At 39.5% G+C, this 72,089-nt stretch overlaps 3 protein-coding genes across 4 annotated transcripts in view; 1 reads left to right on the top strand and 2 right to left on the bottom strand.

The window, feature by feature from the left end:
• LOC101739441 (protein charybde) overlaps positions 1–7,123 on the bottom strand; it is a 10,609-nt gene extending 3,486 nt beyond the window's left edge. The window contains exon 1 of the mRNA XM_004923883.5: positions 1–7,123. This exon is cut by the window's left edge and continues 1,140 nt beyond it. The gene's annotated coding sequence lies outside the window, so the exon portion shown is untranslated.
• Positions 7,124–33,465: 26,342 nt separating this feature from the next.
• LOC101746935 (uncharacterized) lies at positions 33,466–36,983 on the top strand. Of its 2 annotated transcripts, none has more exons than XM_012688478.4 (2): positions 33,466–33,892; positions 35,761–36,983. In XM_012688478.4, exons 1-2 carry the CDS (start codon positions 33,542–33,544, stop codon positions 36,046–36,048), a joined length of 639 nt encoding a protein of 212 aa, XP_012543932.2. In that variant the 5' UTR covers positions 33,466–33,541; the 3' UTR covers positions 36,049–36,983. The 2 variants fall into 2 exon arrangements, with proteins under 2 accessions (XP_012543932.2, XP_004923991.2); XM_004923934.5 differs by having other exon boundaries at positions 33,467–33,886.
• Positions 36,984–48,768: 11,785 nt separating this feature from the next.
• LOC101739296 (uncharacterized) lies at positions 48,769–51,500 on the bottom strand. Its single transcript, XM_004923882.5, has 2 exons — positions 51,008–51,500; positions 48,769–50,102 (listed from the first exon to the last, which is right to left on the bottom strand). The coding sequence occupies exons 1-2, from the start codon at positions 51,314–51,316 to the stop codon at positions 49,623–49,625; spliced, it is 789 nt and encodes a 262-aa protein (XP_004923939.1). The 5' UTR covers positions 51,317–51,500; the 3' UTR covers positions 48,769–49,622.
• Between the last annotated feature and the right edge of the window lie 20,589 nt (positions 51,501–72,089).

Here is a 72,089-nt window from a genome sequence, read left to right as displayed (position 1 = left end):
TTATTTCTTATCTTCATTCTTGAATTCAAAAAAACTAAACAAATTAATAATATGTCACACCATATTGCGCTTAGAATAAAGTATAAAGTTTTATTGAAATATATTGTAAAATAACTAACTTTACCTACACCATAAAACATTCAAAAATATTTTTAATATCGAAAGAGAATCACTATAACGTCTTAGAACGAACTGTAAATACGAAAGAAAGTTCTAGTGAATTTTCACCTAACTTTGGGGAGTAGGCAATTCTTCTCGAATATTGCATCAGTCAAACGGATATTTACATTTGAATAAATAAACTTCCACTGAAATTATTCGTTTCATTATATGCTGATTGGTGGTACCTAAGAGAGCATCGTGATGTTCTTGAAAGACAAGGAAGGACTTGAAATCTGAAGGACGATGTCATTGTCAGAGTGCTGTAACATTTTTTTTAAGGGATTTTATGACCTGGTAACTAAGATCTTTAGGTCATAATGCCGTAACACCGAAATCGTCACAGATTATTTACATATAGTGTGACACCTAAATATAGATTTCGATTTTCGATTCCAATTTTACGTTATCTGTCGCTAGTTAAATTAACATTGCTTTGTCTAAAAATTCATTCACATTACAACACAATTGAAAAAAAAATCTATTCATTACATACTAGTTTTAATTGTAAATAAACTATAGCAATCCGTCAAACGTTGTACAGTCTGAAAAAATAGACAAAAATCGTTAACCTAATTCGTAGTGTTGCCAAAAATGAAACACATAAATTTATCAACGAAAATCCACAAAATCGACTACTGTGTACTTAAAGTTTTATGTTACCTAACCGATCAGCGATCAGTTAACCAATTTCTAACTGGCAATAACCGTAGAACCACAAAGAAAAAAATGTGTAGTTGAAAAAAAAAAAAAACAGTTGCTACGGAACGCCGGCCGGCGTAGTGGCCTTGAGCGGTAAAGTGACTCATAGAACCGAAACGAATCGAAAAACACTGCCGCTAAACATTGAAAAACAATAAAGTTAACTGTCTAAGTAATATTTCTTGTTTGCGACCGACGGCCGCTACTCATTTTGAGACACAAATTGATTGAAATAAATGCATTCAAACCGTGATGGCATCGCAGCCGGCATGAACAGTACAGTATCACGAGCCGGTGTGGGCTCGCCTGCACGCAAACCAGTGCCAGTATCGAATTTAAAAACTCATTTTTTGTAATAATCATCAGCTCGAAAAATTCCTTGTATCCGATGACAGCGAACGGAGTTTCTTGAAGACTTATATAGCTCGCGAAGCCAATTTTCATCAGACGAATTCACATAGTAACATGAACTGTGTGACGTGTAGAAAATTGGAATCTTGCTACTTATAAACTGAAAAATATCTATAGTGCCTTACAGGTTTTGGATCACCTTTTAATAGGCATTACGGGTGAGCATTAAGAGTGTTCGCCATCTCTTTCGTAATTAATTTCCTCTATTCCTGCTCCTAATGTTTTGTCTTGAATACGGCTTCTCTTCGAGATGCGAAATAGCAGTGGTGCCATCATGTTTTGGTACTCGTAAACTTCCTAAACTCATCTGCCTATTTTTTCTAATTAATCTATATATTATTTTAATACATTTCTAAGAGAAAAGTCACGAAAAAATCACAGATATTTTTTTCAAGATGTTTACTTAAAAATTATTTAGAGCCCTCTGACAAAGCTGTTTAGATACATACTTAAGTACAACATAAATCTTGTAATACAAACATGTTTTTATAACTCTTTATCTAATCGAGATAACGTGTTTACACAATAACAATCTTTATTGGTTTTATGTCTTCGCCAAATATAAAATGACGGATCAGCGTTTTAAAAACAATCGTGTCATCTATCTATGTTTAAGGACTTCTTAATACAAATGCTTGGTTAGTGGTTTTTTATGACTCCATGCAACTGGAGCTTCGTAGGTAAGGCACGATATGTAGGTCGACCCTGGAGAAGTATGAATGTTCACAATGAACCGAAAGTATTTTGTAATGTGAAGATTAACTTCTGGTTTAACTATATGAAATGATGCCGGGTTGGTATTCTTTGTGAGGTAAAATTAGGATTGTTCTTTTACAATAAAAATGACATTTCAACTTCCGTGTGGGCTTATGGGTTGCCATTACCGACCTGCCCTTTTCTGCCACAAAGAACTAGTCTAGGAAACTAGTAAATAGACTAGTCATTCCCGTTGAGATGCCCATGGGTTCCAATAACCAGCTGGGCCGTGAGTCAGACTTCCCTATTTAGGGCAACCGTAAAAAAAAAACTTTAGGTTTACAAAACAGGTGATATTGAACAAACGTGAACCAATAAAAAATATCGAGCCGTAGTTTTGGAGCAGGTAGCAGACTTGTCTTCGAAGGGATTTGCAGAATTCATCGGGGGCGTTGCAGATCCGACGGCCGCGGGACTCCAACAATAAAACCGGGATAAGATGTATTGTTCCCTGATCCCATGTAACAGGTTCAAATTTTTTTTCTTTTCATTTTGTCGCGATTAAGGTATTATGTGGGTGCACAGGGATGATTTTCTTTTTTTTTAGGTCACATTTATTTGATCCGCGCCCTTTATAATCTCGGTTATTTAACTTGTAATTCGGGCTTAGATACAAAATTTGATCACGTTCGTACGCAATTTACAGTTTTACGTATAAATTACATAAAATAAACTCATGCGGCTAAAGCTGCTTTCAGACTACTATAGTGCCATATAGTATAGCGGCTTATACTTATCCAATAATATATAGAACAGTACAGTGTGAACGTGTCCATAACAATGTATGGTGCACGATATTGTTGGGCTATAAGCATCTTAACGGTATATTAATATTAACTAATCTGGTATAGTTGGTATATCTGCCAATAGTATCGAGGAACTATTCTGGTTTCAGCCTGCTTGGTCGAGCTTATGGGCCAAAGCCCGTAAGAATTATCCAACAACTGTTCTAAAAAGAGCAATATTTCGCTGAGTCTACTAGAAACTCAATAGGGTTTAAACACTTTGGATTTTTAGGTTTGATTAACTTTGATATTACTGGGGGACAAGGAAATCCCTGTGAAGCTGTAATGTTCAATACCACATAAAGGCCTAGCTGTATGGGCCTGTATTAAGTTATTTCTTTTTAATACGATATCTCAAACGAAGGCGAAACATCACCGATTTCGTATGTAATTAGGTGGGATATAAAGAACTGTAACAAAAAACAATACCGGACGAGCCCGGTTTTTTACATCTGGCACCGTGACTCCGATTTCAGGAGCAACTCCTTTGAGATCTTGTATCGTTTATAATTTACTCGGTCTTTACTCAGTCTGATGTAAATAATGATGTAATTTTACTATGGTGTACGTTCTTGTGCATAAATCAGTACGCATCAGCTGTCTCTGATATTAGATGATATTAGATATTATATGTCAACCTCTGGTATTGCTGTTGCACATAATCGATGGTCGTAAGCTCATCTGTCCAGAATAGCAATTAAAAAACAACTTGCACAGTTCCAAACTGTTGCATCAATTGTTTTATTGATTTACCGTTATAATTTGCCAACAATCTAACAATATTTATGTTAAAAACAAAGAAACTAATGAGTAAACTCTCACTGCAATGATTATCACCACGTCGGCGTCGCTTCTGACTAGCTTTTAGTACTATTGTAAATTAAACACACACTTAAGATACTACTAGACTCTCTTCTGAAAGCTGAAGAGCTACCAGAAGCTGAGTGGTCACCGTCGTGATGGATATCAATCATTCGAGGCTGTGTCGTCAAGCCTACAGCAGCAGGCTCCTTTCTGACTTCAGTGTGCTTAGTACGAGTTATTTAACGTTCTCGATAGCGTAATAGTTAACTCAAATTCGTAGTTCTTGTACCTACTTACTTTTTTATTTTTATTATAATCTATTCGCCAATTCTCAATGACAACGCCTAATTACATTATGTTTTTTAACCTTTCTTTTATCGCATCAAATAGTAAGTTGCTTTAAGTATATGGATTTGATTCGTTTAATCTACACGAAATTATAATGCGATAACGGGGTTATTTAAACTGAAACGCGATACAGAGTGAGTGTTTGTATATCATTTCGCTTCGAGTTATCGTTTTAATTCAAGCAACTGATGCGTGTATAACGTTTTCTTGTAGTTGTTTACAAAACACGAGGAGATGCTATACTCCGGGCGGAGGATCTTGTGTGATCCAATCTCGACTGGTTGCTATAGGCAAAGATTGGTACAACAGTTGTACAGCAGCCGTATGTTCAGCTGTGGATGGTATCATAGCGTTGAACTGTACAAAGTGAGACCTTAGAACTCATATCTCATGGTGGGTGGCGGCATTTACGTTGTAGATGTCTATGGGCTTCGGTAACCAATTAACACCAGGTGGGCCGTGAGCTCCGTGCACCCATTAACGCAATAAATAAAAAGTTCCTAGTCGGTATCCCGTTCTACCTATTTCTGCCGCGAAATTCGTTCCGATTGGTAGGATAGTCGTGATACAATTCAACTCAGACTGACCTCATGCCCCAAGACGTGTGGTAATATCATGTAGGTAGAGATTATTAACTACAAAAAAAAATGTGTACAATTCACACATGGTAGAAATGAAACCTTCAAAAATTTTGGCTCCAAGATAATGAGACGAATGTAAAATTTCGGGAAGAGGATAATTGTAGGTTTTAGTAATGATCGTAGTGATACAAAGTGTGATAATAATATTTTACATTTTATTCGTATATATTACCTAGATTTATTCAGAATGTATTAAGTACGAATATTAGGTACGAAGCAGAGCACAAAGAGAATCACGAATATAACAAACACTGTAGGTATAACGCTTCCTATCTCATTTTCTCCCAAGTAAAATCTTACGAATTTATGTGTCTATCTCTTTTCTCTCGTGTCTATCTCTTTTTACTGTCGCATTTTCGTTTCATCGACTTTCGTATCAAAACAATATTAAAAGAAGTTTTCACTTCAAAAAAACTTAATTAAAATTTTCGATTGTGGCAACATTATTAACCTTAAATTAATGTTCGCCTTGGACAATCAGTAGTAACAACGAAACAATCAGAACGAGATCGTGTTAAGAAAACAACTTCTGTATTATAAATAAAGCGTTAACAAAAAACAAAATTAACATAACAATATCGCGAGACCGTTCGCTTGCAAACGTAAAGTTGAAGAATTGTTGCGTCATCCTTTTCCGTCGACGGTACCGCGGGGCGCGGATCAAAACCGTTTTTACCAATTCATTTCTATGGATCTCTCGTTGATTTAGCAATTACTATTTTCGACTTTACCAATTTTTTTGTATTCACTTACCGAAGACTTATTCTTTATTCGTATTTTAATGATAACATTTTCCATTTAATTTAATGTTATAACGACAAATGATTACGCTCCTCGGAAATAAATTTAAATATGTTCTCTTCGATCAATAATAATAGTAGTAGTATTATTGATCGAAGTATGTTCTTTTGAAATTTTAATTAAAGCAGCATTTTATGCCACCCCATGGCTTCAGTCTGTTGAAATTGGAAATTTTTTACTGACGCCAAAGGAAATTTTAGACGGAATTCTGTATTCCGCGAAACAAATATAAGATGTGTTTCTTTGATTTTGAAAGAAGGGTTTTTTATTTTTATATAAATGTAAATCACGAAGTATCAAATTTTGATTTTTAAGTTACGTCTTAAGACATTATTAAAATTTAGAATTTCTAATTCCAATTTTTATCATACGAAAATCAATCCTAAATAAAACTTGTTTGTAATTTATAAATAAGAAACTCAACAATCGACAAAATTCACATAAAAAATATCCTTTTAAATATAGGTCATAAAAGTCAATTTGGTGTAATTTAAATTCTGATCGTAGAACGTTTTGGGACCGGTTCTCGATTTTATTCTTAGCACGATTCAAAACAAACTATTAAGAGGATAGTTTGAATTGTTCGTATTTAATATGGTCGGGTTATATAGGTTAAACGTCTACTAATAGATTACGGTGCGAACGAAAATGTAAAAGTAAATTGTTTTTTAAACCAACAACTTATGACAATTATAGAAAATTTTAAAAATGTCAAAACTTGTATTATATATTTATTTACTGTAGACATACAGGCAGCACATGCCTAACAACAATAAAAATAATATGGCTCACACAACATTGTTGCTTATCACAACATCCAATGAAGTGTGCAGTACCTTATCTTCTTACTTAAGTGATAAATCAGAGCTATTTATGATATTTCAACACAACAATTGTCAACTTTTAAATATCTTTAGTAAAAATGTTATAAAAATTGTTTTTGTAATACCTAGATTAATTTTAATTGATATTTTTAATGCTTAACCATGCTTGAGATGCGTCGGATGGCCTAGTGGCCGTCAAATTTATTAAACGCTTTGTATTCTCGAGTCATGTTATAAAGCGTTCTAAGTTCGAATGTTTCTCATTAGCAATTTTAAATGTTTCTTTGTTTATGTAAAATGTTACACGTGTATCTTGTGTGTGTGCGTAATTTTTTTATATAAAGCACTTGCGTGTGTGTATGTTTCGTATAAAATATATATTATATATTATAATTACAAACACATATAGACTTGAAATGATATTATTCAACAAATAAACTTTAAGTGCGTCTAATTTGTATGTATGCGCCACATCCATACGAGACTCAAAAATTTTTTAATTCATTATTTATTTTTATCTAAGCGAGTTGAAGAATTACGAATGCTATTAGGTAAATGTTGTGTTTTTATGTTATAGTGTTTACACATAAAGTCTGAAGTTTGTTCTTATAAAGTTGTCGGCTTATTATCGTGAAAGGTATGTCCAAAAACAACATGATTCAGACTATCATTATATCTGTCATAATAAAGTACCTGGCTTAGAAATTAAGAAAAATGTAATGGAATATAAACAGTTAAATATCTCGGGACGAAATTTCCATAAATCTAAAATTTTAATTAATTACAATACTTAATTTAAATTTTAGATTGAGAAATTAAATTATAATATGTTTAAAAAAAAAGAAACAATTTGTATAATTATTTATATTTTTACGAAAATAAACGTCTTGAATTGAATCTCATATTTTATTTCACATCCTGATTTTTATATTATAATTATAATAATAACGTTTTTGATGCGCTACATCATACATCAAATTATCATAATTGTATATTGTAAGAAAAACAAAAAAAACAATAATCTATGTGATAAACTCCAAATTATGACTAGTTCTGTTCTAGAATAAACTTTTTTATTTATTGCTTTGATGGGTAAACGAGCTTACAGCCCACCTGGTGTTAAGTGGTTACTGGAGCCCATAAACATCTACAACGTAAATGCGCCACCCACCTTGAGATATAAGTTCTAAGGTCTCAGTATAGTTACAAGGGCTACCCCACCCTTCAAACCGAAACGCATTACTGCTTCACGGCAGAAATAGGCGGGGTGGTGGTACTTATCCACGCGGACTCATAAAAGGTCCTACCACCAGTAATTAAATTATATCATACGGATGTAATGGACATCACACATCTTATCATAACTTAGTGAGCCAACACGGGTCCCTAGCGTCAAGGGCCAACGCTCCACAATGAAGGGGGAACAGCAAAGCTCATGTCTGGAGATGAAAGCATTCAAGTTGTGACCTCTACTGGTCGCGGAAACTGTTCTTCATAAGATGAGCTTTGGTAATAGACAAGCAACTAATAACCCAAGCTGCCAAAGCTGGGAAAGGTCTTCAGGACACTTAAATAGTGTTGATGTCGAGGGGTATGGTGGAGCTGCCACTAAATGCCAAACGATTAGTATCTATATAATACTAGTATACTAATACTAATACTAATTAATATTATAAAGAGGAAAGATTTGTTTGTTTGTATTGAATAAGCTCCGAAACTAGTGAACCGATTTGAAAAATTCTTTCACTGCTTGGAAGCTGCACTGTTCCCGAATAACATTGGCTATATATAATAAATTTTTTTTTAAATTTGGGATTACTCAAACTCCACTAATGTAACCCAAGGTGTAAAAAAATCACCTAAAATATTCTTTACATCGCGTGACCTGCGAAAACTATTGATGATAGAATAAAATAATGTACTACGACTTTGTAGAACACATTATTATTTACAAAAACTTTCGCGACAGCATATGTCTAACTGATATAGTTATGCCGCAATAAGTGTTCTTTTATTTCAAAAAATATATCAACGTCACATATCGTTGAAATTTTTGTTTAAAGTCCCGAGCGGAGCCGGAGCGGGCCGCTATTTTCTTATAAAATTAGCAAATGAATTAGGTGATTTTTGGTAATGTGGATTGTCTTTATCGTGACGCTAACAGGAGAACATTTCCGTGAACCCACTTGCGTGCTATGAAGGTAATGCCAGGTCCAAGAGATAACCCCAAAAGGCTTATTGTTTAGTTGGTTGGATGAGCCCACGGCAAACCTGGTGCTAATTGGTTACCAGAGCCCATAGAAATCTACAACGTAAATGCCACCACCCACCTTGAGACACGAGTTCTAAGGTCTCACTTTCACGCCCTTCAAACCGAAACGCATTACTGCTTTACGGCTGAAATAGGCAGGGTGGTGGTACCTACCCGTGCAGACTCACAAGACGTCCTACCACCAGTTTTTGTTAAAGCTATGTCACAAATAAGCTCTCTCATAAATATGGGATGACGAAATATTACTTCTATATTTTTTAATAATACTTCCCTTTACAGTTGGTGGATTCCCTCCCCCCCCCCCCCCCCATTTAACTCAACAAAGCACAATAAAAGCTGCAACTACGAAAATAGCTTATCGCGTGAGCGATTAAAATTAAAATTGCACCTGGTCGCACAGTTACCATGCGACCCCTGACACAATACTTATTACTCGACATTTCATTACCATAGTGGGGCTTATGGGACTTTTAACAAGAACTATAGTTCAAGCAAAAACATTTTAAAAGTTACTTTAAAAATAATAGGCAAACGTAGATATAATTAAGTGATATTTTTTTATTAACCTTATAGGCAGACGAGTATACGACCCACTTGATGGTGACGCGCCCATGGGCATCAGCAATGCCAGGAGCAGAGCCAAGCTGCTGCCTATTACAAATTGTGTTGGAAACGTGTGTAAATATAATATAAGTTTATCGGACTTTTGTAGACGTTGAACATTACGTTCAACGCAATCTAGTTACACAAATATACAGATACTGGACGAGCTAATATAAATATAATATTTTGGTACTTTACATTGGGGGGAATAGGGACTAGCGGTAGAATAGGGACAAATCAGGGTTGTCACATACTTTTGTGAGATTTATTTCAAACATTAAAATCAATAAAATTAAAATAATGAATGCGTTATCGGATCGTAAAAGTTGTTTAAACTATTATAATAATATGTAGTGCGTGTGATAAAAAGAGCACGTCTTGTGAATAGTGCTACCTACTGAAATACTACCACCACCCTGCCTGTTTCAGCCGTGAAGCAGCAATGCGTTTCGGTTTGAAGGGTGGGGCAGCCGTTGTAACTATACTGAGACCTTAGAACTGGTATCTCAAGATGGGTGCCGGCATTTACGTTTTAGATGTCTATGGGCTCCAATAACGACTTAACACCAGGTGGACTGTGAGCTTGTCCACCCACCTATGCAATAAATAACAACAATAAATAAAAAGTGAGACGCTTTACAATGTTTCTAAGGAATTATGTTAGGTTCACTGTTGACTTCACACTTCCATAACTTTATCTAAATTTACGTTAGTATGATGCGGTCCGTCACGGATGATAGCTGCCTATTTCTGCCATGAATCAGTCGTAGGGATTGAATGATTGATAATTGAACCACGGCTTGTTTTTCCTACCTAAGCAGATAGCCTTGAGAGCCTATTTCAGCGTAACCTTAACTAGTAGGTGAGCTCACGGGGCTCAAACCTGACGACGCTGCTAACACGAACCCTAGCAAGAGCCGTGCTTCGCAGAATCTACCACCGGATCGGAAACGCGACCCGCTGAGAAGATCCGGCGAGAAACTCAGTGGGCTATGTCTGAGGGTGAAACCACGGCTGGCCTGTTTCCCGTTTTTATACTTTTTCCCCATTGGAGTCTTAATTCATCTCACTAGTCGGACGATTTAAGTCTAAAATACCAGATTTTAATACAATTCTACTGTGACAGTATTCGTTGTCGAAATCTATGTACGCTCGAGCCGGAACGTATTTTTGTCTAAAATATTATAAACGTGACCAGAATCACGTATGACCGCCGAACTTCTTATCAAAAATAATGTTTATGTAAACAAATTGTTTTGGTTTCCTATAAATACAAATAAAAAAATGTTTCATAATATAATAATAAATAATGTATGCTTGATTTGTAATTTTTGAACTGATCGAACCATTTCTAAACATTATTTCAACATTAAGGCGATAAGACAAGTCATTTGTGAGCGAAGGCGGGTCGTATTGCCAGTGATTCCTGACACGGTCAAATTAAACTTCAACGATATACCTAGTCAGGTCATAAATTCTGTCACATGTTTAATGTAAAATAATTGAAACAAGTTTATTCATTATGTAATCATTCATATACCAAAATGAACTTAACAAAACTTAGATTCTTATGACACTAAAGTTTATTCAAAATGACCTCCGTGATTTTGAATACAGGCCTTCAATCTGCGCGGCCAGTCGTCTACGAACGAGGTCCATGTCAATATCGGCGGCTGCCTTAATCAAGGATGTCTTGAGTGACTTCAAATTGGGATGAGGCTTTGAGCACGCCTTTTCCTCCAAGTGTTGCTATATCTTGTAATCTAACGGATTCAAATCCAGGTCTGGAGGAGGGCCAGTCTTCGTGCCGGATGAAGTCGATTTCACGCGCCGCCAGCCAGTCTTGTGTGCTCTTCGCTCTATGAGCTGGCGCCGAATCTTGTTGGAATACCCAGTGCCTGTTATTGAACATGGTATGAGAAACAGGTTCCACAAGGTTCGTCAGGACTGTATTTTGATACACAACTGCATTCGTTTTTACACCTTTCTCACAAAAATATACCTCTGTTAAGCCCCAATAAGAAACTCCCAACCATTCCATGAGCGAGGATGGAAAATGACCCCGTTGGACACGCGGAATACGGTTGCTCGCTTCTTCATTACTGTGTGCGTACACCTTATCATTTTGTTTGTTGTAGCTCTCTTCTACGGTAAAATTTTTTTCATCCGAAAAAAGAATTTCCCGATATTTTTTTCCCGCGTACCGCTTCAACAAAGCGCGGCATCTCTTCAGTCTCAGGTCCATTAGACGAGCATTAAAACGATGTCCTGTTTTTCTTCGATATGCCCGAAGCCCTAAGTCTTCATTTAACACCCTTTTCACCGTGGTTCTGCTTAACCCCATCTGAAGGGCCAACAGTTTCTGCTTACGTTTGGGATTTCTTTGAATTCGCGCCTTCACAGCTTTTATCACTGCTGGAGTCCTAACAGACCAAGGGCGACCACTTCTTGACCTGTCATCTACACTAGAGTCTTCATTGTATCGTTTGATGGTACGATAAACGAATCTTTTGGTTATATTCAAAATTTTCAGTATGTTAAAAGTTTGAATTGGCGCGTAACCGCAACGATGCAACGCAATAACTGCAACACGGTCTTCTTTAAGCGTCCACTCCATATTTAAAAATGAGTAAAATTCTAAAAGTATACCTACATTTTTGTTTTCATGAACAATTCGAAATTCGAATTCAATAAACTTTTTTGTGGCCAGCATTCTAAAAGAAAAGTTTTTACTGTGTGACAATACTTATGACCTGACTAGTTAGTTTCACACTTGTGTGTTTTTTTTTATTGCTTAGATGGGTGGACGAGCTCACAGCCCACCTGGTGTTAAGTGGTTACTGGAGCCCATAGACATCTACAACGTAAATGCTCTCAGTATAGTTACAACGGCTGCCCCACCCTTTAAACCGAAACGAATTACTGCTTCACGCAGAAATAGGCAGGGCGGTGTACCTACCCGTGCGGACTCACAAGAGGTCCTACCACCAGTAATTACGCAAATTAAATTACATTATACGGATGTAATGATTGACATCACACATCTTATGTTGTTCCTTCCTTGATGTTATCCCTTCACCGTGGAAGTCAATCGTGAGCATTTGTTGAGTACGTAATTCATTAGAAAAATTGGTACCCGCCTGAGATTCGAACACCGGTGCATCGCTCAACAGGAATGCACCGGACGTCTTATCCCTTAGGCCACGACGACTTCAAAAACCTTGTGTGACCCTCGTTCTTCGTCAGATACTCTGTAGAGATTTCAAACGATCTTATTACGATCATCGACAATCCGAACGGACTTCTTCTGAACGCAGAGAAACGGAAGTATCTGATAGGCGAGAATAATAAAAATCTGACTAAAGTCACGTACGACAGTCATTATAAAGACATAAATACGTTGAACTGTGTCAGTAAATTGCTTTAATTGACAAATTGCTTGTTGTCAAGTCATTACAATGTTGACGCGCTGCCAACACTGAATGTCCGTTGGCCTTTTCATTCAAAATTGGTGGTTTAAAGCTATTTATTTATAAGATCATGCATTAAGTGTAGACAAATACGCGAAATACACTGTATTAACTTGTTATCGGGGTCCATAGACATCGTAAAATTAATTACAACACCTAACTGACAGTGAGGATTATCAGTTAGGTCAAAATTCAATACACTGGCGAGCTCACACGCCCTACCAGATTATTTCATTAATATAAATGGACCTGCATCCTGGCATAGTATGTGACCATTGTTTCTATCTATATCTACATATACTTTTATATATGTTTTTTGTGTAAACTTAAATTTCTAAATTTCTCTTTTTTTTCCCTCTGTTCACTCTCTACTTATATGTGGTTTTGATGGTAGAAACATGTTTGGTTATTGTTTTAGCATTTTTTTTATATATTATATGTTCATTTTGTACTATTGGTTTCCCAAATAAATAAGTAAATACTTGACTGAGTTCCACATCGGATCTCACCAGTAGGTCGCGATTCCAATCCGGTGCCAGATTCAGTGAAACACTGCTCTTGATAGGGCAGATGGTAACAAACTCTGAGTTTGAGCTCGTGAGTCAAGGTGAACCCAAAATAGCTTCCATAAGTCTACCGACATATAGGTAACCAAACGGATGACTGCATATATGGACTTGAATAAGCGGATGTCTGTGAACGAATCTAAATGAGAATAAAAGGCAAGGATTAAATGAAATTGAACTTCAGTAACTTATCGATCAACCGCCGTTTACCTAATAATGAAATGCGACATGTATCAACGTCCCCTCAATTGATTGCAGTGGGGTGACAACTTGGGCGTGTAAAATTGCATTCTATGAATTTAGATAGCCAAGTAATACTTTTTTATTGTAGATCAGTAAAACTGTATTTGAAAATATAGTTATAAGCGGAGTAGATCGTCTAGGTAATTTTTTCTAGGCGTTCTGTGTAGGGGCAATAATTGCAATAGACAACAAAAGGCACCGGAAAAATCAATTTTGGACAAAATTATTACACGTCCTTACGGATCCATCAGATCCAATAACCTTTGCATTAGACATCTTTAGCTCTGATTCCGATCCGGTAGTAGATTGATTCGCAGCAGCTTCTCTTGAGTAGTTATATCTCGTTTGGAAGCGCTTGGGTAGCTGTTAGCAAGTCTCACCTCTTCTGGCTGGCCCGTGCGCGCCCATCTGTCCTGTTGACACTATAAAGGCCTCCGGGCCAACAGTAATCCTTGCTTCATAAAAAAAATACTAATATTATCCCCATTCCGTACGCACGAGGAGGTTCCAAATGATTTTTCATAATCGTCACTGAGCATCCACAAATATCAGAACTTTGTTAGCAAATTCACAATTATTGAATTAACTAACCGAACAAGCTAGTCATGGGCCATGTTAGAAAATGGGTGTTGTTTTCCAGTTCAAACTGTGATCTCGTCTCTCGTATTGTCAATGGGCTGCTCTAACACATCTTCACATTCACTATTCCGCTTTGGGCGCCTTACTGCCATGTTTTGTAGCTTTTTTTGTCTTTTGTATTACATTCATTTTTAAACCAAGCCCAGAGTACCTTGTCGGTTCTTCCGAATTGATAGTAAAGTCATGAGTATCTAAAGAATTATGGAAAAGCGTATTAGTAAGATTAACGGGTTTCAATTCATGATGCTACTCGAGTGAACCGTGAGCGGTATAATTGCCTTTTTTTTTCTGTTCGTTTCTACACGTTTATCTCCAGAAACGAGATACAGCGCGAGATAACCTTGGGCTAAAATTAAATGCTTACTTCACTTGATTCGGTCGACAAATATAAGAGAGATAATGTCGATTTGAGATGTTAACGTTTGTTCGCAGCCATATCCACATGTACCTACGTTGGTTTTTATCTTTAAAAATAAATGCTATCATTCCTGGCCCAGACCCCACGGTCGGGTCGCGTTACTGCCAACTAACCGTCTCGTTTTCAAGATCCACGGGTCATTGTCCATTTCTAATTACGTAACACCGAGTGGGAAATCAAAATGACGCGGTGAAAATATTCGAATCAAAAATATTCTGGTTTTTTTTTAACTATAGTTTGTTGATGGTCACTCTATTTGTTAAATGGTTACCGGGCTCCATAGGCCTCACGGCGCGAAAACCGCCGTCGTCTTGAGACGCGAGATCCTTCTCAAACGGATTTTGCAAATACCCTTTAAACTCGAAAGCGCGAAAATCTAATTACGTAAATTGAAACAGTTTCGAGAATTTTATATTTTTTCGTTTTTTTATTGTTTAGATGGGTAGATGAGCTCACAGCCCACCTGGTGTTAAGTGGTTACTGGAGCCCATAGACATCTACAACGTAAATGCGCCACCCACCTTGAGATATAAGTTTTAAGGTCTCAGTATAGTTACAACGGCTGCCCCACCATTCAAACCGAAACGCATTACTGCTGCATGGCAGAAATAGGCAGGGTGATGGTACTTACCCGTGCGGAATCAAAAGGTCCTACCACCAGTATATGTAATCTATTAATTACAGAAGGAGATGCATCCTAATAATACTTGGATGGACTATGTCAAAGGATTTGTGAGAGAAGGGTGTGAGTACAGAGATGACGTATAATAGGCCTGAATGGAAAAAGTGCACATGGTGTTCTGACCCCGCGTAGTGGGATAAGGGCTTTTTTTTTTCTACTTAAGCTGATAGCCTTGAGAGGTGAGCTCTAGGGGCTCAAACGTGACGATGTTGCTAACACGAACCCTAGCAAGAGCAGTGCTTCGCAGAATCTACCACTGGATCGGAAACATGACACGAACTCACTGAGAAGATCCGGCGAGAACTCAGTGGGCTGTGTCTATGGGTTAATTTACTCGTCGAGCCCTACGTTACAAGCGACGGGTTCGACGAGAACGATGACCGGAATAAGGGCAAGAAGAAGTCTTATGTATATATTAATTATTAGAAAAAAGAGGTACCAGCCTGCTTAGAACATCTAAACAGCCGCCTTACTTTCACCCACACCCTGCGGTTAATACTTCAGACCAAAGACCTTTCTCTGCGTCAGTAAAACAACAAGATATTGTCGTCACTAATTAATATCAAAACCAAAACCGCTGCATATTCACCACATAACCAGTACGTCCGTTAACACGAGCGATACTTAATTGACTTATGACCTTCCGTGACTGATAAGACTTCATTCGGCGCGTAATCTTTTGATGTCATCAGACAACTGGGTCGAAAACTGTGCGGATGATGTGCTTTGACCCAATCTACCCAAAACTAACGTGCACCTACTTAGGCCGACATGTCTGGACCTGGAGATATTAGGTGACGCAACACGATAATCCCTGACTTCTGGTCCCGGGTCTCGGAACATTGAAAATTTTTTTATTGCTTAGATGGGTGGACGAGCTCACAGCCCACCTGGTGTTAAGTGGTTACTGGAGCCCATAGACATCTACAACGCAAATGCGTCACCCACCTTAAGATATAAGTTCTAAGGTCTCAGTATAGTTACAACGGCCGCCCCATCCTTCAAACCGCAACGCATCACTGCTTCACGGCAGAAATAGGCATGGTGGTGGTACTCACCCGCCCGTACTCACAAGAGGTCCTACCACCAGTAATTACGCAAATTATAATTTTGCGGGTTTGATTTTTACTACACGATGTTATTCCTTCGCCGTGGACGTCAATCGTGAACATTTGTTGAGAACGTTTTTCATTAGAAAAATTGGTACCCGCCTGAGATTCGAACACAGGTGTATCGCTCAACACGAATGCGCCGAACGTCTTATGCTTCAGGCCACGACGACTTCACATCTAAAATCACACCAGGAGATATCACTCGTAGACCAAATAACCAGCCGGGGTTGAGGAAAGAGCTCTTCTGTCTGTTGTTCTACCTAAAAGTGCGTATAACAACCACAGACGCTCCCAATAAATTTGTATCGAGCTAAGTGATTTTGGGAAGATGAAGAGATCTGAGGACCGGGATCAGTGGTGTAAATAGAGATAAACCTGTATCGAGCAGTGGACGAATATGGGCTGATGATGAAGTTGAGTGATTTTTTTTAATGCCCCTGTAAGCAGACAAACGGCCCACCTGATGGTGAGTGGTTGCCGTCGCCCATGGACTTCAGCAATGCGGGTGACAGAGCCAAGCAGCTGCCTACCGTTAAGTACTCTCCACAAGCCTCGTTTGAAGAAGGACATGTTATTGCGCTAAAAGATCTCTGGAAACTTACCTACTGCAAATGAACTCAGTGGCTCCAGGTAGTATGGATGAACTCTACTCTGGTAGCGGGCGGTGCGATGGTAAAAACGAGATGATGGTATCCTCTCAAACAATTCCTCACACCACCCGAGCGAGGCGGATATGCCGGTGTTGATAGCCCGCAGGCAGGTGCCAATTTCCCCGAGGATTTACCAACTAAACACGAGTTCACAAATAGGTAGCCGTTGTAACTATACTTGAGACCTTAGAACTTATATCTCATGACGGGTGGCGCATTTAAAAATAAAAAAAAATGGCATCCTAGATGAAATAAGGTCGAAAATATATTCGTGATAAGGTAAATCTGTGTTTCTACCGTCAAGCTCTCATTGATGAATGGGTTAGTAATTATAATATAACAGAGTCGTCAACCTCATGGCCAGTCCAGTACTTAACCACTTAACACCAGGTTGCCCATTTGTAGCTCTATAAAAAATTAACGTAAATATGTGTCGACAGAATCTTGTAAAATGTTGATGTATATGATAATATAATATATAATATAATGAACAAAAATATAGTTGGTAGATAAAACTCAATGAGCTTACAGTGGCTCGTGCGTGTAATCATTGTGCAACGGCCGCAGGTTCGAGTCCGGACAGGTTCGAACGCGTTCGAAGTTCGAACATGTCCCGACCGATATCAAGCCAACGGCGCGCGGAGTTATTCACCTCCTTCCACCTTCTATAAACTTTTTTTTTATATTTCTATAACTAATGGAACTTAGGCTTAGCTTTTTTTTTTACTGGTGTTAGGATTTCTTGTGAGTCCGCACGGGTAGGTTCCACCGTCCAGCCTATTTCTGCCGTGAAGCAGTAATGCGTTTCGGTTTGAAGGGTGGGGCAGCCGTCGTAACTATACTGAGACCTTAGAACTTATATCTAAAGGTGTGTGGTATATTTACGTTGTAGATGTCTATGGGCTCCAGTAACCACTTAACATCAGGTGGACTGGGTGTAAAAATAAAATAAAAATTACTCGTGGAAATGGTTTTTGCCACGCACCAGCCGATCCTGGAATTAAGAAACCTCCACGGTATTCCCCAAGCGCTATGAAATAACTTTCTTAACGAGGTTTGCAAAGAGTCCTAGGCTAAGCCCTAAGCTCCTGTCAAAGGCAACAAGGTTGTATATTATTAAGTATTTCAGCACTTCCGTCACAAGTAGACTAGTGACGTAAGATTCATGACGAAATCATGTAAAATATCAGAGTTTTTCGGACTTCATCGTCTATCAAAGCAAAACCGTATAATTAATAGAACTACCTACTTCTAATTCAAAGCCATAAAGATGTCAGTGCTATTATCTCTACACGTGGTAGACAGTATAAACTGTGTGACGTCACAGCAGCTGTTACGTGCTCTCGATAGTAAAGTTACTACGTGACTCAGTGATAACAGAATATTGAGAGAGAAAAAAACAAGTAAGCAAAACTCCGAGATCATTCGCGAAATTTATAGAAACATGCTGTTAAAAAAACCGGTCTAATTTGTTAACTGGTGATAAATATTGGTGGTTCACGTGAACGGTGCTGGGTGAGGCGGTCGAGGATATATAATGAGATTTCGACCTCATGTATCACATGTAGCTGGTCAGGTCATGCTGCCGGGATACACATTGAAGTATTTACGGGCGAGGGAACCATTCAACACCAAGCCCACTGAGTTTCTAGCCGGATCTTCTCAGTGGGTCGCGTTACCGATCTGGTGGTAGATTCTGCGAAGCACTGCTCTTGCTAGGGTCAATGTTAGCAACGTCCTCAGCTACATGTTAGGGCGAAGCTGAAGTAGCCTCTCAAGGCTATCATAGGCAGGAAATAAAAACAAAAAAAAAACAACACCAGTCCGTCCTTAATTCAATCTAATGATAGAAAAATGTACTACCTACATCATGACAAGATTCAATGGTCTCAGTGGCAGTAGGGCGTATTCTTAGCTTACACAAGTACCGCCATCCTGCCTACTTCTGATGCGGAGCAATCTTCCCTTTTATTTTGGAGTAGAACAGCCACTATAGACTATAGCTGAAACCTTAATCTCCTATGTTTATGTCAGTAAGCGAATCTTCTCAGTGGGTCGCGTTTCCGATTCGGTGGTAGATTCTGCGAAGCACGGCTCTTGCAAGTGCCAGTGTTAGCAGCACTCCGGTTTGAGCCCCGTGAGCTCACCTATACGTCAAGGAGAAACTAAAATAGCCTCTCAAGGCTATCAGTATGGGTAGGGGAAAAAATGGTCAAAAATATGCAGAATCACGCGGTTCCCTCATTAGAGCATATTACAGAATAACTTTATGCATGTTATAAGCATGTTACGTGAAATGTATTTTCGGGTGCACACCCTTCAAAAGCCCGCTGTTATTTCTGATGGGTGCGCAGACAAAGTCGTGCCACGCCCTGTACCAGGCGTTCGCGTTCATAAAATTATCGCTTTAGCACTGCCTTGCTTTAGAACGAAAAAGCTAGATTACGCCGCGCGCCGAGCTAGGTAGCGAAGTTTTATTGCACAATCATTTCGTTTCTTGTAATTTTGATCGCTCCGTTAAAATTATACTCGATTTCACAATTTCATCATTGCTGCATTGTCATACACATAGCAACGTGTGAGTACTGACTCAACCGACGTCACGGCGCACAGTTCAGACGCGACAGTAAGACAACGTATTCAATTCATAATGAAATGCTAACTAGAACGGTTTGTACGGATCTGTTGAAACCGACTTAAGTTATTCGCGTGTTATTTACTCTGAGTCGGTGTGATCTAATAAACAACCGGTCGAATGATCGCTATAGTAGCTTCCGCTGATGTCAACCGTACCTAGGTGTCTGTCATGTCAACAGAATCGCTATTTAAAATTAAAAAAACGATTTCGTAAATTTTTATTTGATTTCTAAGCATGCCTAACACTAGGGAATACTGCATTACCGTAATTTAGCTTAGTTCTTATTTTGGAGTGGTGGTATTTCTGGTTGTACGAAGTCCTTTCCAGTTGCACCACTGCTTGCTTGCCACGGCTTGCTAACAACTGTTTGAACAGCTAACAGCGTAGACGAGTAATATTTACTACCGGTGTGCTCAGTGCGAGTTTTTTAACGTTCTCGATAGCGTAAAAGTTAATTCAAATTTTTGTGCAGTTGGATCGTTTGCCTACGTTTGCCGCTAGGGGCGCTGTTCCCACTGCTAACATTAAAATATTCGTACTAAACACACCGGTCACCGTCCTCGTCGAACCTGCAACGAAGGGCTCGACGAGCGAATTAACCCATAGACAAAGCCCACTGAGTTTCTCGCCGGATCTTCAAAGTGGGTCACGTTTCCGATCCGGTGGTGGATTCTGCGAAGCACTGCTCTTGCTAGGGTCAGTGTTAGCAACACTCCGGTTTGAGCCCCGTGAGCTCACCTACAAACGTTAGGGTGAAGCTGAAATAGCCTCTCAAGGCTATCAGCATGGGTAGGAAAAAAAAAAACTAACCACAGAGCGGATCGGAGTCGCGAGCCGTTGCCCAAATCTGATGAAAAACTCAGCTAGTCAAAGTAGCGTTTCGAAACTGACTGAATTTTCATTATCTGAGTGTAGCGGCAAAAATTCACGATAAGCATGTACTGAGCATTAAAAATTAAGTTAAAATAATGTAGGCAATTACTATTCTGATTAATTTTTGTACTCAATTGTGTAACTGTAAGTTATCTGCGCTGTGCCCGTAACCGTATCCCGGGTTCGGTTCCGGAGCGTGTCGGACGTGATGTTTCTCACTTAGCAACAAGCGAGCATTGCGTCAGCCAAACCGCTTATCATCAATGAGTCATGTTTTATATCGCCTTATTGGTACTAAGATTTTTTCAGTATTAGTAATTTATTTTAATCAAAACTATTAGTAATACTTTGTGAGGTTTCCAAGGAAATGTGACACTTTTAATGGGTTTTTTTATAGCCTTGATGGATGGACGAGCTCACGACCCACCTGGCGTTAAGTGGTTACCAGAGCCGAGTCGTAGATGTCTATGGGCTCCAGTAACCACTTAACACCGGGTGGGCTGTGAGCTCCTCCACTATAAGCACTATAAGCACCACCACCAATATAAGCAATAAAAAAAATTGTGTTTCAAAAATCTTTAAATTACAAGGCAAGATGATGAGTAATATCCTAATCCGGGTAGGTACCACCACCCCACCTATATCTGCCGTGAAGCAGTAATGAAGATTTCTTAAGTACTATTTCATAAGAATAATTGGTATCCACCTGCGGGATTCGAACATCGGTGCATCGCTACATACCAATGCACCGGACGTCTTATCCTTTAGGCCACGACGACTTCAATTACTATTTTCGTTGAAGGAGATCATGTCATAGCGCTAATAAAGCACCGTGGCAGGACACGGGTAGGGTATAACTATGAACCTAGGGACTTATAATAGAAAGTGGGGCGTGGCGAGTGGAAATCAGCGAGGGCAGATTTTAATTTAATATGCAATTTCGAAAAGGGCACATGTCGCATATTCTGTCAAATACGTTTTTTTCATATACATGTAGTTTTGAGGCTTACCTACACCCATTTTATAATAATTCCAGTAATTTATTTTCAATTGCTAATTAACACTAAAATATATCTCAAAAGTTTCCGCTTTCGAGTCGAATGGCCGAAAATAGAGAATATTGGCAATCTTTAGGGGAGGTCTTTGTCGAGAGACAAGCTGTTTTGAAAACCACACCAAACGAAACGCCGTACGGAATAATTGATTATAAGTTGCTTTTAAATTTAATTTATTATTAAGTAATTTATTAAGTTAGTAATTATTAAGTAAAACAGCAATAAAGGTTTAAAAAAAATGAATATATGTGGGATCGTTCATAAGTAAAAGTGGGATGAATATAGCGAAATTCTTTATTTTACTTCACAATCGCTTCGTACGCGTCTTTCTGAAACTATTCCATTTTTGAACTTCCCTCTCTAACCTTAAACTACTATCTTTTTCTGAACCTACTAGAATGTTGCCATTGCAACAGGCACAAAATAAATATTAAAAAAAAAAACTGAAAAAACGTAATAAAAATAACACTCCCCACATATATACTATATTATATTTTAGGCAGCGGCTTGGCTCTGCCCTTGGCATAGCTGAAGTCCATGGGCGACGGTAACCACTCACCATCAGGTGGGCCGTAAGCTCGTCTGCCTACTAAGGCAATAAAAAAAAAATAAAAAAAAATCTCAAAAGTTACTATTTTAAATTTTACACTGCTTTAGAAAATAATCAGTATTTTTTTTCATTTCCTGAACATTGTATATTTTCAGAGATGTGCCCTTTTCGAAATTGCATATTTAATTAATGTTTTTTACGTACGAACGATTAGCTACGTTATAACGGGATATCGTATTTTCAATTTTGTTAAAGCCGCCATCGCGTTTCCGCGTGAGATAAAGCCAACGATAAAGAATTTGGCCTTAAATCTCGTGCGGTTATCTTCAAATGACATAAACTTCGATTACTATTGTTACTATTGTAAACTACAGTGACCGCTGCGTAGAGGTTTTACTGGTGGTAAGCCGTCTTGTGAATCAGCACGGGTAGGTACCACCACCCCACCTATTTCTGCCGTGAAGCAGTAATGCGTTTCGGTTCGAAGGGTGAGGCAGCCATTGTAACTGTACTGAGACTTTAGAACTTATATGTCAAGGTGAGTGGCGCATTTACGTTGTAGATGTCTATGGGCTCCTGTAACCACTTAAAACCAGATGGATCGTGAGCTCATTAAGCCGTCAAAGCGATAAAACTAGGTCCCAAGATTATTTGAAATTTGTATTCCTTCAAGCTCTCTTTTGAGTGTCGTTAATAATTTTTCCAGACTATTTCTATTCTATATGAAGAACCGTTACATAAACTATAGCATCGTCATCATCATCATCATCATCATCAATCCACGGTGAATCACTCCTGGACATATGCCTCTCTCATCCCACATTTCTCCATACATCCTCATGGCCATAACTTTTTTTTTATTGCTTAAGTGGGTGGACGAGCTCACAACCCACCTGGTGTTAAGTGGTTACTGGAGCCCATAGACATCTACAACGTAAATGCGCCATCCACCCTGAGATATAAGTTCTAAGGTCTCAGTATAGTTACAACGGCTGCCTCGCCCTTCAAACCGAAACGCATTGCTGCTTCACGGCAGAAATAGGCAGGGCGGTGGTATTTACCGGTGCGGACTCACAAGAGGTCCTACTACCAGTAACAAAATTAGACCCACTTAAAAAAAACATGCCATCGTTTCCCGATGCCACCGCTTCCTTTAATATCTGTAGACTTCGCCAGCCGCTAAACAATAAGCTGTCCGTATGCCTATCTAGAGCAAAAAATCGTCTCTTCATAAAAACCGGTCACACGTCTGCTCACCTACTGGTATTAAAATGACGAAATTCTTATCAACGCTACGTAAGACTAACTACGACTTCCTTCCTGCTTTGCGTCATCGAAAACGTATATTTTGCTGATGAAATTCGCACATCATTCCTTTAATGGAAATCGAGTGGTATTAGAATGAGGTGTATTGAGTTTATGATGTTACTACGAGTTAATTTCCGCTAAGCTCAAACACTCTGCCCCAGCAGAGACACGCTCACAACGACTTTCTGCAAATGTATTTTCATTTGACACTAACACTTAATAACACTCAATAATTGATTGTACTATACTAAGACCTTAAAATTTATATCTCAATATGAGTGGCGGCATTTCCGTTGTAGATGTCTATGGGCCAGGATATAATATAAATCACATAAGACCTGGCTTCGGCTTTTTAGAAAATTTATTTCAGAAATTATATAGAACAGACAAGGCTGTATGGGTTTAGATCCCCTTGCCTTTCCTAATAAGGAAAAGTTGTACCAAAAAAAAAGTCTATGGGTTCCGGTAACCACTCAACACCAGGTGAGCTGTGAGATCGTCCATCCACCTTAACAATAAAATGAAAAAAATGCTGTGATAGATAATAATATGTACATACAACACTAAATTCTGCACAGCTATATACACATTTATGTATTTTGGTGAGATTTGTTGAGTACCTGCTTTAAATATCTAATTTATATTTACTAGTGGTAGACTAGTAGTAGGTATATAATAATATATGCATGTATTATTATTCATCAATTTAGCAACTACATTAAAAATTTTCATAATAATCTATTTTAATTAAATCAATTAATTCAAAATAAATGATTGTATTAAAACATTTATGGTAATTAATTTGCTTATTTTTATATCACAGACCGACAACGGTATAATATTTATAATATGTTGTTCCGCGGAGTCTACCACATTTTTTATAATAAATCGACTTTTTTCTTAATATAAATGTGACAGACAAATAATTGGGGGCTTTTACGAAAACAATGTTTTGCCTGACTTCATGAACCCTTTAAAAAGTCGATCGATACTTAATTGTTTTTCAGGTTCCTAATGAAGATAATAATGAGCAGTAAAGTAATGTGTGTTCCTGTCAGTTTCTACCTCAACTAATTTTTAAGCCCCTGCTTCGGCTAGATGAAGACACTTGTTGTGCCCGTTTTGTTGAGGGTCACAATTGATAGCGTCTATGGGTTCTAGAAATCTACAAAAAGCGGTAGGTTTACAAAGTACACAAAATTCACAAGGCAGCTAATAATATATTGTACAACTAATTGACTTTCTCTTGATATTAATAATGGTAATGTACTTGGCAAGACGTCTGTACTGTGGACGGTCAGAGTCAGTAGGAAAAAGAAACAGTAAAATTACGAATATTCATAATTTTACAAGTTATGTAGTTGTAAACCTGTTTCCTACATGATTTAACCGTTTCCAAGTCTTTCATTAGTTTAATCTGGCATTGATCCTGTCTGTGGTGAAAGTGTGAGCTACTCCTGTCTAACTAGTTCTTTAGTTGATCTTACAGAAAGCGATCATAGAGCGATATTACGAAGAGTGACCAGTGATGGTAGCAGAGACTTACTTTGGTTCTCTTTGAAGAGAATCGATGATAAAAATATAAGATTGCGTACCCAATGTGTTCACATGGTTATCGAAGCCTGTAGAACTTGAATGTCACTACTAACTTATGTCATAAGAATGCTTGACTGATTTGCGGTAGAATCAGGGAAGATTAACCTAGAAAGACTCGTTGGGCGTGCTGACTATATATTTATATTTTATTGCTTAGATGGGTGGGCGAGCTCACAGCCCACTTGGTGTTAAGTGGTTATTGGAGCCCATAGACGTCTACAACGTAAATGCGCTACCCATCTTGAGATATAAGTTCTAAGGACTTAGTATAGTTACAACGGCTGCCCCACCCTTCAAACCGAAACGCATTACTACTTCACGGCAGAAATAGGCGGGGTGATGGTACCTACCCGTGCGGAATCACAAGAGGTCCTACCACCAGTAAACCAGTAAAGTATTATAACTATGTTGTTGTTTGAGGCAAACTAGAAGTTTGTATGGCAGCATCAGTTCTGGATAATCACGGGAAGAGCTTTCTGGTAGCGAAATTCCTTGATCAACGATGGTCGTTCTAAATGTTCTGAATATTCTCACAAGTCACCTAAACTGCCAGCTTAGATATTATACGGATGTATCAAAGAATTACACAGCCAAGATCTTACATAGATATTTAAAGGCGCCCGTCTTTTCCTGGTCCAGTGTGCTTAGTTCGAGTTTTTTGTCGTTCTCGATAGCGTAAAAGTTAACTCAAATTTGTATGGAGTTGAAACGTTTGCCTACGCTTGCCGCTAGGTATAAAGTTTGGGTTCTTTTATAAATGGCAAACGTTACGATCGGGCTTACATTTACATTACATTTTTTATTCTTAGTTAATCACAGTTTTCATTCCGTCTAACATGTATGTTGTGGAGAATATGTCGGGTCAGTCAAAAAGTGTATTTCGTAGAGTGATCAGCAAAGATTAATGTTATAAGAATCGATATTAGGTCGCATACACACGTTACACTAGGGACGCTGTTTCAACTGCATACAAATTTGAGTTAACTTTAACGCTATCGAGAACGTTAAAAAACTCGCACCAAACAAACAGCTATTCAGATTTTTGGCAATTTTCATCTGCTCGCCGCTGTTCTCCAGATAAATGAATTATTTTCGAAGTCACGTTAATCAATTATTATACGTTTCTAATTTTGAAACCTCAAGAAAGCAACGTAACTTTTCATAAAAGAAAATTAATAATGATTCATGCAGCAATTCGGTAGCACAATTGCGTCAGTTTTACGAGCTGGAGCGGCCCGCAACGAGCGTTAGATTATCAGCCTCCCACTTCATGGGGATGAGTGAGACCGCGACCGGGGTTCGCAGCTTAGGGGAAAGTTGTTGTGCAGAGCGGCGGATAGAACGCGGCGATCTTGACGCGCGTTGTAGCTTGCAACACTGGCGGCAGATTGTCGACGTCGCCCAAAAACACGACATTACGGATCCTCCCGTTCCATTAACGGTGCTTTTAGTTCACCTCAAGCACCGGTCACCGTCCTCGTCAAACCCGTCGCTTGCGACGAAGGGCTCGACGAGCGAATTAACCCATAGACACAACCCACTGAGTTTCTCGCCAGATCTTCTCAGTGGATCGCGTTTCCGATCAGGTGGTAGATTCTTCGAAGCGCTGCTCTTGCTAGGACCAGTGTTAGCTACACTCCGGTTTGAGGCCCGTGATAATAATAATAATAATAAGGCGGCAAATCAGGTTGCATTCGAGTATCTTCGGGTATCTTCGGGCGTCACCGAGCGCAATCGGAATTTTCGAATGCGCGAGCGTCACCAGATGTCGTCGAAGGATCCGTACACCGATTTAAGTTTCACATAAAATAATATCTTCGTAATATTAATATAATTAGTATCCTCTAGTGCCTAGCTTCGTTTACTTCGTTTCCTGTTAAATATTATGAGTGTTTATAAAACAGTGCGTTTGACTTATTTGCCCATAGACGGTTTTGACTTATTTACCCATAAACGCATTACTGCTTCACGACAGAATTAGGCAGGGTAGTAGACGTACCTACTCGAGCAGACTCACAAGAGGTCCTATCACCAGTGTACTGATTTTATTCTGAGTTCTTTATTCTGATTTTAATAACATTAAATTCGTATAAACCGCCCGTCTGCCACCGCTTGCCGACAATCACATAAATGAACGCAGGATTTACGGGCGCAGTCACGGGCGCAGGTGCAGCTACCGGCCTTTATTACTTCGCTTCCAACTCAAATGGTACTGACACAGTGTTCTCACAAATCTACTCCTTTATGTATATATCTTTAATACAGCTTATAGCAAGGAGATAAATAGATCTTTTGGATCGGCTATCTTCAGGTTGTGAGACGGTGATGACTCTTCACGATTTGCATTAAATCTTTTTATATGGGGCTGAGACCTGGATCTTGAAAGAGTCTGACAGGCGACGCATAGACGCGTTTGAGATGTGGTGCTGGCGGCGCATGTTGCGCATCCCTTGGACGGCTTTCCGGACGAACGCTTCCATCCTCAACGAGCTAAAAGTTGACCAGAGGCTATCCACCAAATGTCTATATAGAGTGCTCCAATACTTTGGTCATATAGCAAGAAAACCCTCTGACAACCTGGAGAGACTCATAGTGACGGGTAAAGTGGATGGAAGACGATCCAGAGGTCGTAGCCGAAAAAGATGGAGTGACCAAGTGTCTGAGTATCTGGACATGAGATTGAGCCACGCACTTCACTGTGCCACTGACCGACATAAGTGGCTAAAAATTACAAAAAAAGGTCACAGGCGGGCGCATCACGATGCTCAGCAATGAGCGATCGACTGAAGGAGGAGGAGGAGACTCTGCTGTGACTCTTGGATCGGTTATCTTCAGGTTTTGCGACGGTGATGACTCTTCAGGATAGTCACTAAAGTGACCAAAACTAGAATTTTGTTATGTGTTATAAGTGCTTGAAAGACAAACATTCGGAACGCTTTTGACAACACACGAGAATGTTCCATGGAGAGCTGACCGTATTTTTTGGAGATTTTTTTTTATTGCTCTAGTAGACAGATGAGCATACGGCCCACCTAGATGGAGAGTGGTTACCGTCGCCTATGGACTTCTGCCAGAGGCAGAGACAAGCCGCTGCCTACCGCTTAATAACCTCCACAAGCCTCGTTTGAAGAAGGACATGTCAGCACGATCGTAATTTCTCTATTTTACCATCGCACCGTCTGTCACTGGAGCATAGTTCATCTACACTTCTTAGCGCCATGTCTATGACCCGGCTCTGGAACCAGCTACCTTCATGGGGCTCCCCAAGCGCTATGTCATGTTTTACTTCATGAGTCCTAGCACCAGGAAAATGGTGAGTCGGTCTACGCTCATCGAAAGAACCCGATAGGAATTTTACACTCAACACGGAGCGCCGCATTACCGCGAATTACGAGGCTAATTATCTAATTTTGATAACATTTGACATAGACGTAACGTCGAGAATATCTCGAAATTTTGGTGACTAATATATTTATAAGCACATTCAATCATCATAGTGATGCTTCGTGTGTATTTCTGCCACTAAGCAGGCCAGGGGCCGAACCTCTTTCGAGATCCCCGCGCCTAGAAGACGCGCGGGGTATTTGAGCAACGATCTGCAGGTGTTGAGAGCAGATCGCGGGCCCAAGGATTTTAGGGCCCACCCACTAAACGACTCCCTTGCACTCGACGTCCGATTTCCGTCCGGGAACAGAACCCTTTCAGAGTAGGGGGGTTCCCGCGGTCAACACTATAACCAGACACGCCACCCCGAGGAGGCCCGACTGACGGGTCGTCGAGGCGATAGTCGATGACAACGACGTCGGTCTCCGCGGTACGGCGACCCTACCAGGCCGCCCAGGCGATGCCGCTGATGTTCCGGGATACCCCGCTGGGCCAGAACTAGCCGGCCGGGTCGGAACGCGATACACCGCCGACCGGGTTGCTCTTCCACAGTATATTCGGCGACAACAGCGACGACGAAAATCCGGACGAAAATGTGACGGAAAATGCTACCTTACCTTGTTCTTCAAACTGACGTCAGTTTTCTTAGATCTTTGGCGCCACGGGATCTTTCGATCCCCTCATCTTCTTTTTATCATCGCACCTCCCGCCACCGGAGCAGAGCTCATCCATATTATCTGAAACCGCTGCCTTCATCGACAGTGCGTTTCCAAAGATCTTTTTTGCCACGTACCATCCGGCTTTGGAATGAGCTCCCCTCCACGGTGTTTTCCGAGCGCTATGACATGTCCTTCTTCAAACGAGGCTTGCGGAGAGTACTTAATGGTAGGCAGCGGCTTGGCTCAGCCCCTGACATTGCTGACGTCCATGAGCGACGGTGACCACTTACCATCAGGTGGGCCGTATGCTCGTCTGCCTACAAAGGTAATAAAAAAAGCGACAAGCTGTCCTGGTCCAGCTACGTATTGAGCTGTTTACTTTCCTACTTTCTATGTGTACCATCGATATACATACCTACATCTCACAGAGCATCTTTGAAAGATCTTCTTATACACTAACGTTCCTAACAGTATTTCAATACACATCGTGCACAGGATCTTCTCGTTAAATAGAAATGTTAAATGTGTGTTAAATTAATACAGTGAGAGCTTTATTTCGGCCATTAAACAAATAATAAAAAAACCTGAGTCACTACGATGCAATCGACGTAACGCTAATGAGTCATCGGCGGATTCGCGCTATGCTTTTATTTTTATTGTTTCACGTCGTAAAATTATTCTAAAGGCTTCGGTTCTGCATCTCGTTTCGTAATTATGTGATTTACCGTTGTATTCTTGAACGGAAATACGGGTTCTTACGATCTTCTACTGGTGGTAGGACCTCTGGTGAGCCCGCACGGGTAGGTACCACCACCTAACCTATTTCTGGCGTGAAGCAATAATGCGTTTCGGTTTGACGGTGATATCTCAAGGTGGGTGGCACATTTACGTCGTAGATGTCTATGGACTCCAGTAACCACTTAACACCAGGTGGGCTGTGAGCTCGTCAACTCATCTAAGCAATAAAAAAACTTTATCCATTTCTCTGGAGTCTCTCCAATTCTCTACAGGCGTGGATGTTCAAACCAATAGATGACCCATCTGGTAATGTGTGCTTAGTGCGAGTTTCTTAACGTTCACCAGGATAGATGGGCGAGCAAAGGCTCAGCCAGGAGGGGTGGGATTTGCTAACAGATCCCCGAGCGCCTCCGAGGCAGACCTAACAACTCAAGAGCAGCTGCTTCGCGAATGAATCTACCACCAGGATCGGAATCGTGACCCGCTGGAAAAAAACTCGCACTAAGCACAAAATTTTCGGGACACACAGACCACTTGCCATGTCAATTCAAAACCACCGTTCTTCAACGAGTTTTAACCAGCTTGCTTGAAGCACGCACTGTCATCAGGAAATATTCGGTAATTAATACAGCTATACACGTGCTTCGGCAAAGATTTTGATTTTTAAATTTAGTATCGTGGTCATGGCATTAGATCTGTAAGCATCCTCGGGAATGCGAATCGCAATACTGAACGTGAATATATCTGTTTTTTTATTCTAAAATATTAATATTCCATGTTCACAATCACAGCTACAGATATGCAATCTCGCGGCTTAAAACTAAGTTCTCTAAAATTAAAATGTATATATAGCTTTGGTAGTGTTGCGAAAACTCTAGAAAATACGAATACAGTATCTTTATGAAAGATTAATACGAACAAAACGTATGAAATGGGTGTGGAACGGAGCGTTACGATGTGAGTGAGAGAAAACGGTAAGAAAGGGAAAAGAGAATGACAGAGGAAAGCAAGATGGCGAAGAGGGTTGAATGAATAAAGCGCAAAAAAGGTGTCAGCTAATTCATAATTATTGTAATAGAGAAGATTTGGGAATAGAAGAATAAGAGAGGAACTATAGAATACTATAGAATAGGCATTAAACACGTCATGACGGATCCTACCGATCCATTAACGCTGCTTTTAGGTACCTCAAGCACCGGTCACCGTTCTTGGCGAACCCGTCGCTTGCGATGAAGGGCTTACAGACACAGCCCACTGATTTCCTCGCCGGATCTTCTCCTCGGTGGGTCGCGTTTCCGATCCGGTGGTAAATTCTGCGAAGCACTGCTCTTGCTGGGGCCAGTGTTAGCACCACTCCCGGTTTGAGCCCCGCGAGCTCAGCTACTAGCTCGGTGAATCTAGAATAACCCCTCGAGGTTACTTGAATAGGTAGGAAAAAAATTATATAGAATAGTTTTATTTTATGCGTCAGGATCCCAATTCTATATAAATTCTAGCTGACCCGGCAAACGTTGTTTGCCATATATAAGATTTCTAAGGAATTTCTAGTGTAGAAAAAAAAACTAACTTATTGTAAGTGTGTAAGGATGTAGTAAATGAGTGAAAGAGACATGTAGCGCTGTGAACGATGAGGTATATAAAAATAACAAAACCTCATTCAACCACATAATGTCTCATTACAACAAAAGAAAAAAAAATGTCCAAAAAATAAAAAATAATGTTAGGGGTCGACAACCCTAATCACTTAGGGGTATGAAAAATAGATAGTAGCCGATTCTCAGACCTAATGAACATGCATATAAAATTTCATAAAAATCGGTCAAACCGTTTCAGAGGAGTATGGTAACTAACATTGTGACACGAGAATTTTATATATAAGATTAGTCTACATCTTTTTCAATGGAACTTTGATTCGATTCAGAGAATTTTGTTCAGCAGTGGACATCATTCGGCTAACATGATAATCATAATGTAGCCGGTTTTCCTTGACACAGTCGCGATAAGATGCAGTAAGAACTGGAATTATGACACTGTTATGCCGAGACTCACTTTATCAAACTACCAACTGTGTCGCGCCATTTTATTTGTCTGATAACGCATTGATAACGGCCCTGCTAGGAAACAAAACACAGTAAGCGCTTTGTACTCAATTTTTTTTCATACGAGAACATCAAAATGTGTACAAAAGATAAAAACAGAATCAGAAAAAGCATTGTTTAACGATATAAAAATTTCGTTTCTTTGTAATAGAGGCAGAATTACCGGTAATTATATGGTATGGTAATGGTAGTGCGTCTTGTGAGTCCACACGGGTAGGTACTACCGCCCTGCCTATTTCTGCTGTGAAGCAGTGGTGCGTTTCGGTTTGCAGGGCTTAGCAGCCGTTAGATAACAGTAAAATTGAGACTCAAAACTCATATCTGGCATTTACGTTGTTAATGTGTATGGACTCCGGTAACCACTTAACACCAGGTGAGCCGTCAGCTCTTCCACCCAACCTAATCAATAAAATAAGAATAAATAAGTTTTACTGGTGGTAGGACCTCTTGTGAGTCCGCGCGGGTAGGTACCACCACCCTGCCCATTTCTGTCGTGAAGCAGTAATGCGTTTCGGTTTGAAGGGTGTGGTAGCCGTTGTAACTATACTTGAGATTTTAAAATTTATATCTCAAGGTGGGTGGCGCATTTCCGCTCTAGATGTCTATAGGCTCCAGTAACCACTTAACACCAGGTGGGTTGTGAGCTCATCCACTCATCAAAGCAATAAAAAAAAATGAGAACTTAAAAAGAACGTCTGTAAGAACGTAACCTAAAGAACTTACTACTCTGGATAAAAGACTAATATAATTCAGTACCTATTAAAAATAAATGTCATAGGTATGTATACTAGATTTTTATTTGGGTGAGCGATATTATATATATTAGGGGGATCTGCGTGCGTCTATTGTAATAATTATTAATATTTAATTTAATGTATCAACAATACTTATGATAATCTTTTGTGAGTCTGAATAATCTTTAATGTTCACTGGGTCACGGCGCGGCGGCAGAGGTCTGCGCGCGTCGACGTGTATACGACGATCTTATGTATCTTATACATGTATATGACGATCTTATATATATATGTCGATATCTTTATGACGTTAACCCCGAACTTATGTAATTTCTTTTACGATTTGCTGGTCATCATTTTAATATTTCATCATGGAAACACTTACTATATGTTTATGGATTTATTTATGTTTTTTATGATAAAATGAAGGTAAAACGGTAAAGTAGTTGCTGCTGGTGAGGAATATTATACGGCATTCACGTTTTTATGTCTATGACTTAATGACTACTTAACATCAGCTGGTCCGTCAAACATTTTTTAGTTGTGTCAGATATGTCCTTGATGTATTGACTTCCACGGTTAAGGAATAACATCGTGTAATAAAAATCAAACTTGCAAAATTATAATTTGCATAGTTACTGGTGGTAAGACCTCTTGTAGATGTCTATAGGCTCCAGTAACAACTTAACACCAGATTAGCTGTGAGCTCGTCCACCCATATAAGCAATAAAAGAAATCCGGGTTATTTTAGCATCAACACGCGCTCTTATAGTTCTTTAAAATTTTTTGAGTGAACTTTCTTAATATTAGTTTATTTTTTGTTATTTTTTAAGTATTTAAAAGAAGCGAAAACTATTTTAGGCGGATTTATCTCATTATTTTGCTCCGCAGACTTTCATAGGTCACACTTACTAATCGCAACTGTCACTAGTTCTATATAAAATTCAGTAGAGCGCGAGTGCGCTAAGCGTCCGCACGTATATGCATTTCCTATAATTTTACAAACCGATAAAAGTTTAAAATGTCTAAATCGGGTACCAAAATGCGATTAAGCGAAGCGAAAACTTTAGAATTAATCGATTTGTATAGACGAGAGGAGTGTCTCTGGAACTCACGATTATCCGTCTACAGATACAAGACGAAAAGGAACGAAGCTATCGAACGAATAGTCAAAGAATTGAATGTGAGGAAGCTGGAAGCGCACCACGTTACGACAAAAATAAAGAATCTACGTAATTCGTATTGCGCGGAACTGAAAAAGATGTCCGGTGGCAGAAGGAGGGATTCCTTCAAGCCTAAAGTCTGGTTCGCGAAGATGGATTCGTTTCTGCGGGCGCACGTGCCGTGTCCGACGCCAGACGCGACTGTAATGGTACATTTTGTTTTCGCGATCTCGTATCGACCTTGACTGGGTCGTTATCGTAAATGTTATGCGCTTTGTTAGTCATAAACTGTATTGTAAATGAACTTTTTCAGATGTACATTTTTGTATTTTTAGCTTAGTTTTTAATGCAGTTTTTTTTTTAACAGAACAACAACACCGTATTTTGATTGAAATAGCTTCGTATTTCACTTTTATTCCTAAGCATCCTACATGATGATCGTTGTACATATTAATATCAGCTCGTTTAGATTATTGTCTAACTCCCCTTTATCATGGACTGAGGGTTGAACCTCTCAGCTGGTTCTCAGATGTTGTGAACGGACCGCGGGCCCAAGCATGGTATTTCGGAGCTCTACCCACTAAACGTCTTCCTTGCATTCTCTCACCCGACGTCCGGACTCCGCCTGAAGTGAGAACCCAGGCAGAGTAGGGGGCTCCCGCAGTCAAAACTCCAACCAGACTCGCGGCTCATCCTAAGAACGCCCAGTCGACTCAGCTTTCGAGGCAAAACGAAGGCTCTGGAACGTCGGCTGTCTCGGTACGATGGCCCGTTAAGCCGCCTAGTGTTCCGGGATACCCCGTTGGGTCAGAACCAGGCTTCTGGGTTGGGATGACTGCCAACCGGTTGCTCTTACACAGCGGTTCCACGCTGGACTACAGGTAGTGCGACACGCGGCCTCCATCCTTAGGTGGTCCCCTCCTTCACCAGGAGGAGGTCGCCTACTAGAGGAGTCGAAATTGGGTGAAAGTCCTTTCCCGGCCCCCAGCTCAGTGACGACAGATCGGTGCGGAAAGGGATGAGCTCTCCCTCTTTCTTTCCATTGCCTCCTTCTGTGAAATGCTAGAATCGCAGAGGTCGAGCATTGTCCTCCAAGAATCGTCGCTGCCAAGCATCGTAGCTATGATCAGTCGGCAGCGACAAATCCGGTCCTATCTGCGAAACACGGCGCTGCCTACGCCACGCGGGGCCGCCACCGATGGTAAAAGCGTGATGATGGTACCATCTCAAACAGCTCCTCAAGGCATTCCCCATGGAACATACGGTACAAAATACAGAGGGAACCAAAGTCTCTACGCAGACCCAGATGTTTCAAGCGATCCGTGAGAATGGGTTTAGCGACAATCCGAACGGCTCTATTTAGTATGGAGTCGAATGGAAGTAGCTTTTATTTTATTTGGGAGCCCCGGTCCAGAGCTGGGAGCAGTACTCCACGCATGGCCGGATCTGTGCTTTGTAAGGCAAAGGTCTTTGTCCAGGCCTGAAGTACCGCTGTTACCTCTGTTAAGGGCTCCCAGCATTTTGGACGCCAACTTTGCCCTCCAAATGACTTCGAAACTGGAGATCGCTCGAAATGTCGACTCCAATTATCCCAATACTCTTGGAAGATGCAGGGATACTCTTTAAAATTGCGGCACTATGACAAAGGGGTCCTTTGTCACAGTGAACTCGCAAACGCAAACAAACAATTTACAATATGACATCAGAGTGGCCCAAAATCACATAAACAAGATAATGATTTTGATCCGTCTGTAATTACTTCCCCCGTAATGACAGTATAGATTTTATATTATATGTTTATTTTTTCAACCTGGCATTTATACATTTAATAATATGTTGTTAAAGATCCCCCTTAAAAAGCATAAAAAGTATGATGAAGGAGTTTTCGAACGTCTCAGGCAAACTCTTTGCTAAACTAGTGGTTAATGCATTGAGATCACGCCTTTTGGTACCATAGTTCTGCCTATTTCTACAGTAATTGATCGGCTGCGTAAGTTGTTACTTGAAAGGCTTTGGCAATTGCTTCATCACAACCATGAAATCATTTCTCCATGTCTAAATCCCTTTTTATTTCCAGCCATCCTTGCCCAACGTTAAAATCGAAATTGTCAGTGATTCAGAAGAGAGCGAATCAAACGTCACCGAGAACAACAAAGAAGACCTACAGAGCTTGATAAGAACTATAGAGAAACTTTCTGAGCAGCTAAAGACGAGAACGACCCGAAAGCAAGATGTTTTTGACGATTTCGGGACTTATGTAGCTTCCGTTCTCAGGAGTCTACCGAGTGAGAGAGCAATGGCGCTCCAGCCGAAGATCATAAGTTTGATTAACTCTTCAGATGATATTAAAAATGAGTACAGTTAGGTTTGGACACCTTATGATTGATGTTATGTTTGTCTCGGATAATCTATTCGAGACTGGACGCATTTAGTTGTTGTTTGTAAACTGTTGTTGTAAAGTAAGTTGTTGTAAACTGGACAGTGTCGTTTTTCGAGATTTAGGTGCCAATGATTTTAATATAAGCCTATTTAAGTAGAAATGCAATATTTTGGGTGAAATTTTTTCGTGGTGGAAAATGTCAGGACCATCGTCCCGCACGTTGAAGTGAGGTGATATTATGTACCAGTTAAAAAATACGGGAAGCTCGGATTAGCGTCAAAATGTTACTCTTATACGTCATCTTCTTATGTCCTCTCCCTTCCGTTCTCTCCTGAGAGATCAAATCACTTGAGTTCACATTTCAACTTTTTGTGATATTGAGAGTTAACGGAAGGAAAATAACTAAATACGTTCTCAAATGACGAACCGAAACCGAATTTAGAAGATTTTTAACCCACTTCCAAAAAGGAGGTCCTCAATTCGGTATTGAATTCTTTTCATGCGTGATCCTTCAGTACTTTTTACAAAAGAACCGCTTATCATGATTCTTTTTTGTTATAATTTGAAAGCAGGTACTTCTCGTGTGGTCTCATTTAAATGTTATCAAGATCTGACCAGTGATTTGTTGAGTTATACTTAATAACGCATGTTTAATTGACTTTAACTGTAATAATGATATTGTTGTTGTACAGGGTGTCTATCAGTTTCAATTTTGTTTTTCAAATCTTTTTCGAATATTTTTAGTAAAATATTTAAATAAGTTTTTGAAATTTTATTTGTTTTTAACGTACTAGTTAATAATTAATTTCGGAAGATCTTAAACGGTGTTTGACCTAGATTTATCTAGAAGATAATTTATTTTATATGCGTGTATGGATTGTGTGTGTGCTATACTATACTATAAATATGTATACCAATAATGTTTTTTTTTATATCGAAACAGGATTGTTTCAATATATAAATAGTATGCAACCTTCAACGCATAACGCCTTGCCTAGATATGAAGTTTGAGCTAGGAGAATTAGGGAGAAAGAAGATAATGAAGTAGAGCATACTACTACTAGAGATGGGTTAACGGAATGCAGTTACAACAGCATCAATGTCGGTTCCTTTATTATATGTGAAATATATTTCCGAACCTGGTGCCAATAGATATGGGACGTCCCGAGTCCTGGTAACATCGCACTTCTATCACGAACTAATGTGAAATCAGTGAACTTAGAGCGATTGTTTTAACGTTCTCGATAGCGTAAAAGTTAACTCATATTCGTGTGGAGATGGAACGTTCTTTTTTTTTTATTGCCCTTGTAGGCAGACGAGCATACGGCCCCCTGATGGTGAGTGGTTACCGTCGCCCATGGACTTCAGCAATGCCAGGGGCAGAGCCAAGCCGCTGACTACCGAAAAGCCGTTTTATACATATTTACATAGCATACAAATATGAGTTAACTTTTACGCTATCGAGAACGTTAAAAAACTCGTAATAAGCACACCGGTCTGAATAGTAAGGTTGGTTACTTTTCTTTCTATCTTCTCTGGTCACCGCGTGCCGCAAGGGGGGTCGGGAAGTCTTTTAAAAGATTTTTAATCTTCTCTAGTATACACACACGATTCGAAGCAGGAGCATATTATTACAGTTCCATCTCTGAGACCCAATCCACGTGAGCATCGAGCACGTCTGAATAATTTTATGTTTTTTGTTTAAATAATGAATTATCTTGATTGACTACCTCATTTAAAAGCCATTCGTATGCGAATCCAGCGTTTTGCTAAATAACTAATTAAAATGGTACACTAAAGTGGTGTATTTAAACTTAGATTTTACGAAATCTCTTATATTATTTAGTTGGTGCAATGGTTTGTGATCATAACTGGTATGCGACTAATTCTGGTTAAGTCGAGTATCTGCCTTGAAACTGGTATTTCCAATCTGATTGTCTTCTTTATCTAGGACCCTTCAGCATGCAATATCGAAATTTCTACAGATTGCAGGTAAGTAGTAAAAGTTTTAAGCAAACTGGATGAATCTTTACATGAATAAATAATCGAACTTATCAGCGTCAATAACATTCACTCACCCAACAATGAGAATCTTCTTTTATTTAGAACTGATGAAAAGGAATCAAACTACGGTGAGAGGATCGTTGTATGTGTGGAGCCCATAGACACAGCCCACGTTACTCGCCGGATCGTCTCAGTGGCGATTTCGATACGGTGGTAGATTCTGCGCAGCACTGCTCTAGCTAGGGCCTAGTGTTAGCAACACTCCGGCTTGAGCCCCGTGAGCTCACCTACACCTCAAGGCGAAGCTGAAATAACGTCTCAAGGCTATCAGCATAGGTAGGAGAGAGAAAAAATCAGTGGGTCGCGATTCCCCTCGGTCGTAGATTCTGAGAAACACTGCTCTAGCTAGGGGCTAGTGTTAGCAACACTCCAGTTTGAGCCTCGTCAGCTCACTTACTGGGTGACGCTGGAATAGCCCCCTAGGCTACCAGTGATTAGAAAAAAAAGTGTGGAGTACTGACTTGTTAGAACTACTCGCGCAACGCCTGTCATCATTTCAATGACGAAGCAGTCTCCGATATGCCAACAACTGTACCAAGCTTCTTGTCAATGGATGAACCGCTCGCAAACGCTTCGCAGATCCAAAACTTTTGCATTTTATGCAATACAAATTGGGTCGAAATATGAAATTAATGTGAATAAAAATAATATAAACTCAGTCGCTCCACCAATAAATAATCAGATATAATTTATTGACTTCCGAAAAAAAATCTAGCCTCAAGAGAAACAAGGTAAAAAATTTGGTAACGAAATGCGTACGTGACCGATGTCAGACGGGTGGAAGGGGGACGTAAGATCCAATGCTACACGAGGAAGCGAGAGACAGAAGATCCGCAACCAAAAATAACTACCTGAGTTCTTTGAACGACTCGTTGAAGGAAAGCAACGGATTTAAATAGCAACTAATGACCAGAGCCGTTGCTGAAATACACTTAAAATAAACTGGCATTTACAGCTAACTGGTGGCTGATCCGTAGGCAACATAGGGCTACTTAATTTCACCAATTTCATAACAAAATCCTTGTACTTTTCCCGTACGTGAGGCCTAAAAGAACACGCGAACTATACACACATTGTAACATCAAAAAGTAGACAATAAGACTGGAAGACCTTCTGGAAGAACTGGAAGAAAAGCTTCTTCAAACGAGGCTTGTGGAGAGTACTTAACTGAGAGTAAGAGTCTGCCTAGACTGGCAATAAAACAAAATACCAAATGACTAATGAATAGGTATTTTTTTCTTCGGTTAGTTTTTTGTTTAGTTTGACGTACCCACCGAAATATTTTGTTACAACTTTCAAAAGTATATTATGTTTTTATAAAAGCGACGCAATTAACAACAATATCAACATAATTTAAGTACATATATTTAATGGTGGTAGAACCTCTTGTGAGTCCGCACGGGTAGGTACCAACGCCCTGCCTATTTCTGCCGTGAAGCAGTAATGCGTTTCGGTTTGAAAGGTGGGGCAGTCGTTGTAACTATACTTGAGACCTTAGAACTTGTATCTCAAGTTGGGTGGCGCATTTGCGTTGTAGATGTCTATGGGCTCCAGTAACCACTTAACACCAGGTTGGATGTGAGCTCGTTCACCCATATAAGCATTAAAAAAACATACATTTATCACAAAGTATTGGATATTTCGGAGTCTTTAAGACGCATACAGGATTAAACTATATAATTGTTAGCCGCAAGTGTCTTCTTATGTCCAGAGATTATGAACAGTCGTTTTTACCGGTCCAGTTTTCCGAAATATTTGTTTTTACATGCTTTTATATTAGCTTCACTAGCACCCCAAGCTTTTTTTACAATAAAATATATATATTTATTACACTACATATTTTCAATTTAAATTTATTAAAATTTATTTTCTATTTTTTAGTTGAATTTTATATAAAGCGTGTTATTTAGTTTTTTTTTTATTATTTATTCAACTAACTTTCTACTATACAGTTGCAGTTTCTTAAAAAATAAGTTATTTAAACACCTTGCCCTTCTCTCCGAACTCGACTGCGATAAGGCACGAGACTATTCAAATGGTCTGAAATTATTGAGTACGTGCAACAAGGCACGGACGACAGAGACTCCCACTCAATTAGTTCGAATAGAACGATATTCTAGATCGAATATAATCGTAACACAAACACTTTTTTTTATTGCTTAGATGGGTGGACGAGCTCACAGCCCACCTGGTGTTAAGTGGTTACTAGAGCCCATAGACATCTACAACGTAAATGCGCCACCCACCTTGAGACATAAGTTGTAAGGTCTCAATACAGTTACAACGGCTGCCCTGCCCTTCAAGCCGAAACGCATTACTGCTTCACGGCAGAAATAGGCAGGGTGGTGGTACCTACCGGCGCGGACTCACAAGAGGTCCTACCACCTCGAACATTTAATGCAGATATTGTGGCGGTATCCATCACAGAACACAAGATATTTGACAGATGCCCGAATCTCGCTTACGACATTTTCAAGATAAGCTTTCATATATGAGTCGTCTATTATCAAAGGTGGCAATCTGTGCATTTGGACAAAACATTTTTATTGATATGTCAATACAGATTTATTTGAATATAATCGTCTCCTTCAAAGAATACGGTTCAAAACCTGCATTAAATAAAAGTTAATAGTTAACCTGTTATTTATCTAAGATGTCGTTCCGAAGAGTTTTGTGACTGCCAATGGAATACAAAGTCAATAATTCGTTTTTCTGATTTACCAATCATTGTCCAAAAGTCAGATTGCCGCCTTTGATAATAGTCGACTCATATACAAGTTCCGAACAACAACATTTGGACCGTCGGTCTACCGAGCAATATCACTCGCTCGGTGAAAGATCTTCCTTTCGTCGTAAGCTTATAAAGATATCACCCGCCAGCCTATATCTGCCGCGAACCAGACATGCGATCCAGTTTGAAGTAGGGATTATCTTTAGACTGCCCCATAGAGACAGTCTTGAGTCCTAAAATGGGTGGCACCATTCAGTTTGTGTTCTTTATGAGATTCGGTAGCCGCTTAACACTAACTGGAACGCTAGCTCATCCGTCTATGCTATAAAATAACAGTTTTCCTTGTCCGTTTAAAAATTAGATCGTTCTAAATATCTAGGAAAAAGAAAGAAGGGAAGACAGTATTATACTAGATGGGAAGAAGATATAAAGTAGCAACTTCAAATTGGGTTAAAATTGCCTAATCTAGACAAGATTGACAATCCTTGGAAGAGGCCTTTACCAGAGGAGGGGTTCTTGCTAGTGGGAAATAGTACCTAATATTATTCAACATATTATTATTTATTAGTTAATTAATCACATCGATCACATTGATTTAATTTTGTTTTTATAAGTCACTTGTATGAAGTGAAAGGCTTTTTATTTTATTTATTTATTTTAATACTAAATATCATGTAAATTATCGCTTATGGACATTTGATTTTTGTAGGAGCTGGCGTCTCGGTTGGTGTCGCCACTAACCTGAAAACTTGGAGTCGAGATCTCAATTAGGTTTGGCGGTTGTTTCATCTTTTAATCCGGAACACATCTATAGTCTATAGTAATAGTAATAATATTATATAGAGGAAAGATTTGTTTGTTTGTTTGTATTGAATAGGCTCCGAAACTACTGAACTGATTTGAAAAATTCTTTCACTGTTTGGAAACTACACTATTCCCGAGTGACATAGGCTACAATCTTTTTTGAAAAAAAAATAGGGATCCTTACTAAAACTCCAATAATGTAACCCAAGGTGTAAAAAAATTACCTAAGATATTCTTTACATAGCGTGCCCTGCGAAAACTATTGATGATAGAATAAAAGAATGTACTACGACTTTGTAAAACACATTATTATTTACTAAAAGTGTCGCGACAGCATACGTCTAACTATTATAGTTATGCCGCAATAAGTGTTCTTTTATTAAAAAAAATAAAACGACGTCAAATACCGTTGAAAATTTTGTTAAAGACCCGAGCGGAGCCGGAGCGGGCCGCCATTACTGAATAAAATGCATAATATCTTTGTTAATCTTCTATTTACTCTCAGACAACAGAGAATAAGGAAGCATATTATAACGCTCTTTTGTCAGCACGTTCGATCACCGCTATAAATAGTGTTAAAACATTTTGCCTTGCTAGATAATAATATCTCTGCGAACAACGTAATGGCCCGTGGCTTCGCTCACGTACGCAAAATGCTACCAACACGACTCTTAGAAAAATTTCCAGCCCGCCTATCCGAGTGTCGCAATATTTAATCATCTTTTTTTCCTAAAACTAGAAAGTATTTTAGATATAAGTGCTTCAAGAGCACACACGTTATCTAACAGAATTTCATAAATGTTAACCGTACAATATCAACCTTACAGCCCAGGGCAGAAGCACCGAAATCGCTTGCCTTTCTGCCAACTATATATAGACTGTAAAGAAAAAAAATGTCCTAAGGACAATTCAATTAAAGTTTAAATTCGCGTAAATTACTCTTGACGGCCATTTAATAACGAAAAACAAGATAATAATACATTATTATGTAATATGTATAATGTATTTTATTTTGACAGTTAAGTGACTTGAATGACAATCAACGTCAATATGACTTTTAGAGATTTTTAAGTAGTCAAAAGGCAAATGAATTCATGTGTAAGTACCTACTAAAAGTGGGGGAAATGGTTTCATACTGAGTGTGCGGTGGGGGTACCTCTCGTCCAAGGGTCCCCGAGTTAAAATACAGTGTATGGTGGGGTAGCCTTTGTAACTATACTGAGACCTTAGAACTCATATCTCAAGGTGGGTGGCGGCGTTTACGTTGTAGATGTCTATGGGCTCCAGTAACCACTTAAAAACAGGTGGGATGTGAGCTCGTCCACCCATATTAGCAATAAAAAAACTATATGAACTTTATGGTAGAGCAATTGGCGAATGTAATCATGCAACTCCTGTGTGCGGAATGCAATCACCTTTGTATATACCAGTACAATTAACACTAATCTTCAATAGCACGGATCATGTTGTGTTACTTATAAAGTCCGGTAGCTGCTTAGCGTTAAGAGAACCGGTCATCATTCTCGGCGAACCCGTCGCTTGCGACGAAGGGCTCGGCGAGTAAATTAACCCACAGACACAGTCCACTGAGTTTCTCGTCGGATCTTCTCAGTGGGTCGCGTTTCCGATCGGGTAGACTCTGCGAAGCACGGCTCTTGCTAGGGCTAGTGTTAGCAACGTCGTCAGTTTTGAGCCCCGTGAGTTCATCTACTCGCTCGGTGAATCTAGAATAACCCCTCGAGGTTGCTTGAATAGGTAGGAAAAAAAGAGCCGTGAGCTCACAACAACAGATCCTGTTATCAAGCTACTTAAATTGGTTCATTTCTGATATAAAAATGCACAATCGGCTTCAAAGCAGTGAGCCTCTTACCTAGAATACACAATATTTGTCAATTTTAATTATATAGATTTTCAGTAGACACATTGTCGCCTTACACATTCAAAGACACACTGTACGCACACATTTACATATTTTAGTATATGCTGCAATCACCCTTATTGCCTTCTACACTAAAGATGAATTTCCCTTGAACTACAATTGACGGGCTGAGAAGGAAAGTCTTAATGCATTGTAGATCTTATGCAAACAGCACACAGCGTATATTAGTGTGCATTCATTATTATTATCAGTTCCTTTGTCTGCATTTATCGGATAGATATTGAAGCCGATATAACCGATATAATAATGTTAACATGGCTTGTATAAAAAAATTGTGTAAGAAATTTCGAAAAGACTGCCATAGCGTCGTATAACACGATACCCTGTTAGCCATATCTTTGTCGAACTATTTCAGAGAAATAATGACGGAGCTATAGTATCCGTGTGCTTAGTGCGAGTTTTGTAACGTTCTCGATAGCGTAAAAGTTAACTCAAAGTGTGCAGTTGGAACAGCGCCCCTAGCGGCAAACGTAGGCAAACGATCCAACTCCACACAAACATGAGTTAACTTTTACGCTATCGAGAACGTTAAAATACTCGCACTAAGCACATAGATGATGCCAGATCTACTAGAGGACAGTACAGCACACAGAGATTGAGACTCATGCGTGCATTTAAATCCTCGTATGATGAGGCGGCAGCGGGTGATTGTTAAGTATGATTTGCGTACGTGCGTTAACATATCGCCAACGATCTCTGCCAATTGAAAGCGACAGTAGGTCATTGGATTAGTCATAAAAAACCAATCGCGTATTCCTCAAGGCTTGGCAGTACGTCAATATACCCATTGATACCAGTGGAAGGTTTCTGATATTAATATAATGGGCTTTGCTTCGGGAGACCCGTATACGTGACCAAGGTCATCTCTAGCAGTTACTACTGAGCTTTCTCAACCAATCTATGATGGCATTATTCCCTTCACAATTCCATAATCCTTCCTAAGGTCTTCGCATTTCTGCTTAATAGCTCTTGTTCGAAAAGGAAGAATTACTTCTGGAAGGGCTTTCCAGCTTCATCAGACCAGATGAGCGCGGACTCAGTCAGGTGCGGTGGGATTTGCTTGCTGGGCCGTCTTCTGGACCTAACAGCTCAAAGGCAGCGGCTCAATCTATCTAATTTGACTTGTAGCAAGCGTATCGTAAGCTCCAATGGGTCGGTACCGCCATCCAACCCAATTCAGCCGCGAATCATTCGATCAGAAGATCAGGCGAGTGACAATCCTATTGCGAGTTAAAGCTGATGTAATAGGTACTTAATAGTCAAAACTTATAAGATAAGATAGTGATAGAAATTACTAGTCGGACGTTGATATAATGCAAAGACAAAGGCACAAAAGATAAGACAAAGATGGATAAAGATCCTGCCAATTAGTTTAGTTTTATTGAACTTTATTACTTTACTAGATAGGTACATTATCAGTTAAATGATGCAATCTTACGACTATGTTATGTCCATAAAATCTTTTTCTGATGCAACAATTGCTTAGCACGTAATGAGTAATGTGTATCGCCTGTGACAATCGCGTTGGAGGGCCATTATGCCTATTATAATTCAAACTTATTTAAATAATTTTATATATGTATTTATTTGTGAAGATTTGTGACTTCAATTCCACATTTTTAGGGCGAACGTGACGCTTAGTATCACATGAGCCAAGAGATGGGTCACTAGATCGTAAAAATTACGTCATCTTTGCGATCAAACATAAATTTTCAGAATAGGTAAAACCCAGAACAGATTGGACACAAGATCCAAAAAATTGGCCTACCAACTCAACAGCACGTAAACTATTAAATTTACAAAAAAAAATAAGCACCGGTCCTCGTAAAGCTGGAAAGCCCCCCGAGCAAACCAGCCATTCAAAACGAACAAAAAGGGACACACAATTCCATATCCGTGATGTGAAACCAAATAATACTCTGTCTACCTTTTGACTAGATATGGAAGCGCGATGTTATTGCATGTTGAAAATGCATAATGCACACAAACAGTCTGACGTGAGGTGGCGTGACTTTCAGTACCAAGAAGTCAACAGCATTGAACATTATCGAATACTTTACAAAGCATTGCTTCCTATTCAGTAAACAATTAAGTTTTATTCGAAGCAAAAACGCAATGTAAGCGTACGCATTCGATACAAAAGCTACATCAGAATGGAAACTGCCCAGATGCTTTTGTTTTTATGTTCGAATCGATGTTTTCAAATACATTGCGTTTTTAGTTAGCGTAAAATATAATTCATGTCAACTACAGCTCTATTGGACACTGAAAACTTGTAAATAGTAATTTCTGTGAAACCGATTAGTGGATCACAAATGATGTGGCGTTCGTCACGTACGCTTTGCGTTCTAGATGTAAAACGGAAAAAAATGGCTGATATATTTTTTTTTGTAATCGAGAGAGAGATGTAATTAGTTATGAGAAACGTGCAGGGTTTTTAGTTTTATTTTTCCTGTTGCTTTTGTTGTTTTTAATAGTGTGTTAGTTAATGTAGGATTTTGTCTTGAGAATAAAATTTTTCTTCCTTTATTTAAGCAGTTCTGACGCTCTAAAATATACACTTATCTATTGAGCATTTTTTTTTCTTTATAGATAAACATTGCCTTGACAAGGCCTTTGACAATTAGGACTTTTTACAGGGCTCTTTAATAAAAACATAAGGGCTTTTAGGAACTACACTGTCAGTGAACGATCAGTTATTGGTCGAGCATGGCAGAGCTATCACAGGAGTAGGCGATGAGATACTCCCACTCGTCGTTCTGTGAATATGGAGTTTGGGTTGTGTAAAATAAACACTAATGTATTTTGTTGACGCGAAGTCTGAGACGGCTAGGGAATATTAACCAGTTTTAACGACCTCACAAGCAAATTATATTGTTAGGTTAGTTTGAAATAAACGACTGAGTACTAAGGGACTAAGCATAAGAACGGTTATACATAACGTGACCATTCATATTTTTACTCAAAACGGGACCTCGGTTTATTTGGGACATTTGAGAGGTACATACATAATGAAAAAAACAGTACCTACTTTTTTAAAGTTATTATTCGGAAAAGTTAGCTTGAAAATTACGAATTAAAGAATATATATATACTCGAGATGTTTTGTTTTATTTATAATTAATTAGCGGAATAAATTTGCTTTAATATAGCTTACACCGCTTGCGTTAGGCTGAAAACGGAACAATTTTGCGTTCCAGAGTTCATTTTGGGGACACCAGAACTCGTAATTATAAAAGGGATAGGGTTATGCATCATGTCTACAGCTATCCAGTTAGGTCGAAGTATGGAGTGGCGTGGCTTATTGTTTCATGCTCAGTCAGGGATGATCCTAAAGGTTACATTCCTTTTATGTGTTCTATAGAAGACATCTTACTCTAAGAGGTCAGTGTCATTAAAAATGCTGAGCATACTTGGACGTGCGACACCAAATCAATAAAATGGCTTGGAAATATCCAATAATTAATCATTCTTTCGTTAAAAATCTATTTCAAATTCATTCGTAATTAAAAATGTATCATTGTTAAGTTACTTAGAAATCATTTATAAGGGAAATTAATTGAAACTAAATGGTCACCATTTATTTGTGTAATAATATTGGTTCATTAGTAAATGAAATGTGATAACACGTTTATTTACTTTGCCGAATAAAATAATTAACCAGTAATCTATGATTAGTTCCGCGTTAATTTAACCACAAATGACGTCACTCGTATAATAGTGCTGGGTTCAGTAGTGTTTGGGAAGCAAGAATCATTAAAAACATACTCCATCCTGTTTTATATATCTATGTTGTTATTACGCGGCGCTTAAATTGGTTGCAATAAATCGAGAACTAAGTCACATAAATTAAAACATTAATTCTGACACCTTAAATTTTGTCACTAATAAAATTCGGAGTTTTTTTTCTTTTGAATTTAATCACAAATAGTATTAATTCGTTTATACGATAATCCACCTTATTCACATTTAATTAAGACAAAAAATCTTGTAAACATGAGGTAGTAAGAACTGTCTTCACAAACACGCGACAAAGAGGGCATACGTGGCGCGACAGAGACGGCATGCTGTTTTTGAGCATGTTTTCTTGTGAGTTGTTTGTTAGTTCTAAATTTAAAAATATCCAAACATTACGTAGATACCTATTCTATTTCTAGTCCTAATATTGAATTGGTAATAAAAATGACATATTTATTTATTATCACTCGAATTTTTCAATGCCGATTGTATAACAGTTATTCCCACCCTTTAGATGTTTAGATGTACACTATTAGGTAGAATAAAAATGTGTTGATTCTTACATAGTTTTTATTTCATTTTTTTATTGTTTATTAGGGTGGACGAGCTCACAGCCCACCTGGTGTTAAGTGGTTACTGGAGCCCATAGACATCTACAACGTAAATGCACCACCCACCTTAAGATATAAGTTCTAAGGTCTCAGTATAGTTACAACGGCCACCCTTCAAACCGAAACGCATTACTGCTTCACGGCAGAAATAGGCAGGGTGGTGATACCTACCCGTGCGGACTCACTAGAGGTCCTACCACCAGTAATTACGCAAATTATGATTTTGCGGGTTTGATTTTTATTACACGATACATGGGTTGCGGGGATCAACACTGTCACTGCTTACGAACTTCAAAACTATGACTTATGTCGAAGAACTTCTGGTACACTATTAGGTAGAATAAAAATGTGTTGATTCTTACATAGTTTTTATTTTATTTTTTTATTGTTTATTAGGGTGGACGAGTTCACAGCCCACCTGATGTTAAGTGGTTACCGGAGCTCATAGACATCTACAAAGTAAATGCCGCCACCCACCTTGAGATAATAGTTCTGAGGTCTCAGTTTTTACAGTACAACGGCTGCCCCACCCTTCAAACCGAAACGCATTACTGCTTCACGGCAGAAATAGGCAGGGCGATGGCACCGTGCGGACTCACAAGAGGTCCTACCACCAGTAAAGTTAAGGACTGAACCAGACCGAGAACAAGGCCGCCACATAAACGCTAAATGTCCATGTCATGATGGGATGTATCGCGCCAGTACTTCGGGACTTTGCGAAATATTTTCATTAGGTATTTATTGAGGACTATAGCATTGGTTGCAGAACATTGAAATTCCCTACGTATGGATCTAACCAAATCAAACATATAATAAAATTTGTACTCAAAAAATTTATATAAACACAATAAACTTCACAAAATCTAGTTTTTTGTTTTATATTTACAAAATGTCTATAAAATATTTACAGGATCACTATGAATATGTTCTATTCATGTACAGATGTATGATCCAGACGTACTCCTGATCAAGATGTGGAAGTAAAATGAGGAGAGTCAGTGCGAAAACAAATATTAGGAATATGTTATTGATGATGGAAGCTATAAGAGACCAGGATTGCCCACGAGAGCTGGGCTAAACGAAGACCACCTTCACCAATTAGTACATGTAGTTTGTTTATCAAGGGTCTAAAAACAGGATATTGAATTTAATAAATTAAAAATAAAAACTGGTGAAAATGTCTGCAGTAAGATAAGCTGCACTATTTATACTCAACAGAACTCTTAATCTGAGTCATCCCATGCCATAGATAGAGATTTCGGATAAACCCTTATAGCCCCAAACCTAAATCCCTAGTCTATTTCGAAAAGGGACTTTTGGAAATATATTGATCATAAGTTAATTTTCCTTGACTATTAAAGTGTCGATGACATATAAAGATCTATCCTCCCATAACGGAGGTGTCACACTTAGATGGAATGCCTTCCGCGCACCTCTTGTGATTTGCCAGGTGACTCAAACTATACTCAACCTCAATTTGAGGCAATACGAAACCACCTCTCACGTGGTAATCAATCAATATTTACGCAAGGCTCTAGTCCCTTCTCATCATCTTCATATATCTGCTTAAATTTATTTTAGGACCAGACGTTCGCAGCTCAGAAAACTATAGGGCCACGCGCAGCCTTAAGTAAGAGAAACCTTCGCTTTTATCCACGACGTTAGATTTGTTTCAGTTGTCGCTCTCATGGTCTCCCAATATCAAGGGGTTCTCCTCCACTCCCGTCAAAACGACCGTGTACTGTCCAGCGGAATACTTCTTCATCTCTTGCTCGAAGAGTATATTGTTGATGGCTTGCTTAATCATTGACTGAGTTCGTTCATCGTGTTTACGTAACGAAGTGGCTATGTATTCTCCGAAGCTGTCACACTCATCTTTCTTCCTGGACTGTTCGGATTTCTTGAGGAGCTTTAGAGCTTCTACCAATCTACTGTCCAGTTGACTCCTGTGAGCGTTCCCTCGTGATAGCTTCTTTATAGGCCTCAGGATCTTGGACTTGAGAAGCGGTCTTTGGATGTATCTCTTTCTTGGACGTTCGATGGGCTCCTGTTTGACTTGTATGGATTCGTTGTCACCGCTGCTGTCGTATGATGACGCCTGATCGGACGCTTGATGGTTGACTGATGGTTCCTCTTGCTCCGATTTCGAGGTCTGTGAGAGAAATCATCATGAATTGATCGTTCATCTAAGCTAGCGTTCAATGGGCATGAGAGCTTTAATAATATTCCCAAAAACTTAGACAATTTTTTTTATTGCTCTTTTAGGCAGACGCCATACGGCCCACCTGATGGCGAGTGATTACTGTAGTCCATGGACTTCAGCAATGCCAGGGGCAGAGCCAAACTGCTGCCTACCTAGTAGGATTGTCGTAATAATAATGTCCAGTATTCGTGCCGAGTGATGCAACTATGCCAAGGTTCCAATCGCGTATGTAATTACCGATTCTCATAATGAAATACGTAAATGAATCTCAGCGGCAAATAGCAGCGTCTAATAAAAATCAAATATTTGAGCACCGGCGACCAGACGAGCAGGTTGTTGTGAAGTAAGCAAGCGCTAAATCAAGCCGGTTTATAGGCTGTGCGATGTACATGAGTTCCGGTAACCACTTAATATCAGGTGGGCGGTGAGCTTGTTTACATATCTTTTTTACATTTCTTAGATGGGTGGACGAGCTCACAGCCCACCTAGTGTTAAGTGGTTACTGGAGCCCATGGACATCTACAACCGTAAATACGCCACCCACCTTGGGATATAAGTTCAAAGGTCTCAGTATAGCTACAACGGCCCCACCCTTCAAACCGAAACGCATTACTGCTTCACGGCAGAAATAGGGAGGGTGGTGGTACCTACCCGCGCGGACTCACAAGAAGTCTTACCACCAGTAAGCGATAACTAAAAATAATCGCCAATGTCTAAGTGACCAATCACCAACGTGAAGCCGAATGCGGCTGACGAACCTAAACTTTATTCACATTACAAAGTTACCAAAATTTCCGGTCACATTCGCCTGTACCTACAAACGTTTTCAGAATCGTTTTCAATTCAAAATGTACCGTATTGTCCGCGTCGTTATTCTCCAAATGCGTCGGCCAGAACTTCATGTAAGGATACAGGAACCAGGTCGAGTGACCGCCGGCGCGAACTTTTGCCTTTTCGCGTCTGTGCGAAGCGAAAATCGAATTCAATTTCTTCCTCAGGTCCGGTATGTCGCAGTCGAAGTGCAGCGCTAAGGTCGCCCACGCGTCGTACTTGGCGGCTTGGGTCCGGTACAGCGAGTGCTTAGAGTCCCACAGCTCGGGACGACGGCTGTACTCTTTGACGAGCTCAATAATAGCGTCATTCGTCCATTCCACTTCGGACATTTTGACGCGGCTAAATCAAACACTAATACTATGTAGTACTTATAATACTTCAAACAGAATCGACATTGAAATGATTACGTTCTTAAATGAAACGAGTTATTTGTAATTTGATTGCATAGCGAACGTTCGGCACGCGTTCGCTCGCGCACGCATCGAGCGGAGACTGGCTGTTCGGCGTCAGTGTTACTAGCTCTGTCGCGTAGATAATCTGTGTACTGCGACAATAGCGAGAGTGTCTTAAAACTTAAATCAAATAGGTCTGTAACCGGGATCTGTAGTTTTAAGTCTCTAATATTTAACCGTCAATTGAGTTTTAGCGGATTAAAAGTATAGAAATAAAAATAAACACATTAATACGTAACATGATTACTGTAATCGACGCTTCTATTGGATCCCCTAAAGTTTTCTGATGTGTTTTCTTTCGCATCGTTGTGATTTGAAATTACATCATAATGGAAAGGATTTTCTCAAACCTCCACGGAACAGAGACGAGCCTTAAAAACCGTTACAAAACATCAATATACGTTAAATTTAAGCTTATAATAAAACAAAATAGAATATTTCTGAATATTTCACTTTATAACGTACGAACTTGCACATCGTTCTGTTTTTCCTTACTACAGAAATTACATGACCTATGGTAAAAGTAAAAAAAAAAACCGTAGACCTACAGTTAAAACCTCCGGGCTGGCAACACTGTTCGGCGTAGTTCGTGTACGCTCGGCGACGTTCGGGTCGCGCTTGCTCTGGCTTCCAGTACATTCGTTGTCTCAACCGGTTCCATGAAGCGTGCGTACAGACCAACTGCTCATCTTAACCTTACGTACTGATCAATGTTTATACTTGGGACTTCGTAACTTAACTGCCATGTAACTCACTGACCCTACGCGGCACACTGAAATGATTATGTCGATTTTTTTTTATTGCTTAGTTGGGTGGACGAGCTCACAGCCCACCTGGTGTTAAGTTACTGGAGCCCATAGACATCTACAACGTAAATGTGCCACCCGCCTTGAGATATAAATTCTAAGGTCTCAAGTATAGTTACAACGGCTGCCTTACTCTTCAAACCGAAACGCATTACTGCTTCACGGTCAAAGGTCCTACCACCAGTAATTACGTAAATTAAAATTTTGCGGGTTTGATTTTTTTATTACACGATGTTATTCCTTCACCGTGGAAGTCAATCGTGAACATTTGTTAAGTACATATTTCATTAGGAAAAATTGGTACCCGCCTGGGATTCGAACACCGGTCCATCGCTCAACACGAATGCACCGGACGTCTTATCCTTTAGGCCACGACGACAAAACTACTACTACTACTAAAACTAGGGCACCAGAGTATCTAGTAGACTCTGAGAAAGACGAATCTGAAGATATTAAGAATGAATCTACTTCTAAGAGACCTAAACGTCTAAAACGTACATCAACAAACAAAATAAGGCAAAGTTAGGTGCCCTAGTAACAGAAATTGATATAATTACTTCAGTGCTCCGCGTAGGGCACCGGTGACCTATGGTAGTCAAATGGTTAACCAGTGAAGAATTAGTATTGATATAATTCTAGGCATTTTCCACCGATTATCCTGTTTCTATGATAATCGGTGGAAAATGCCTAGAATTATACCTATAATGATCAAATTTTGATCTACAGTTTATCAAATACCTATTTGATGAACTGTAGATCAAAATTGGAATTTGACAATTCATTCTTTTATATTAATTTAATGTCAGATTTAACGATTTAATGTTTTTAGTAACTGACTTGTTTTTTTTTAAAGACTTTTTAATCGTAACGACTTTACCGAAGATTCGCAATGCAGCTTAATTTTTTATTTATTGCCCCTGTAGGCAGGCGAGCATACCACCTGATGGTGAGTGATTACCGTCGCCCATGGACTTCAGCAATGCCAGGGGCAGAGCCAAGCCGCTGTCTACCGTTAAGTACTCTACACAAGCCTCGTTTGAAGAAGGACATGTCACAGTGCTCGGGAAACACCGTGGAGCTCATTCCAAAGCCGGATGGTAGGTACGTGGCAAAAAATTACTGAAAAGAATCTGTGTGGAACTCAGAATTAACTGTCTGCCATTAAATAGTCATAACACAATATTTAAAAAACTTTCTTCAACCCGCACAAATTATTACAATAAGGATGAATGAATCTAGCATCTGCTTCCAGCGCTGATGTGTGGAGCTAAGTCAAGACTAACAATAGCATACGGTATTGTGTATTGCACCGCGAATGTAAAGGAAATGGGTGGTACGTAACGGGTCCAATTGAAACAAAAAAGTACAATGGGCGGTCTTATACCTTTGAGACGACCACTGAGTGACAGCAAGGACCAAGTGGGGGAGAGATAGGACTGCTGCGTGAATACGTTCAAATATCATAATACATACTCAGTTATAATAAAAAAATAAAAATTGCCGATAAATAGGTATCGGTTGCTATCTATCTAATGCCTATTTTAGCGGTCATCAAAGATATGTAATATACTAGCCGTACTCGCCTGTTTCGCTGGGCATTTAAAATTAAAATTATTATTTATTGTCATTATTATTAGGGAGTCCAACACTCATATAAATATTAGCCTATCCATTAAGTACACGTATTTTCTACATGGGTACCAAGTTTCAATTCAATCGGATGCATGGTTCAGTAGTTATAACGGAACGGTAGGCAGCGGCTTGGCTCTGCCCCTGGCATTGCTGAAGTCCATGGGCGACGGTAACCACTAACCATCAGGTGGGCCGTGTGATCGTCTGCCTACAAGGGCAATAAAAATAAAAAAACATCCGTAAAAACCACTGTACAGTACCAGACAATAAATATTGCACATCGATATTTAGAAAAAGACAGTCGTCTAATGTTGTTTTTGTTGTAGGGCGTTACCTGTATGCTACGAAAGACTAACGATCCGATATCTATGGAGACTAAATGTCAATTATGTGCAATAAATACAATAATAGAAGATATTTCACAGATTCCTGAATCGCGCCAAAGATATTTACCGACTATGAAAACATTCGGGCCGGCGGTATACCGGACATTTTACCCACTCCTGGCTGAGCCCTTGCTCGCCCAGATGTCCTGGTGAAACTGGAAAGGCCTCCGGGTCACCAGTAATTCTTGAACCATAAAAAAAACATTTTCACTAGCTCAGTGGAAAAGCTTTTTTTACCGATACCTGCAAACTTATACCTTATTAATATATGTATTAGGACATACGCGGATTTAGGCAGATTTCGTAAATTGAAAACCAATTGTGCATCTGATGTAGTGTGGTCACCAGCATGATCGCGGTCGAGTTGTTACCGACAGCTCGAGATTCCTTCCAAGTCTCGTTCCAAGAAGGATATGTAGAGGCTCTCAGGAGGGGCCGGGGGAGTTCTTTTTACATCTGGATGATACGTGGCATATCTCCAGAAATATACCGTGGAAGAACGCAGTGGTTTCAGGTAACGCGGATGAAATTTGCAGACGCAGAGCTAAGGCATGCCACGTGATTAAGCCGAAAAGGCCTCTGTTTTCGGGGCTTTTTTAAGCGTTATCACCAGACACCGGATTCACGTTTACTATCAGACAGACGAGAACGTGTTTTGATTTTTACTCGATTAAATAATGTTATTATTAATAATTACTAAAGATTATTTTATCAAAAATAATCGTGTAACAACAGAAATGATATCACAATCGCATTGTTATGCTACGTAAATAGACGCTAGAATTAGAATGAGTAAAAAAGGAACAAAGTATATAAGAAGATTATTTTTTGGTTAATTCAGGAGACGTTTGGAGGAACGCTTTTTTTTTATTGCTTAGATGGGTGGACGAGCTCACAGCCCACCTGGTGTTAAGTGGTTACTGGAGCCCATGGACATCTACAACGTAAATGCGCCACCCACCTTGAGATATAAGTTCTAAGATCTCAGTATAGTTACAGTTACAACGGCTGCCCCAACCTTCAAACCGAAACTCATTACTGCTTCACGGCAGAAATAGGCAGGGCGGTGGTACCTACCCGCGCGGACTCACAAGAAGTCCTACCACGAGTAAGGTGTACAAACCACCTACAAACAAACCTCAGGTGGTTCTACAAACCACCTGAGGTTAGGCGGTCAACGTCGTCCGTGGACATTAGTGATACCAAAGGCTGGAATACGACACCGCTTACCGTCAAAAAAGTCACATGGACCAGTATAATTCTGCTTATGGCATCAACAGAGGAGAAGGCGCGTCAACTTGAATCATTGCAATCACCAAGATCAGAAGACCCACAGTTTCAACTTATTTACGCCTACAGGCGGGTCATCGACAATGGACCTTTTATTGTAGTTTTTTTGTGAATGAAAAGGGGTTGGAACCCTCGCGTTGAAAATCAAGGGGTTGTCAATAAATGAAATTCTATTTCGTCCGAATACGTATAGTATGTGATTTCAGGGGTGTTTTACTGACGACGCCGTCATCCGATTATAAGCCAGTCGCAAACGAATTCATTTCAGATGATTTACTGCTGGTAGAACGTATTGTGAATCCGCCCGGGTATCAGGCTTTGTGACTATTTAGACAGACCCTAGATGAGACAGTTCAGAATTGATCACACGTACTGTGAATTTATTTTTTATTACTTAGATGTGTGGAGCCCACGGCCGTCCTGGTGTTAAGGGGTCACCGGAAACCATAGACATCTACAAAAAAAATACCACCTTGAGACATGAGTTCTAAGGTCTTTAACAGTACAACGGCTGCCCCACCCTTCAAACCGAAACGCATTACTGCCTCACGGCAGAAATGGGCATGGTGGTGGAACATACCCGTGCGGACTCACAAGACGTCCAATAATTACGCAAATTAAAATTTAACAGGTTTGATTTTTTATAACACGATATTATTCCTTCGCTTGGAAGTCAATCGTGAACATTTATTAAGTACGTATTTCATTAGAAAAATATAAAAACCAGACAATTTAAGATAAAAGCAGTTATAACTAATACGAAAACCTGTATGCATATAAACATGTCTTCATTTTAATCAAACATAAAAACCACAAATTATTAAGTGATTATAAATGACATCAATTTTCCACCAGCAGTCTAAATGTGTTCAAAGTTTAACGCACAAAACATCTCCCTTTACCATTTTCTCCTGCGATACAGGTGCTGAAAAGATTTACACGCCAAACAGGAACTCTACATATTAACGCCAAAAATTCCAGAGCATATAGAATACAAGTGAAATACAACGACAACAGATTCAGAACCAAATTTCAGGTATTCAAGATAGACAAAGTTTTAACTAGACAAAATGCTTGAATTAATGCGTATTTGTTATTAATAGTAACGTCGATATCATCTCAATAGTTCGTCTATACAATAAATGACTCGACAGAAAATATTCTACATTTGTAAAACCTAAATCATAATTCAAAATAACCGCTGAAAATTCACTAATAACTCTAACATCCAAAATTCAGTTGCTTTTGGACATATCATCTATCTATATATATAAAAATGAATTGCTGTTCGTTAGTCTCGCTAAAACTCGAGAACGGCTGGACCGATTTGGCTAATTTTGGTCTTGAATTATTTGTAGAAGTCCAGAGAAAGTTTAAAAGGTAGATAAATGAGAAAATGCTTGGAATTACATAAAAATAACAATTTCCTTTGATGTGTCCCCCCGTCCTTGCTTTTGTTTGTTTTAAGTTTATTTTATGCAATAGTTTAGGTCTTTTATTAATTAATTGAGGCACTAAGAAGTGTGCCGGGTCAGCTAGTGATCAATATATAAGCTGTTAATATTTCTAAATTGTGCACTGTTGGCACGAACTACGGAGATGGGTAGAAATGTAGCTGGATACTTTAGCTAAAACAAAACAAACAAACATTTGTTTTCAATCGAACTGTCTTGCCGCCGCGCCGCGGGCCCGACCGGCGATTCGTAACGACAACCGCGTCCTTCCGAGCCATTGTCCAAAACTGTCATAACTTAAAAACAATATGGGAAAGAATTGGGGGAGCTCTAGATTATTCTGAACTCTGCTAGTGATGGGTAGACGTTTTGTCGATAGTATTTTTCGATTACTTTATTACTATCGACTTACTAGTTTAAAATGCGCCATGATCAGACCAAGAGCTAGGAGGATTGGTGCCGAGAATAGGCACCGCATTAGGCAATAACTTTTCTCCCGCACCTCAAAACTGCGTTACGGTGTGAAGAACAAAACGGTAATCTTTCCAAATCAGTTATCTTGGATGTTTTCGCCTCCACAACGTAAATCAAGATGACATTTTGTCTATGGTCTCTTTTTTTTTCCTACATAAGCTGATGGTCTTGAGAGACCATTTCAGCGTAGTCTTAACTAGTGGGTGAGCTCACGGGGCTCAAACCTGACGTTGTTGCTAACACTAGCCCTAACAAGAGCAGTGCTTCGCAGAATCTACCGCCGGATCGGAAACGTGACCCACTGAGAAGATCTGTCAAGAAGCTCAATGGTCTGTGTCTGTGAGTTAATTTACTCGTCGAGCCCTTCGTCGCAAGCGACGGGTTCGACGAGAACGATGACCGGAATAGTCTCTGATAGGTACTGCTTAAAACGATTTCCTTTTAATAAACAATATAATAGAAATTTGGACAATGGATTATAGAAACTGTTGTGCACGGATTGAACAACAAAATGCAGCACACGAATTCTGTGCCACAGAAACAAGCAGGGTGCTGATGTTTGCCTACCTAAATAGTTGTTTGTGCAACAAGAGAGCAAAGTTGTTTTTTGTTTCGAATGCTGATTTTGAGTTCCTAGCAAGAGAAGGATGCTATGAATCCTGAGCGTAGTGAAGGACTCAACAGCAGGAGATGCAAAAAACTTTGCTGGCGTGTAGCACACATAACTTTTCACCTCAGCAGTGAGAACACATATTACTTAGGAGACAGAAATGAACAGGAATAGACTGAAATAACTATTAAAAAAGTAACATAATTTCTTTATTACAAATATCTTTAAATTTAATGGTATTACGCGCTTCCGAGCGTGTTTTCTTTGAGGTCGAATTCTAAAATCGAATTTCGAAGGGGATTTTTTGTCACTCTATTTTTTATATGCATGTGAAAGAGACAAACAAATCTATCCTGGATCAGCTTTACATCCGAGTCAGGCTCTCAACAATCTGTTACCAGAGGATCCTCAGCTACTTCGGTCATATTGCCCGCCGACAGTCAGATAACTTGGACAAAGTGATTGTGACGGGCAATGTAGAAGGAAAGAGACCCCGCGGCCGATTACCTAGCCGTTGGTGTGATCAAGTAACCGCTCTAACTGGGTTGCTAGTCGTAACCGCCATTCGAGCAGCCGAGGACCGGACGAGATGGAAACAGCTCACGAGACAGGCAACGGTCAAGTTTCGGGGACACGACCTTCAGCAACGAAGAAAGCGACGAAAAAGAAGAAGAAAGAGACAGAGCACAGTAAAATTCGAATGTTTCAAATTGATGGCTGAACAATGTCAATTCGTGGCACTGAAGGTTGAAAAATTAAAAAGTTACTTTGATCCATGCTCGAATCAAAATCGCGTTTTGTTCATTGTTACTGTGAAAATATGTTTTACCATCAACGGAACCTAAAGATATACGAGTAGAATAAGATGTATACAGTAAGATGTATAGTAAGTACATTGCGCGATACTTTTTCTTATTTTCTGCTTGAAAAAACTTGGTAAGAAGGTCTGTTAATGTAGTTTAGGTTCAAGTTCATCTGACTCACAGTTCGACCTAGATTTCGCTTTCTGTTTCATAAAGACCCAATTCCAGCAACGCTCACAAGCTAAAATCGTTTTTATAGTTACGCAGATAAATTTTAAATTCCATTAAACTACAAAAAGATTTGCATCGCTAGTTTTTGCTGTTGCTACGACACGTTCATATTCGATTTCGTTTTTGTTGAATTTGCATTTTGTTTAATTCAATACAAAAAATTCAACAATTCAAATAATATATTATGTACTGCAGACAAATGTGTTATTTTGTAATATTTTTATATCTCGGTGCTATAGAACCCTGTACACATACTGTGTACTAAATGTGTTTTATGATTAAAATTTATTATGCAATTTTTTTTATTGCTTTTAAGAGTGGACGAACTCACAGCCCACCTGGTGTTAAGTGGTTACTGGAGCCCATAGACATCTACAACGTAAATGCGCCACCCACCTTGAGATATAATTCTAAGGTCTCAGTATAGTTACAACGGCTAACACTCCCTTCAAACCGAAACGCATTACTGCTTCACGGCAGAAATAGGCAGGGTGGTGGTACCCAACCGCGCAAACTCACAAGAGGTCCTACCACCAGTAAATGTTAATTTACATTTAAAACTGTTTCTATGGTATGAATTTACAAGTCATTTTTTGGGTATATTAATCCAACCGGGTGAATGTTTCTCTGTTACCGTGAACTGCGTGATTACGAATGGAAAAGATTGTCTTTTTAGATATTATAAATACCAATTGTTATGTACTTAGTCTGGCCATAAATACTGTTACAATTAAAAATAAACAAAATATTACATTTTAATTTGGAATTTGTCATTTTTATAGGATTGCTCATTGTGTTTTCTCATTTTGGCGCCAATACATTGTACAATATTTTGCGATAGTAAAATGGAGTGGGGTTATTACACAAAGTAGGTATGGAGCAAAATGCAATTTTTAAAACTCTCCGTACGCTTGGTATTAGTAAAATGTTTGTGTACCGGGCTATTAATAGGTGCAATGAGACCTTCTTTTTTGTTTGTGACAGAAAAAGATGTAGCCGTCCATGTAGTGTATTCGTACGAAAAAGGTGGTCAAAGCAGGAAGGGAAAGAATTCGAAGAAATCCTGTCCGAAAGCAAAAGATTTTATCTCGGGAGATGAAGATAGCACCTAGAACCATGTCGCGTATTTTAAAAGATGACTTAGGACTTGCAGCCTATAAGAGACGTACCGGTCATTTCTTAACTGATAATTTAAAAGAAAATAGGGTGGTAAAATCGAAACAACTACTGAAGCGGTACGCAAAGGGAGGTCATAGAAAAATTTTGTTTACGGATGAGAATTTTTTTACAATTGAGCAACATTTTAACAAAAAAAATGACCGTCTTTATGCTCAAAGCACAAAGGAAGCCTCCCAATTAGTCGACAGAGTGCAACGTGGGCACTATCCGACTTCAGGGATGGTTTGGTGGGGTATTAGCTATGAAGGAGTGACTGGGCCCAACTTTTGTGAAAAATGTATCAAAACATCGGCACAAGTGTATCAAGATACCATTCTTGAGAAGGTAGTGAAGCCCATTAACAACACCATGTTCAATAATCAAGAATGGTCCTTCCAGCAGGACTCGGCGCCAGGTCATAAAGCTCGGTCTACGCAGTCTTAGTTGGAAACGAACGTTTCGGACTTCATCAGAGCTAAAGACTGGCCGTCGTCTAGTCCCGATCTTAATCCGCTGGATTATGATTGATGGTCAGTCTTAGAGAGTACGGCTTGCTCTAACCGCCATGATAATTTGGAGTCCCTAAAACAATCCGTACGATTGGCAGTGAAAAAATTTTTCCATTAAAAGAGTGCGTGCTTCTATTGATAACTGGCCTCAACGTTTAAAGGACTGCAGCCAATGGAGACCACTTCGAATAAGCTTTTTATACTTTAAATTGTTTTATATTTATGTATTAAACTAACACACTGTAAAAGTAATAAATGTTATTTGCCATAGATTTTTTTTTGTTTTCCTTTGTAACAGTATTTATGGCCAGACTAAGTATATAACAGCATACTACAATTGGTATATAATTTCTAAGTAGAAATAATTGCTACACTTGCCCAATTGCTATCTTAGAAGAATCGAATGCGAAATCGTCGTGGCCTAAAGGATAAGGCGTCCGGTGCATTCGTGTTGAGCGATGCAACGGTGTTCGAATCTCAGGCGGGTACCAATTTTTCTAATGAAATACGTACTTAGCAAATGTTTACGATTAACTTCCACGGTGAAGGAATAACATCGTGTAATAAAAAACAAACCCGCATAGTTATAATTTGCGTAATTACTGGTGGTAGGACCTCTTGTGAGTCCGCGCAGGTGGGTACCACTACCTATTCTGCCGTGAAACAGTAATGCGTTTCGGTTTGAAGGGTGGGGCAGCGGTTGTAACTATACTGAGATCTTAGAATTCGTATCTCAAGGCGGGTGGCTGCATTTACGTTGTTGATGTCTGAGGGCTCCGGTAGCCACTTCACACCAGACGGGCTGTGAGCTCGTTATAATATATGTAACAAAAATATATAAAAAACAGAACATAGGTATTATTTATATATTACTTAGAGTACAAAATTGTATTTCATCGATATAATCCCAACACTAGCGTCAACTTTAGTGCTGAGACTTATCGTTTGGTCGTGAGATTATTCGCCGGCAACACCCGGGGACTCCGGCTATCACCCGGGACAACAATGGCCGTGCATTTGCGAAGTAAAATTTACGACCGAGTCAAATAATATAGGCTCCGGTTTTATGAGCATCTCGCGTAATGAGGGGAGCGTATGGTAAGCCAACGTATTTTTTTGTGTTCGTTTTTTTATATCTCAAATGTTTTTTGTTCGGTTTTTATTGGTTTAAATGTTATACGAAATATTGTGTTGCATGTATTATGTCATTTCGATTATGAGAAAGGTGTCGGAGAACTTATTATTTCAGCAACATAATCACAGGGGTGTTTGAGCTGTTCCCAAAGAATGAACACAAATGGCGGTATCAGTTAGAATTGTTTTATTATATAAATGAGTGAACCTGGTCACGGTCTATCTGATGGTTACAGGAGCCAGTACCTAGCTGGCGACATAATAGACTATATTATGTCAACAATTTATAATTTAAAAAAAATTTGTCATAGAGTGATAACACAATATGGGACTATTGATTTTTGTCCTGTATATTTGTTGATACGTTGATATGTCTGAGTAGTTCTTTGTTTCTCTGATCCAACAACCAGTTTTCATTACACCACCTGCCGCCTCGCTGCCTGGAACCGTCACTTCATCGTAAATGTCCTTCAGGAGATGAACGTTTTGACCAGGTGCCATCTGTTTTTTGAGCGCGGTGATCTTTTCAACACGCTTTTATCGACTTGACCTGTAGTGTTGTAGCTGAGCATGATAGCAGACCTCAATAATGCGGTCAGAATTTTAGAATGTGCTGTTGGTGACGAAGGGTTGGGGCGATCGAGAATTGTGTCTCAAATACCTTTAAATAAATGTAATAGAAAATTTGACCTCATGTGCCAAAGTCTGCTTCGTTCACTTGTGCCTATATGCTCCAGTAACTCAGCCCTGGGTGAGCCGTGAGATCGTCCAAAAAAACTCCAGCGAATCTATGTAGCATTTCGAGCCAGATTGCCGCTTAGCTTTGGACAGTGTCATTTGTTTTTGTGGACTGTACCGCCTAGTGATAAAGTCACGATTGAGGATGTCGTCGTGTCCATCACCACTGCCGCTCACTAGACTGGACCATGGCTTGACGATGACTAATATTGTGTAAGGTTTGTTGTAAAATAATTAAAATAAAATTTGTCGTGGCAATTTTCGGATTGCCAAATAGCAACACTGTTGGTGGGAGCAATCGCAGTGGTGGGGACGTGACATAATAAAAAAGGCGGTAGTCTGAAAAAGCGGGGTATTCTGTAGTGAGCGCATATCTAAAGATTGTACAAGTGGAGTTACAAATAAAGCAATACAGAATTAAGTGAACTATTGCAATTTGTGTATTTACTTCCCGGCTTTGGAAGTTAAGTCAACAATTGCTAAATAGAAAGAACCCTATTTGGAATATAAGACCTTGGCAAAGAATTTCTGGACAGAGTCCTCAAATAAATTTATTAGTTGACCTCCACTGGAGTACTTATTTCCCTCTCCACGGTAGGGTTGTCAAGCACCATGAATCTTTAACTATTGGGTCACTGGCCTAGGGGTGTCGATTCGATTTTCCCAGACGAAGACTTTCTAGAGAAAAAAGTACATACGCAGGCCATTTCTTTTAATTAAATTAGACATTATAAAGTAGTAAAGCATAGGTGAAGATGTTCGTTCGTAATCCATTTAGTGACATGAGACCTGAGTGCACCGCCCAGACAGTCGTAATACGGCTTCTATGCAGCTATTACTATACCACTGCGTTATTCTGTTTGCACGTACTATTGATATTTATAGATTCTGTGACAGGGTTTTCTTTATTGTTTAGATGGGTGGCCGAGCTAACAGTTCACCTGGTGTTAAGTGGTTACTGGAGTCCATAGACTACCACCAGTAAAGAATAAAGTAAAATAAAGTATCGAGCGATGCAACCGTGCCGATGTTCGAATCCCGCAGGTATGTAGGTACCAATTTTGTAATGAAATATTTGATGAAGAAATTAACACATCTTAATAAATGACTTCCACGATGAAGGAATAACATTTTGTAGTAAAAATCGAACCCATAAATACTAGCGATAAGCTTTCCTCTGAGACTGCACGGGTAGGTACCACCATCCTACCTATTTCTGCCGTGAAGCAGTAATGCGTTTTGGTTTGAAGGGCGGGGCAGCCGTTGTAACTATACTGAGACCTTACAACTTATATCTCAAGGTGGGTGGCGCATTTACTTTGTAGATGTCTATGGGCTCCAGTAACCACTTAATACCAGATGGGCTGTGAGCTCGGCCACCCATCTAAGCAATAAAAACAAAAATGCACCTTACGTCTTATCATTGGATGCACTACAAAACAGCTTCAATAATACTAACAGATCTGAACGAGGTTGACCGGTGTGAAGAGGACGCTCCAAACTTAGCGCCGTGGGTCGTACAATTTTGTTTTATCAGTGAATTAGCATCGGAAATCGCAACGCCGAATAAACAGCATCTGATTTTAACAAGAGCATGTCAAATACAGGCCGGTAACAGGCGAGGCAGCGTGTGGCAGCACCGCGTTAACAAAACGCGTAAATATTATTCGGGTAGCCAGGTTTGGGCGCACGTAGATCGCGTAAGAGCTCGCTTACTTGCCAATATTACACGGTGATATGAAGAGTCAGTAGTAGATAATGTGGCAGTCGTCGTGGCCTAAAGGATAAGACGTCCGGTGCGTTCGTGTTGAAGCGATGCACCGGTGTTCGAATCTCAGGCGGGTACCAATTTTTCTAATAAAATATGTAGTCAACAAATGTTCACGATTGACTTCCACAGTGAAGGAATAACATCGTGTAATAAAAATCAAACCAAACCAAAATAATTAAAAAAAATTTTGCGTATTACTAGTGATAGGACGACTTGTGAATCCGCGCGGGTAGATACCACCACCCTGCCTATTTCTGCCGTGAAGCAGTAACGCGTTTCGATTTGAAGGGTGGGGCAGCCAACTTATATCTCAAGATGGGTGGCGCATTTACGTTATAGATGTCTATGGGCTCCAGTAACCACTTAACACCGGGTGGGCTGCGAGCTCGTCCACTCATATAAGCAAAAAAAAAAGTGGTTATTTGTAAGCTTGCACTACATTGACCGTTTTGACTTGACTTCTAATCCAGACCACTACATTCAGAGCTTCAAATCAGAATCTTGAATCTTTATTAACCCTATGACTATCACGTAAGTAGAATCCGAAGATAATGAGAAGGAATCTATTTCTAAGAAACCTAAAAGAATAAAACATATATTAAAAATAAAAGAAAGGTAGGCAATACAGGCGCCTTAGTAACAGAAATCAACATAATTACTTCAGTGCGCCGCGTAGGACACCGGTGACCCATGGCAGTCGAAGGGTTAAAAGTTTTGGCTTCAGTTTTTACTCAATAGGTCGTATTGTGTCCAAACGGATAGGTAGCCTATTTATTTCTAGTTTAAAGCCACAAGGCGCGTCCTTCGAAACAGAGCGAATGCTTCGTCAGTAAGCTGATAATTTTTTTTTTCGCCGTAGAAAATCACCGGTTCCCCATCCGCGTGGCAGGTGGGGTATGTGGGAGTTGAGCTTCACTCTTGCCGCTCACAGCCGGCGCCCTACCCCAGACCGGGCCTTCCCCCCCCCCCCCTATCTATGCTGATAGCCTTGCGAGGCTATTTCAGCTTCACCCTAACGTGTAGGTGAGCTCACGGGGCTCAAGCCGGAGTGGTGCTAACACTGACCCTAGCAAGAGCAGTGCTTCGCAGAATCTACCACCGGATCGGAAACGCGACCCACTGAGAAGATCCGGCGAGAAACTCAGTGGGCCGTGTCTGTGGGTAAACCGGGTCGGAGCCCAGTCAGAGCTATTGTGACGGCGGGACGCTGATAGCTAGTGATACTTGCAATCTAATGCTAGCTTGTCTTACTGTACTTCCATTACTTCTACACTCTGTGACGTGTTTACGAACGCTGTTTGTTTTCAACATCTCATTCGTACGTATGACGCTTTCTTTTTAGCACGATACCAAAAATGGAGGTATTTATTGATGCATAAATTTGTTATGTCGATATATAGGTACATACCGTATTAGGCAACGGTTTTCGAGCTAAACAAACATACGATCGTAAGTTTTCATAATAATTAGTACCTATACCTACTTAGTTGTTATAACAAAATATATTATTGAAAATAATATTATTGATTTGTTTATAATTTGATATAATATCTACGGTTGAGTTAAAAGGTCCCTCTGATGTTATTAGACTTCCGTGTTGTATAAATTTGGAGTTATTAAACTATTAAAACTATTAAATAAGTAAACTAGGCAGCTCACAGCCCACTTGATATTAAGTTGTTACCGGAGCCCATAGGCTCAGGGAAATTTCGCCACACGCCCACATATTAACAGAGTCTAAGTTGTATAGTACAACGGCCGTGGACTTCATTATACATGGTAGAAATAAGCTATCATGATACATATTGCCCATAGCCACAGACCACTCAGCTTCTCGCCCCAACCTCTCAGTGGGACGCGACACCGATTCTGCGAATCACTGCTCTTGCTAGGGCCAGTGTTAGCAATTCTCTCAGATTGAGCCCGTGAGCTCGCCTACCCGTCCGCTCGTATCTGGAATAGCCTCTTAGGCTACCAGCCAATAGGTAGGAAAAAAAACCATGACCAAGTGTATATTGTTTTATCTTTTGCTTTTAGTCCTCAGATGAGTGAACGGGCTCGCCTGGTGTGATTTGGTTTACCAGAACTCTTGGATATCATAATATAAATTTTGCTATAATCGCTGTTCCACATTCAAACCGCAATTCATGATTGCCTCATGATGAGTTCACCTACACGACTGGGGGTAGCTAGAATAGCCTCTTAGGCTAGCGAATACGTAGAAAAAATACACACAATGCCCCCACCAGTAAGCCAAGCTGTCACCGCATTATTGTTCTGCGACATTAGTTACCGACAACAATCAACCACGTCTTCGTTAAAAACCTCATAACCCAATTAATTGCGGTCAGCCTCTTTGATCTGACCGCAAATCAGACGTTATATTCCATCACAGCTCTTGACTCATTCAATTAGCGCACGAATACTGTGTACCTCGTGCGCTCACCGCAAATAATACAATTATTATTAAAATGAGTACAGTCAGCGTGCAGTAGCATTTGTGACCCTTCCATTGCTGATGTCCAGCGACAGAAGTTACTTAAGCCTAGCTGGACTGGATGCTCGTTCGCCCAGCGGGTTTATAGAATATTAAACGCAAAAACACGAAACGTTCCAAGCCCTAATTCAATTTGTCATTGTAATGATTTATTTGCATTTCGTGAATGAGTCATCGAGTCAGCGGGCGAAAGGTTAAGACAGGTGGCCTTCGCGTTTATATGTAAATTGGAATCGTATGTTGTTTGTGCACACCCCCTATTGTTATTGTCGATTGTCGGATTTTCCACATTTCCTTGACTATTTTTTTTTGTTCGGCTGCTTTGGGCGCGTGTACAAAGACTATAATATCTTGGATTGAACAATAATTGCCAACAACCAAACTAGCAACCTGATCATACCTTTAAAGATATATGGGATATAAGGATCATGTGATTTTAGTATTAAATATAAAAATAAATACGCATGTAACTTGGTGCACGTGAAAGAAGTGAAACTTCTTTTGCCGTAGTATTGTAGTTTTCTTCATTTTTCATCCTTAAATCTAATTTATCTTGTAACAGGGAATGCTGTGTATAAGAGAAACGACCTAGGTCACTTGGACCTTTTTCTCTCTCCGCGGTCGAATGGTTCACCAAACGCTCTGTTTGTTATCTCATTCTCGCTCTTCCTAAATTGTATCTTTTCTCTCTAGCCGTAACGAATCTGTCGCGAGTTAAATTTTACTCTCAGCGCGCCTAAAGAAGTTTCACTTCAAAAACACGCACTTTAATCTCCACGCTTGTCTGCAGTATCATATATGATATACATACATGTCCAATTAATATCAATAAAATTCTGGAATGCTCTGGAACGCAAATACTCGAGTATTTGTAATTATGTCTAAGGCTCGCGGAAGCCGAAGACCTATTTTAAGCTTTACCTTGAAGCTCTCTCTTATAACTACCATAGAATCCTTGTCTTGAATATTGGTCGATAGGGTATAAATCAAACGCACGTGTGTCGATACCAACAGTAGCCCTATGGGCGTCCTTCTGATGCAACAGAAGTTTCAAATTCGTTTCTCCAAATGACTCACCACCAATCGCTCACCTGGTGCAAAGTAGTTATCATAATGCCGTATAGACATCGTGACATGAGGCCACCCACCTCAAAATGAGGTCGACGTTTCAATTGTATTATATAATGGCTGTCTGGAGTTTACTCCTCCTCAGGCGAGCTCAAAATACGCCATTTCATCAGTAAATCACGATCAGCGATCACAGCACGCCGGTAAAATACTTCGAGAGTATTAGTTAGTCACCTATTAGTTCGGTGAATCTAGAATAACCCCTCGAGCTTACTAGAATAGTCAGGAAAAAAAGGCTCTATCCAATGACATCATACCAATCATCACACAATCGTAACATCATACCTCGAACCATTCATCTAGCAATCAACCCATCAGAACTTCGCGCTCACCTTTTACACGACGTCATGTGTAACTTGTTTTTCCACGTGTTTTAACCGTACCTCATAATGACATGACAATAAAGACTACAATGCAAAATCTAATTTGTGTTTGCGCATTGTTGCCAAGCGGATTGAATAACAATGGGCCCTACTAATTGTTTTCGATACAACTGGCTTACGTTTTATGAAACGCTATTGTTATAGTCGAATCGAGTTTGATATGTTGCACTAAAAGAATACTCTGCTGATACGTTGTTCCAGTGGTCGAAATACGAACATAATTAATTTAAATTATAAGTTAAAGCTTTATTATAGATCAAGGACTATGCTTCAATAATCACAGATTTCGCCAAGACTTCACTATAGACAAACAATATTAATCTATTCTCAATTTTACCACAGACTTTAACATTTTTTTCCTACCTATGCTGATAGCCTTGAGAGGTTATTTGTGCGTTGCCCTAGCGTGTAAATGAGCTCTCGGGGCTCAAACCAGAGGTGTTGCTAACACTGGCCCTAGCAAGAGAATCTACCACCGGATCGGAAACGCGACCCACTGAAAAGATCCGGTGTGAAACTCAGAGGGCTATTTCTATGGGCTAGTACCCTTTGTTGTATATGCAATTGAAATAACCAAGACATAGCACCCGCTCGATGGAAACAATAAAATCAGTGGCATCTGACACTCTTGTATTATTTATTGAAGACTTTAAAGTTAAACATTTAGAATAAAATTAAATTTCTATTTCAACTAGTCGTATACCTGTTTTTGCAGCAACTGTGGTTTGCGTTTAGAAAACACATTTATACGTAAGATTACTTCTGGTTATAAAAGTCTTACAGAAACAAGCTGATTAAGAAATAATGATAATAATCTTGTAGGCACGCTCTGAGTGTATTGTACTGTAATGAAATATAAATGTACATTAGGTAATCTGTATTAAAGTATTATTTATTGACGGCCAGTCTTAATAACAGCTAACGCCATCTAGTATGGAGCAGACGAACATCATAGAACGATCGAGACTTTCTTAGAAATCGCATCGCGCGTATCTGGGGAGAAAAGAACATCGACCCGAACTCAAGATCGAGTGTAACCTGGTATTTTAGTGATGTACAGTCAATCCTAGTGCGTACCTGGTAATGGTGAGTACGGAGTCATATTCTGTGATCGCTGTCATCATTTTAATTCATTGCGACTAATTTGATTGTCGGAGAAATGTCATTAAGAGTGTTTTTGATAAAACCACTAAACTATACTACTATACTACTACGAGTATACTGATCGAAAACATATGGTATAGCGCTCCAATTGGTTTTTTTTTGTGAAAATAATCATCGCCTTTGATGGATAGTGTTTGTACGGACGCGAAAACGACTTGTTTTGTTACGTGTTTAACACGAACTTATATATGGTAACGTTGTTTTTTTTATTTTGATTTACAACACAAGACATTGCGCGTATATAACTTTTCTAACACACGCAATAAAAGGGCACGAAGAAATAGTTCTCTAAGCTGCAGAAATAAACAATGAAATTGAGGGTTATAGGTAGTATAAATAGTGTGGCCTGTATCTACGATCGCCCTGATTTACAAATATGCTCCGAAATATCATCATGAAGTAACCCCAAGACTGGAGAGCCGGTATACAGTCTATTGGTGTATCAAGAAGACCAATTAAATTGCCAGGACTGGTCTCCAAAGAAGCACTCAATTCGCATATACAATACGATCAATTTTTGCGTCATACGTCTGATGTAATAACACGTTCTCGTGTCATGGCGCGTCTCGGGAGCTGTGTCAAGATTCCGAATTTCAGGATCGCCTGTTTGTGAAACTCCATTTGACTCACCTAATATAAGGTATTTCCGGGACGCTGTGACTTGTGAAGGTTAAGGAAGTCGTCGCTACTGTTCGCTTCTAAGGGTTTTGTATTATCATCATTCTAATTTCAGCTTCTATGGTGGTTGACCGTTAGTTCTTGACCAAAAAAGTAGATGCTTAAAGTGAATTCGTGTAAAGTATCAGCTCGAACCGTGTCTACTCATTTATCTAAATGACGGAATCTATCATCGTAATGCTCATCAAATTCAAGAAGTCCGATTAACTTGAAAATTAGCGCACGCATCAACGATCGATAACAGTACAATAAAAGTCGTCCGTGACAACGAAAAAAAAAACCCAGAGACACAGCCCGCTGAGTTTCTCGCCAGATCTTCTCAGTGGGTCGCGATTCCGATCCGGTGGTAGATTCTGCGAAGCACCGCTCTTGGTAGCTTTGTTAGCAAATTCTCTCAGGTTGAGCCCGTGAGCTCACCTTCTCGTCCGGGCGTAGCTAAAACAGCCTCGACTACCAGCCAAAAACCAGGGAAAAGACCACGAAAACCATAATATAATGTATTCGTCGGAAATAATACGGGTTTACACTGTGAAATTAGTTTTAATAATGTCTGCGGATTCACGACAAAATTTGACGCTTAAATTTAAAAAAAAAAGCACACATTATTACCGCAATGCAATGAGTAATAACATTGCCAGTTGGAAAGCGAACAGGATAAATGAGTTCTCGGTCGGAGGCGTGTCTCATACGTCATTAAACACACAAACACACACACGCACAACTATACAGAAAAACATTATCCAACATTAATACAGTTCATGACGACATTCGCATGTCGCGCAGAAGATTTATAATATTGCAAAATAGAAGAATTAATCTGAAGTAATTCTTCTTGTGTCAAGGTCTGGTCAATGGCGGATCCAAGGGGGGGGTCATGGGGGTCATGACCACCCCCTGAGCTGGTTCCAGGACTTAGGTGGGCCACCAATTGAATATAATGATTTTATTTATATATTTTGTCACTATACAGATTTTATGTAACTACATACCTTCAATATTTAATTAATTTAATATAATATAATAACTTTGTATAATGGCAAACGTTTGGGAACGAACGCATCTAAATTTGACTATTTGACCCCCTCCTGGCGTCAAAGCTGGATCCGCCCTTGGGTCTGGTAGTACCGATACGATAATTTAAAACAAATATTACAGAGTTATATACTCCAGAAACGGCAATCTTATAACCGGTATTTCTAGAAACATAATAAGGTCTGTAATCCCGCTATTTAGATGCTAACCTGTGACATATGACGTGAAGCAAAAACTTTGTAGGTCTGTAGGCTTAGTGCGAGTTTCAAAAATCGAATCGAATGACTCGCATCGAGTGTACGCTCTTCACGGTGAAACGTGCGGAGCTCTGAGTGCGAGTTACTCGATGTGCAGGACGTTTATTCATCTTGAGAAGCAATAATTTTTTCTTTTATATTGGTAGCACGTAAGGTTTTTTTTAAGGCGTTTAATTGAAATGCCAAGCTTTCTAACGATATTTATAATTAGTCGGGTAATGGGTAATGTACCTGTGCTTAGTGCGACTTTTTTTTAATTACTCAGTCGATGTTAATGTTATGTTTAATTTGTGTGAGGTTGTATCAGTGCCACCTAGTGGTAACCTTATGAATCTCATTTTGTGGGAGAGAGAAGGTTTGTTTATGTTGCTGTCTCATGTATCGAATAGCTTTACCGAAGTGAGGCTCTCGATTATTGTATGTGCGAGTGCGAGTTGCAAATTAATGGATTTTGAGAGTATTTCTTCACTTTCAAGCAAGTTAAGTAGTCACTAAAAATTTTGCCGTGAAACCAA

This window comes from Bombyx mori, chromosome 3, assembly GCF_030269925.1.
Source record: "Bombyx mori chromosome 3, ASM3026992v2".
NCBI classification, from domain to species: Eukaryota; Metazoa; Arthropoda; class Insecta; order Lepidoptera; family Bombycidae; genus Bombyx; species Bombyx mori.
The sequence above is the reverse complement of the archived record's forward strand: the minus strand, read 5'-3'. Positions and strand labels throughout refer to the sequence as shown.

Excerpts from the sequence above, each read along its gene's own strand:
- LOC101746935 (XM_012688478.4), top strand. The coding sequence starts at position 33,542 with ATGTCTAAATCGGGTACCAAAATGCGATTAAGCGAAGCGAAAACTTTA. Across the intron at positions 33,893-35,760 it reads CGCCAGACGCGACTGTAATG|CCATCCTTGCCCAACGTTAA; the intron begins GTACATTTTGTT and ends TTTTATTTCCAG.
- LOC101739296 (XM_004923882.5), bottom strand. The coding sequence starts at position 51,316 with ATGTCCGAAGTGGAATGGACGAATGACGCTATTATTGAGCTCGTCAAA. Across the intron at positions 50,103-51,007 it reads ATAACGACGCGGACAATACG|ACCTCGAAATCGGAGCAAGA; the intron begins GTACATTTTGAA and ends TTTCTCTCACAG.